Here is a 57,465-nt window from a genome sequence, read left to right on the forward strand (position 1 = left end):
GCTGCTCTCGCTCACATCTGCACCAGCCTCCCGCCTACAGCACTCTGTGAGGTGACGTGGATGTGATCCAGACTGAGCCTAACCTGGCCAAACAGGCCGGCTCCTTTCAGCCCGTCGTGTTGCTGCTCAGGTTGGCCCTGCGGCCTGATGGCAGCTGGGGCCAGGGGCAGGGCAGCGGGGACAGCTGGGGCGGCCTGGGGCTGGCGGCAGGGCCCGCGGGGCCCCGGCACCGCTGAGCAGCTCTGCTGCCACGTTCTGTGTGTGACACCACTGAACAGCTCTGCTGCCACGTTCTGTGTGTGACACCACTGAACAGCTCTGCTGCCACGTTCTGTGTGTGACACCACTGAACAGCTCTGCTGCCATGTTCTGTGTGTGGCACCACTGAGCAGCTCTGCTGCCATGTTCTGTGTGACACCACTGAACAGCTCTGCTGCCACGCTCTGTGGCACCACTGAACAGCTCTGCTGCCATGTTCTGTGTGGCACCACTGAACAGCTCTGCTGCCATTCCCTGTGGCACCGCTGAACAGCTCTGCTGCCATGTTCTGTGTGGCACCACTGAACAGCTCTGCTGCCACATTCTGTGGCACCACTGAGCAGCTCTGCTGCCATGTTCTGTGGCACCGCTGAACAGCTCTGCTGCCACGCTCTGTGGCACCGCTGAGCAGCTCTGCTCCTCACGCGTCGGGGCTCGCAGGGCAGGGGACTGACAAGGACACACGGACACGGACGGACCCGCCGCTCCCGCCCGCCCCGCCCCGGCGCTGAGGGGAGCGCAGCCCCGCGCGCGCGCAGAGCGCGGCCGGAAGGGCCCGCCCCGCCGGAAGCGGCGCCCGGGACCGATGGCGGCGCTGGCGCGAGCCGCGGTGAGTGGCGGCGGCACCGGGGGCCGGGCCGGGGCCGGGGCCGGGGCTGCGGCCCCCGCCGCTCCCCGCGCTGCCCTCCGGCCCCCTGCCCTGCCCTGCCGTGCGGCCGCTCCCCCGTGCCCCGGGACCGGGCGTCTGTGGAACCGGCGGCATTCCCAACCGGCATTCCCGCCCGGCATTCCCGCCCCCCCCCGGCAGCGGGCTCAGGCGGAGCAGCGGGTCCAGGTTTTCCCTCAGAGCAGCGGGGCAGGCTTTGGTGCCGGGGCCGGAGCGGTCCCGCCGGCCGGGCCTCCCCGGGCCGTGCGGGGCCGGGACCCGCGCTCTCGGGCCTCCCGCCTCTCGCTGCGGAGCTGTCTGGTAGCGAGGGCCGGGTCAGGCTGCCTGTGTTAAACCGGAGGCACCGGGGGAGCGCAGCAGGGCGCTAATCGCGCGGCTCCTTCCTCGGCGTTTGTGCAGCTTCCCCCTCTCTTGGCCCTTCTCGTTCTTGGCAGCGCGGGGCCGCTTTTTTAGCACAGAGGGGAGTTGGTGGCGGGGTGGGATGCTCTGCCACAGCACAGCCAGGGCACGGGCAGCGCCGGTGGCGGGGATGGCTCATCAGGAGGTGAGAGGCCTTTAGTGGGGGCAGTACCCGATCAGGAAATCCATGCACGAAGAGCTTGAGCTGCCGTCCCAGCGCGGGGTTTCCCCGGCCGGGTGAGCCCTGCCCTTTCATCTCAAGCTGAAAGCGACGAGAGCAAACCTGCCTGGAGCAGCTGAGGGGCAGGGAGCTGGAGTTCCTGCTTCCCCCTCCCGTTCCTGCTGTGTTCTCCTGGCTCGTGTCTGTGCGCTGGTGCCTACCATCGCCTCCTCCAGCATTTTTCTTGGCCCCTGTGCTCCAAATGCTGGAGTGGTAAGACTGCAGCAACATAAAAAGAGTTTCCTGCGGCTTGAATGTGTTAAAGAGGCAGAAAGGGAAGGGGAGGCTGGGCAGGAGGGAGCAGGGAGAGTGATAGAGAAGCAGTGAATCACCAGATGGGTTCAGCTGGCTGTGGAGCTTTACCTCCAGGGTGTGGTTTGCAATGAAAACCTGCTTGCTGGTGGTGAGGGACTTGTCTCCTAAGCTGACCTGTCCCCAGTGTCTCACCACCCTCACAGCAAAGAATTTCTTCCTAGAAAGATGTTTATATCAGAGCACTGGCTTATCCTCAGTAAATACTTTGTGGTACTCAGTGGAAATGTATTTTTGGCTAGAAATGTGTAATTTTTATAATTCTACTTTCTGGGTAGTGATGTTACAGAGAAAGAGCAGAAACTCAGTAGTCTTGCTACAGTAGAAGGGAGAAGGTGTAGCAGTGAACACTGATCACACTTACTATGATTGTGCATCTCTCCCCTCCAAGCTCTTAAAATCCCTAATCCATTCCCTGAATGGATTAGCAGTGCAGCTCAGTGGGGAGCAGAGGGGGGCAGCAGGAGGTGGCCTTGCACTGCCCTGAGGGGCAGCAGGGACTGCAGGGCAGGCAACAGGAGCTCAAGCTGCTTTTGTGTCCTTTCCTCCCAGTCTTTGAGTGGATCTATGGGTCTCATAGTTGTCCTTTCACTGAGCACCACTAAGAAGGGTGTGACTGCCCACCCACCAGTTCATAAACATTGGTAAGATTGCCCTGGAGTCTTCTTTTCTCAAAACTAAACCTCTCGTCCTGTGTTGGATGCTTCAATCTCTTAATCGTCTTTGTGGCCAGTTGAAAAGGAAGGTCTTTTTGTTAGAAAAAATCATATCCATTCTAATGATATAGACATTATTTCCAGTATTAAAGCAGAACACATAAGAAGGAGGCAAATATTGTCCTAACTTGAGTATTGCAGAAAATGGATGGTGCAAAGAAAGTGCAGGCAGAGAAAACCTTGCCTCTCTTCCAAATTACCTGATGTTTTAATTACCAGAAAATAATTACCTTTACTGACATTTCTTGGGTCAACACTCTTTTGAAACATTAGTATTCTTAGCTTTGCCTGAGCAAAGAAGACACATAAAAGCTGAGAGTTGGATGAGGACTTTTTAGAGATCTCTGTCAATTGAAGAATGTTTCTTGAGTGTTTGTATTTAGTGTCTAGATATTAAAAAATGTGGTGTAGTTTTATGTTGTAGCCCACTGTTACCTTTTTGACTGGTCTGTTCCTGCCAGTGAGGTTGCAGGCTTATACTGGAAGGCAAGATATTTTAAAAATCAGAATTTATACTCCTGTCAAGTGCAAGTTGGGAGTTTGCTCTCGGGATTGTTGTAGAAATGAATAAAACTTGTGGAAGCAGGAGGACAGTTAAACTGTTGCTGTGTATTAGGGTCCTTTTCTTCATTGCTAGTCCCTCTGTTCCAGATCTGCCAGGCTGGAGTGCCTCAGTGGATAGCAGCATGCACTGGATTGCCACAGACAACCACAGTCCAAGGCCAGTGTAGATGGATGCTCGGTGGCATTTTCCAGGTAGGATATCAGAGTATGTTAAAATGTGCAACAGTGGGATAAGTTTAGATTAGTAAGAAAAAGTGGTGCTCTTTAAATCAAGATGCTGCCAAAAGTGATGCCTTCACTGTGTGTGTCTTGCTGAAGTATCAAGGCATCTCAAAAACTTCCTGCTGCTCACAGGGTGAGCTCCCACTCTTCATTACACAGTTGTCTCTATTCCAGCTGTGTAGTCTTTTAATGAATCCAAACAATCTGTTGTGAGTGGATTAAAAGCTGAAGTCCAAATGCAGGTGTCATTTTTCCAAAGCAGCTGTTACAAGCTAGTCATGAGTGCTTGACATTCCCAGCCCTTGATTTCACAGAACATCTCAGCTGTGCAGCAGCCCTGGGCTTCCTGCTGCTGTGGTTCCCCAGTGCAGCACGGCGTGGAGCAGTGCTGTTGGGTGGGAAGCACTGCCTTGTCAGTTGTTTCCAGTTCTGTCAGCATGCAGGGTGCCAAATTGTGTCTGTCCATAGGAAATTAGCTAGAACATCATGTGGTAGCAGTTAAGAATAGAGAGGTGAAAAGATGTGTAGGAAATGGGGGTGGATGCAGGCTCTGGGAGCAGAATGAGTGTGTGTCTCTTGGTGTTTCCTTCATGTGTACAATGACATGTGAGGAGATTCAGCCTCTTCCTTGTCCTCCTGTGTATTACAACTTGTATCATGAGGCCGTGATGTACAGAATTGGAAACTTTCCTGTAAGCTCTTTGGCTTGATGTCTTTTCTCAGGTAACACTTCCAGTCCTGAGAAAACTGCCCATGCTGTTGTGGGACAGCCGTGCTGTTAAAGCACCAGCCCCTACCCAGTGGTGTGGGATGTTGGGAGCAGGCAGGGCAGTGAGCAGTTCTGAAGTTTTGATAAAGTTGGGCTTACACTGAGCCACCAGTAGATCCAGTAGGGATGGCTGCTCTGAACAAACCAGCACATGCACTTTGTCTGAAATGATTAATAAGCCAGTTACTGCTAATCTGGGTGTGCTGGAAGGCTGTGATAGGTGGTCTGTTCAGTGTGCAGCTGCTTGCCTGGAGATCCCACTCAGTCCTACTTGATAGTTTTTAGCCCTGTCATTCAACTTGTGCTGAGAAGTCACAGTGGTTGAAGTGACAGCTTTTGCCCTGTGATTTTATTTTGTTTGAGTCCCAGCCACAAAAACAATTGAATGGGCTATAAAGTTGTAGACAAAAATAGCATAAGCTTTGTTTCTCTGTGAGGCTGGAAAAATAATTATTCTTTATTAAGAGTCAAAACCCATAATTAGAAGTAGTGTGGGAGAAAATCAAAGCAGATAGCCTGTGGTTTTTGAGCAGAGTGGTCTGCCAGCCTGTTCCATCAGTGTGCTCAGAACACTAGGGAATGTGTGATGTGGAGCATTAAGCAGGGACAACCATCTTGTTTGGAACAGTTATAATAATAAATTTGTGCTTTTTTGTGATGTGAAGTTTTCAGGGATTAAACTAAACTGTAATTGACTTGGAAGCAAACTAAGAGTAACTGGTGTAAAGTTAAGTGTTTACTAGTCAATGGTCTCTTCATTTTCTTTTATCATTTTTCCTAGAGACACAAGGCTGGCCAGTTCCAACTGTCTAAATCCTGTGGATTGACTCAAGCCAATGGAGCCATTACACAACAAAACAGATGGTTTTATAATACAAACAAGGTTAGAAGAGTTTGATGCTTTTTATTGTCAGAGGACACATTGTGCTTAGGTTTATACAGGTACCAGTAACAAAACCCTTTTCAAAACATGTAGGAGATGATTCAACTCTAGTTTAGTCTGGTTTAAGTGTTAACAATGGGTGCAATAATTTGCAAAGTGTTTCTGTTCCTTTCCAGAAAACAAAGGGCTGCCATAGGAGGCTGCAGTTAGAGCTGGGTTATCTGGGGTGAAAGTCCCAATGATAATCCTGGAACAATAAGGAAAAAAACTAAGTTCAGGAGAGTAGTTATTGGGGTGGGGGGCAAATGTTCCCTTCTTGCCTTGAAAAAAGGGGAGCACAGAAGTTGCCTGCAGAAATTAGAAGTGACAAGATGTTTCCTGATCCTATATCTTGGGAATATAACAACAGTTTTGCCACTGAAAATTGTCAGGCAATCTACTAATAACTACTGTTCATCTGTACTATTCTGTTAATGTGTGGTCTCTGCATCTCTTACATTTCTAGTCTTTTGTCTTGAAATAGAAGTTTTCTGGAGCATGAATCATCTCCATGAGATTGGTTTAGGGGTTAATTCAAGGGAGTCAACATCTCTCAGCTATTAAATATCCTGATCCTGCTCTTGTGAATGCAATGTGAAGAGAATGTCAAAATGGAATGTGAGCAAGAGAAATGAGAGGACAGAAGGAAAAAGAAAGTTAGAGATTGATGGGTAAAATTTGACTAAAAGCAACAATCTGGGCTAGCTGTCTGCCCAGTTTATTTTGCTGGTGTAGAGTTAGAGATCAATACTAAAAAGTATTTTAAATTGGTTATTTTGACACCCTAATCTAAGTGTTCTGGCCATGCATGGCAGTCCTTATGTTGCTAAATTGCTTCTTTACTAGGAAAATTTTTTCCTTAGTATGTTTGTGTCTTAGGAGGGGGTGTTTGAGTCTGAGGTTCCAGTGGGATGCTTTTATCAAAAAAGTTATGGAATGGTTGCCTTTATGAGCAGAAGAACATCATGTGAGAAAAACAGTGTAATATTTTCCAGATAAGACCTAAAGATGTGTTTGCTTTGTGGAACAAAGAAAATTAACAATAAACTTACAATTCTCTATTGAACTTGTAGCTTTTTAACTAAAATGGTTTTTCAGATTGAATTGCTAAGGTTAAAAATGTGATCTTTCAATTTTACAGCATCTTTCTGCAAAAGATTCCCTGCAGTCCTCTGAAGAGAAAGTGGGTGCTTTCACAAGGATAATAGAAGCAATGGGTTTCACAGGACCACTGAAGTATAGCAAATGGGTAAAGCATTCATTTAATACTTCTCTTGGCTGTTTGATACTTTCAGAGTTCTAAAAAGCAAACAAAAACACCCCACTTTTTTTTTTTTCTTATGATAGGAGCAATACTTGTGGAAAAGTACTAATTATTACCTATGTCAATTCCTGTTTTGTGATGAGAGGAATAATAATCCATAGCTTGGACCTCCCTTGATCTTTGCATTGCCATAGATGACATAAGTAGGGATATTGCATTTGATTTGTAGGATCTTAAGCCTTCTTGAATTTCTTCAGATACCTTATTTTTAATTTCTTTTGTGTGCTAAAGGACACATTGACTGCCTTGCTAAGTCAAACTCCCACATAAACCATCATCTTGTATCTAATAATGACCAATTGCAGTTACCTAGAAAGAATTTAATTACAGGACAAGCATGTTGTGATACTTATGTGTCACATGTACAGCCTCACGTGTTCAGTTGGTGTTTCAGGACTTCTGCACGAAACCAGGCATTTTTATGTAATATCTATTGGTGGGTTTTTCTTCTGTAAATTTGTGCAGTTGCATCTATAGCCTTCAATAGCAGGGAGTTCCACAGCTGGAGTACCCACTGGAGGAGGAAGTGCAGTTGTTGTCAGTGGTGCCTTTTAATTTTGTACTTAATAAAAAGGTGATTAGTCTTTCCTTGGAGTGTACATTCACATTCTCCCTTCCACTGAGGATTTTACAGGCTCATTCCAAAATATCTTAGTCTTTTATTGCACTGAGGAGACTTAGTCTAACGTTTCTGTTATTTAGGCTCTTGGAGGTTTTGATTTATGTTCCCTTCTCTGAACCTCTTCCAGTCGTCTGTATGTCTGTGACAGAAGGGTCTCCCCAAGGGACAGGAGTGAGATACCTAATGGTTGGTGTTGGAGTCACTGTTCAGCAGTGTCTGACTAAAGCAGTCACAAATAGTCCTCCTTTTTCTCCTTTTTTAGATAGTCCTTTCATAAAACAGTTGTTAATATTGACTAAAGGAGAGCAGTTCTGTAAGAGACACCATGGGTACCTTATGTAGAAGGAAAAAAGAGGTTAAATTCCTGACTTCTTTACTCTGAGCTAGGACACAGTCTAAAGGACTGAGAGGAGAAGGCAGCTTGAGGGAAGGGCTGAGCCCAACTCTGCAGGAATTAAAAGCTGTAAGGTGCTTTGAATATCTGCAAGTTAGAGTGGACCTCCTCCAAGACTGATCTTAAACTGTTGCTGATTGTATCTCACTCCTCAGAAAGCAAATACAAAGCAAAGATAACTGACACTTAAGGGGGTTAGGTATTTTGGTTAAAATCAGTTGCTTTTAATCAGGTGATGCTAAACCTCATGAGAGAGTAGTTTCTTTGCCATGTGCTTGAGTACATATTGTTGTAATAAAGATTTTTGTTAGCTCTAAGTGTTGATTCAGAGTTCTGCTTAATTGCTACTCTTTACTGCCTGCTTTTGGCTAGGGACCTTGAGTTTGGAGAGAGTTATTTTATGGTTAGGGCCCAAGAGACCTGAATTCATTTTCAGCCTTTCCAGTGCTCTCTACGAGATCTTAGGGAGCGTTCTTCATATTTCTCTGCTTTTTTCCACTTTCTTCTCCCTTCCCCCATCTCTCTTCTACACCCTAACACTTCCAGGATTAAATTTCTCCGGTTTCTCCTGTGTTACCTGCTTGATTTAAGGGCTGGATTGCAGGGACTGGTCTTTAGAGTATGTTTTGAAAGTCTAGCACAGATCTGGGGCAGTGGCTTTCACAGGGGAGATCTCTACCCTCAGACCACTCAGCATTTCCTTTAAAAAGGAAACCTTCAGAACTCCAGTAAACAGTGTAAAATGTGTTACTGCAAGGAGTTGAGATGTATACTTGATTTTTGACAGAAACCTGAGATTACTGAATAAGAAAAATAATGGCTGCTGTGTTTCCACAGCAGGAGATCAGTTGAAACTTCCTTATTTTTCTTTTGGTTGGAGAGATATACAAATGGTTACTTTGGTCATTTGAAGGGCCAGTTGACAGGCGTGGTGCTCGTGGCTGAAGTACATTGAGCACTGAGATGACCCCTGGTATTTGTCACTTAAAATAATAACGGAAAAAAAAACCAACCCAAACTCTCTACTGCTTCCTGGCTTAGGTAGTGGAGTGGGCTCTGGAGTTTTCTTTTTTTAAAATATGTTTTTCTCCCCTGTCAGGAGTAGCTGACAGCTCTTTAAACTCCTTGCTACCAGTTACTGTGCCTTTGAAGCTTCAGCACCTCCATCTTTGTTACAGGTGATGCAATGAAGGTTTTTCTGGTGCAAGAACAGAATTAGAAGTGCCAGAGCACCTGAATATACCTCTCATCATTCATCAGTTGGGATTCCTTTCTCACTTGTGAAGCTTACTTGGTCAATTTTCATTTTTGTAAGAGGAAAAAAGACATTTTAGGAGATGTCTGTTATGTCAATTCTTTAATATTTAAAACTTAAATGATACAAAACACTTTGAGCGATATACATCAATTAAAGTTATTGCAGGAAAACAGGAATTGTGAACTGGGATCCTTGGAGTCTCTGTAAGGAAAGCCATTTAATTTCATTTTCTGTAATGACAGTGTTATGTTGAGCTGGATTTGGAAGGGTATTCAAGAAGCCATTTAGTCATTTTTTGGCCTCAAGGCAAAACTGACTGTAGTTGTGTCATTCCTGGAGATGTTCAGTGTGCTCCCGAAAATCCCAAGTGATTGTGATTCTCAGAAGAAGTCTTTTCAGAAAATGACAGAGTTTGTATGTAACAAAAGCAGTGGAATTCCCCAGCTCTCCTGGGAATACTGTAAGTGGTGTTTTTTCTTCTTCTTCAGAAGGTGAAGGTGGCGGCGCTGCGCATGTACACGTGCTGCGTGGAGAAAACTGACTACGAGGAATTTTTTAACAGTAAGTGCTGGACTTGATGGTATTTGGAGGACTGCCCTGGTGAGAGTACTTCTGATGACAATTCCTAGATGGATTGATACCAGGAAATTTGGCAGCAGAAAGACTTGTCAGCCCCTAGTAGAGCGTGTGCAGCCAGAAGCTGGCTGGGCTGCAGTGTTCCCTGTGCTCTGGAGGGGCAAGGGTTCAAGGGCAGACTGGAGTCTGGGGTTGGTGCATCTTGCCTGCTGCAATGGAGAACAAGAACAAGGGAGGGATGGGTAAGACCCAGAATATCCTGAACTTTGAAGGATATTGCCTTTTTTATTACCAAGGGTGGGATAAACTAGGATCCCAGATATCTCTTCCCTTTTTACTGTGGTCACGTGGTCTCTGTGTCCTACCCTGTCCCATGACCAGTTGTGAGAAGTATGTGACCAGTATAACTGGGAATACAGGTCTGAGAACCATCCCCATCTGCTGATGCACAGCTTTTTTTAGGATACAGGGTCAGTTGGATCACAAGGTCCTGCCTGTCTCTCTTCCTCATGGCTGGGGCAGGTTTGGCTCAAACTTAAGAGACTTTCTCCATTTTATTGACCATGACAGAATTAAACCAGGACACATCTCTTGACTGGGTAGAGAGTATGACACACAGCTCCACCCTTTAAATATATAAGAATAATACTGCCTTGAGTTGGGATGGCTTTTTCATGTTGTCCTTTAGCTATTAGCTACAAAAATCTGTTGCTGCTTTTATTAGTTTCAAATCTAGCTGGTGAATGGGGAAGATGTTTTGAGACTTACATAAGCTTCAATAATATTTTATTCTTATATGAATTATTTCCTATGTCAGTTTAGCTGGTACTAAACCCATTGCCTGGATCTGGCCTGTCACCCAAATTCCTCAGCTGCCAAGGGCTTTCTTATGGCTTTACAATGAACCATCACAGGTTGGGGCTGCTGCTGCCTCCTCTTGCGAGACCAGCTGAAGGGACATCTTTGTGTGTTCATCTAGTGCAGAATTTATTTAGGGTGGTTTGGTACATGGTGTTGCTGCTGCAAGATTTTCCAGTGGTTTTCAGAAGCTTTTCTAAAGCTCTGATGTGGTTCCAGTGGTTGCAGGAGTGAGAGAACTCTCTCGGCAGTAGGATTCATCATTAGTGATCAAAAAATTAGAACCTCATTTTTCCTGTGCACACACCTCTCCCTGGCTGTGTGCCCTCTCAGGCTTTCTCAGATAAGTTCTCTTCTGTCTGACATATTTGCCTCTCAAATAGAGGCTTTGCTGGTTTTAACTGGTGTTTCACTGTCTTTGCTGAGCAGGTTAATTGTACAAAGATATATAAATGTTGCCCTGTATTAAAATTTAAAGGAATTTTGAAGCATGCAAAAAAGATACTGGCACAGAGTTTCAGCCTCAATACTTTAGTTGGAGTCTTGATACTGACTTACTGTTATAAAGAGAAAATTCCCAGCTCTCCTCCTCACTTTGAGCATGTCAGAAACTGCAGGCAGCCTCTCAAGTTTCACCATTTTCTCCAGAAGGTCCTTGTTGCTCCTTTTGTCTTTTTGCTCTCTGGTAGTAGCTGTCGCCTGTCCATCTCTGAACTTACACCCAAAAGAGAGATTTTTTTGCTGAGTTTGTTCTGCTGAGACTGACAGTGTGTGAGATGTACCCATTGGTGCTATAAGAATGTCTGTGGTGTTGGGGTCTGTGCTTGTGGCTCCAAATCATTGCTTTCATATAAAACTGGACATAAGTAGTTTCTGTTTCTTCTATCTACCAAGAGCTGAAGCTGTTTGGGGGATTAGCTCTAAAAGGTAGCAGGGATGTGATCCTTATTTAAAAAATAGTTCCTCTAAAACACAGACTGGGTGGGTGGGCAGGAGCTTTTGAATTGATTTTGCCAGTGATGAAGCTTTAGGCTGTGGTTCCATGGGCAGCTGAGGTGTAGTAGTGGCCAAAGGGAGAAAGCTCAGTTCTCCATCTTTCTCTGCTTGTGTTCTGGACTGGACAGTTGGCATGTCCTCTGGTGAACTGTTTAGGTCACTGGAAAAAAGCAGACCAGGTTTTTCCTGACTTACTGTTTTGCTGTGTTGGTGAACTCACATGGCAGGGTCTGATGGACAGCAGCTGTGGCATAGAGTGGGTGGTGAGGAAAGAGGGGAGCATGGCATGAAGCAAGATACCCAACTCTCAGTTCAGTTCACCATGTCCTCATCAAACTAGGTCAGCCAGGATCTGGTTTTTTTTTTTTCTGTTCTGAATTGCTCCTTTGTCAATTAAAAGATGAGTATCTCTTGGGCCAGGACTGCAGCTCCCTCCCAAGAGAACAGCCTGGGGGACTAGTAGGAGCAGGAAGCAACAAACTCTTGACTAACTCGACTAAATCATCTTTCCCTTGGAGATGCTGCAAGCACAGCTGTGCCTGAGATGATACTCCTGTGGGTGCTGTGCCCTCACAGGATGAATTGTGCTGCTAAGGAACCCTAGGAGTGGTAATGGTGCTGCACAGGACCCAGCTCAGGCCCAGAGCTGGCTGTGTGGAGACCTGCTGGTGTAATTGTGCTTTGCTGCCCCCAGCACTTCTGGCTCCACTTGCGTGGTGTTGGGATGTCCAAGTGAGCTGTGTGTTCAGCTCTGGTCTCCGGAGAGCTTATTAGCTTTTCTCTGCCATTTGTGAGAGTTGTTAACCTGCTGAGCTGGGCTCAGAAACCATACATCCATGCATGTGTAAAACTGTTTGTGGGCTCATTAACCCTGTGTGATCAGAACCAATTCTTCCCAGAGCCTTCATCAGGCATTTCTGGATGTGCTTTTGTGCTGTGGCTTGAAGAACAACTGCAATGTGACATTTCTGAGACTTTCTGCTATGCAGAACTGTGACCTGCCTTTCTCTGCACTGAGCCTTAGAACAGCGGTCCCCAAAATATGGACTGTGGATATGGAAGTCATCAGGCTGCTGTAGTTTACAAAGGAAGTGTTTTAATTGGGACTCTTTGTTGTTATACTGCAGTTAATTTTATTATACCTGCCATTCTGTTGGTGATCGTGTCCCAGCCCATGGAGGGGGGTTGGATCTAGATGGTCTTTAAGGTCCTTTCCAACCCAAATAATTCTGTGATTCTATGATATGATGAGGTATGGATGAAACTTTGGAAACTCTTGCTTTAGAGCCTGCATCCTGAATGCCTGGACTGTGCTGCTTATGTGGAAAGTGAAACTGGTTTAGGACTTCAGCATTTTCTTGTTTAAGGGAGAGCAGAGAAGCAGTAGAGGGAATAGTAGGGTTACTGATGCCAGGCTTTCTGTGCCCAGAGCTTGCAGGATTTGGGTAGTGCTACCAAAATGAAGAAGGTAGCCACCTGTGAGAAGAGTGTTTCATGCCTAACCTTCTACTTGAAAAGTCAAAGAGCTTTTAGGATCAGTTAGGTGATACTGAGAGCTGAGCTGGAGTTTGTCTTGTGAACATGGAGTGTAGGGTTACCTTGAATTCATCTTGACCTGTTCATATTGTTAATTGCTCCATAGTAGTGAAGAGCTGGGCCTGTCACAACAGCCTCTCACATGGCTCCTGTGGGGCTACCAAGCAGCTTGAAAGGGCTGGGGATTCACTTACAGGACTCTGGATTCTTGTCTCCCTTAGCCCACCAGGTGCCTTCAGGCACTTGCTGCAGTCTGCTGTGCCCAGGGGAGCACTGACACAGACACAGCACCTGCTGTGGGGATGTGGGGATACCTTCCCATTGCATCCTTCTAACATTGTGGTAGTGGCAAAGATGATCTATCATGAAATGAAGTCCATGTTCAAGTTTTATGTCCTTACCTGGTGAATTTTAAGTGCAGAATATGACTGGAGGAAGAGGTGTGTCCTCATAAACTTGAGCCTTTGTGTCTCTTATCAAATGCAGACACGTGACCAGGAGGATATGTTCTGTGAGCAGAACAGATTTATTACCCAGCTGATAATAATCATGGTAATTTCATAGGGGGCTTTATATTTTTTGTGCATCTAAATTGAATAGTTTTCTGTTTAATTCTAGAATGGATCTTTCTCCCTGGTTAGTTTCCCAAAATGAGATGGTCCAAACCCTCAAATTTTAGAATTGCATTTTAAAAAGCTGATACCTGAGGGAAGCTTGTTGCTTTAAAGGAGCCATCCCTCCTTTACATTTACAATGTAGACAGCCCTAATATAGAAGTTAAAAAATGAATTACAAAAATAGAAGTCCAACACTTGGAAAGTTAGAGAAAAAATTCTTCCCTCCTGGTTATTGAATAAGTCTTTAAAAACTTTCCGTATTTCCAGCAGCAGAGGTGTGAGCTTTGCTTTCCACTCAAGAGTGATTTCTGTGGTGGGAGACTGATACGTGGTAACTTCTACTTCAGAGACCTCTTGTCTGTTGAACCAAGTGTTTTACTCTGAATCTTGCCTATGGAACCTTCATTTAATGAAAAGGTTTGATTAATGCGAGCATTGTGCGCTGTTGCCCTGGTTAGAGATGCCTTGGCAGCCCTTTAGGTCAGAGTAGTCATTTCTAGGCACATGAACTATTTCTAATAGGAAAGAGGGAGCCAAAAGGGGAGAAGGGTGAGGGAAACCTGTGTTTAATCTCCAAACACAGACTGTTAGTCTCTTTATGCTGTCTTAGAAGTGGCAGAGGTGATGTATGGGCACTGATGCTGAAGCTTAGCACCTCCCAGGCATTGATGGAGTCATCTGTCTGAGGAGAGAGGGACAGTGATGATTTGCTTGGCTCTTCTGGTAGTTGCCTGACCATAGTTGGCATATAAAAAAGAAAGAGGCTGTGAAAAGTATTGCTTCATGACTCCTCCTTGTTAATACTTGAGATCCAAGAAACGTAGGAGTCAGGAAGGAATATGTTCCACACAGAAAAGATCAGATTGATTTCCTCGGGACACACTGGACTGGAGAATCCCTTTTTCAATACTCCGGCCTTCTTACATCTGGGTTTGAACAGCCCAGAAGACAAGACCAAGTGCTGGACAGGCCAAGGTGACTGTCATATCATTCTCATTAGGTAGTCTGTTTAAACCTTCAGGTAACAGATGTAGAGGTGTCTTCCTAGGAAGAAGGCTTAAGATTGACAGGAACTGAAGGACTTAACATGCACATAACCAATAGGTCCATACTTTCCAAGCATGAGGAGGAAGAGTATGGTTTCTGTGCCACATAGCCTGACTCTCCAGCCTCCCATCCTAACACACATGCACATGGACAAACCATTTCTGGGAAACCCAGTGTCTATAGGAGTAGAACTAAATCTGTAGACACTTTGTTTCTAGGGTTGGTTAGTGGTTTTAATCCTAATGTAGGAGGCATGGGACACTCAGAATGCCATGGGCTGTGTTTGTCTAATTCTCCTTTTGGGAATTCCTCACTCCTGTAAATGTTTCAAACACACAAAATCTTTTTGAATCTACAGTGTCCAGTGCCTGCACGTTCTAGAGTTTATGCACAAGGTGACAGTGAGTGGTGTTTGTTTCTGATACGTGTGTATTGTTTAGGGCCAGAAATTAATTTACTAAAAGGTGTTTAGGTTTTGGTATAGTGACATTCTGTTAGGTGCAAAACATGATAATGCATATTAATATTTGGTTTTGTTTCTGTTTTGTTTTTTTTTGTCTCCCCTTCCCATCAAGGGTGCCAAATGCCTGATACTTTGAATTCATGGTTTCTAGTAGCCCAGCTTCATGTCTGGTAAGTGAACAGTAAAATAGCTATATAACTATTTTCAGGAAATAGAGTCATATGTACTTCAGTGTGAGATGAAGCAGGCTCCTTGGTTATTGATAATAATGGTTATATTCAGTTCACTAGTTACTGAATGTTAGCAGTTTTCTACTAAGGAACAAAAAGTCCCATAGAGAACCTGACATCTTTTACATCTCTAAGTTCCTCAGTCATGGAATGATCTTTGCCATGGGTTTTCTAAAAGCCTTCCTTGGCCTAGATGGAAAAATGTTGCTTGGGTGTTTTAGGAAGAGTTTAAATTTATGTAAAAGTGGTTTAAATTGGGAGAATTTGTGGTGATTGAAATTGCTGCTCGTCAGAAGCATTTAACAAATTATAGCACTGGCATTTATTCCTGAGCCTCTGAAAGGTACATGCAGGTTGGTGGATGCCAGGTTGGCTACATGTAAAAATATTTAACACCTTGAACATTAAGCTTTTTCCTTTTTTCATTTGTGAAAATAGTAGCCAGAAAAATCAGGTTTTCATCTAGTATTACATACTTGTAAAGGTCAGAGGGATGCACAAGGGAGTTCAGTGAATTTTGTTAAGTGCCAGATCTTTCAGGAAACTGAAGCCCATGGAGTTAGGTTCAGCTACCCAAAGGCTGAAAGGAAGCTTGTACTGAAATAGCTGCACTTAAGCATAGGCCCCTTATTTCCTTGCCTCCTCTTTTTCCCCTTCCCTCCTTTTAATTTCCTGTCTCCTCAATATATTGAAAGATGGGGCAGCTCATTTTGCTAAGGAATAAATTAGCAAAACCACTGAAATTATGATAAGTTAATGAAATCATTGGTATCAAGTAAGGAAGACCTGTGAGATTTGCAGCTTCTGTCTTACTGTTCCTTGTGGAAAAAGGTTTTAATAATGAATCAATAAGCTAACAATTCATACTGATAGTTGGAAAACTATTGCAATAAATATTCAGACCCAGACTGTCTGTGAATATCTGGGGAAAAACCAAGAGGGGTAGCATGAATCTGTAATGAACACACTTTTTTCACATCATTTTTATTTCATATTGACAGGAAAAAGTACCCTGTGATGCACAGCATGAGATTCAAATTGCATAATCTTCTTTCATGACAGGCATCAAAATAAAGAAGGGGCCTGTGATAGAGATGAAACTAGTGTGGGACAAACACACAAGTTCCAAGGTCAGAGCTGCATTGGGAAGACCAATAGTTGCCACACTTTGAGCCAGTGATGGTAAGGAGAGGATTAAAGAGGGAAATGAAAATACTCTTATGTTTAAGATAGGTGGGCAGGTTGACAGCAACATACTACATGAGCAGGAAGGAACCAAATCCCTCTAACTCAGGTGACAGCAATGAAAATCTGAGTGTGGAGATTAGCACTAAAGGTTAGTTTTTCCAAGGTTTATGTGCCTGGCTTCTCCCTGTTCCTGGCAGCTTGACCTGAGGAGTGCTGTCATTCTCAGCCACAAATGGGAGATCCAGATTGATATTCCAGGATACAGAGAAGCTTGTGATAGGCCTGCTCAGTGCCTGGATCACTGGGAGGTGCTGCAGTTTCTGCCTGTGTTCAGCTCGGTGACCAGGATCCTGCCACGACACAATTTTGCTTTCACAGTCAGGTTTATTGCTCTCTTCTCTATGATTCTCTCTCTTTAATCAGTCTGACCTCAGTAAAGTGGGTGCAGAACATTATTGAGTCTGCTCTGGCAAGTTCAAAGACATCCTGCCCCTGTTTGAAGGCTCCAGTACCTCAGCCTTTCCTGCTGAACCTTTTGCTTCAGAGGCTGGAAGCCTTCCTGATCTGGTGGCAAATGATCCCACGGTGTAGGTTCTGATCACCATGGAATCATGGAATTGTCAGAGTTGGAAGGGACCTCTAGATCTAAGGCATCATCTAGTCCAACTCCCCTGCTAAAGCAGGATTGCACATCCCACAGGGCTGCATCCAGGTGGGTCTTTAATACATCCAGAGAAGGGGACTCCACACCCTCCCTGGGCAGCCTGTCCCAGGGCTCTGTCACCCTCACAGGAAAGAAGTTTCTCCCCGTATTTCCAGGTCACTTCCCACGTTCCAGCCTGTGCCCGTTGCCCCTCGTCCTGTCCCTGGGCACTGCTGAGCAGGGTCTGGCTCCAGCCTCCTGCACCCACCCTCAGATACTTGCAGGCATTAATAAGGTCTCCCCTCAGCCTTCTCCTCTCCAGGCTGAACAGCCCCAGCTCTCTCAGCCTTTCCTCATCAGGGAGATGCTCTAATCCCCTAATCATCTTTGTTGGCCTCCCCTGGACTCTCTAGCTTCCCAGGGACAGAGGTGAGGCTAACCAGCCTGTAGTCTTCTAGCCCATTTTAAAGACTGGAGGGATGTTGACCTTCCTCCAGTTCTCAGGCACCTCTTGTGCTCTCCAGGACCTTGCAAAGATGATGGAGAGTGGCCCAGCAATAACATCTGCCAGCTCTCTCAGCACTCACGGGTGCATCCCATCAGGGCCCATTGATGTAAGGATGTCCAGTTTGGCCAAGCGGTCTCTAAGCCGGTCCTCCTCTTCTGAGAGAGAGTCTTCCTCTCTCTAGACCTTTCCCTTTGCTTTCAGGGTCTGGGATTCAAGAGGGACAGCTTTAGCAGTGGAGACTGAAGCCAAGAAGGCATTCAGTAACTCTGCCTTCTCTGAGTCTTCCATGACAAGGGTGCCCACCTTATTCATCACCATCTCTCAGCGCATTCCTTTTCCCCTTTGCAGTGCAGTTCAGATCACTACCTGGTGTACTTCATTATTCCCTATCCTCCAGAGGTTTAGTTTCAGCTGATTTACAGTGTCTTGTGGAGCTGGAGAAGATCAGAATTTTTCCTAGTTTGGTAAAACCTCACCTCCCTTCTTGCTGTTACTGCCCATCATGTTGTAGTCGTGTGTGTTTCTGTGCTGTTTTCATCCCACCTTTTATAGACTCAAGGTGCTTGTCAGAGAATACATTCTTCTGCTGTAGGTTCTGGTGGGTCCACTGTTTGGATCTCTGGCTCTTCTTGTAGAGTTTTCCTACTTACCTTCAGTCAGAAAGGAGGGAAATCCAGGCTCTCCTGTTTAGCCTCTGGTTTTGCTAACTTCTTTCAAGATAACATTCCTCTAGATACACTCCAGTGCTTTCCAATGCAGTGCTAAAATTATACTTCAAATAATAAACCTGCCAGTATTCTCTCCCGAATGCCATTTTTATGGACTGTTCCTGCTACTTCACACCTTTGGTGTCAGAAAGACTCTCTCTGTGTACTTTAGAAGTCCAGACCTTCCAGAAAGTCTCAAGCTGTTCATCTCCACTGCTGGGTTTGCCTTCTCCCATGAGGTGGCAATCAAGATGGAGCATTGGCTGTGTCCAGAGCTGTTGTGAAACTGCTGAAGAGATGACTTTGGTGACTGTACTAGGAAATGTTTCTGTGCAGGATATATCATGCAGGTGCCTAGAGCTCCCTCCATATTTTCACCACACCAAGTATGGTTTCATCTCTAAAGTATTTAGGATCAAAATAGAGTGTTGCTACAATTCCTGTTATGAAAGCCTCAAAGATCTGTTGCAAGAAGAATCTGAACATGCAGATCCATCTGAGCATTGTTTTGCATAAGGAAATCTGCACTTGGGAAAGTGTTGACCAGTCTGAGAGTGTCCAGAGGAGAATAAGAACCAGCAAGTATGTAGGAAACAGTTTCTGCAGGAAAAGGTTTCTCAGGTTTGCATGGAGGAGCCTGAAGGTACCAGGGCATTTTGAAATGTGCTGCTTCAGAAGAAAGGGAATATACTCTGTGTTTCATGGTAGAGAGGGCAGGGAGAAAAGGGTTTTAAATGACATCAGAGGAGTCTTGCTTGAGAGAGATTTTAAGAATAAGTTTATCTGAAATGTCTTAGGTATTTAGTTGATCCTGCCTTAACATGAGGGAATGGGTTACATGGCCTAAGCTAAGGCACCAGGGGAGAGAAAGACTGCACAGCCAGGCTCAGCTCTGTTAGCTTGTGCCCCAGCAAAGACCTGTAAATACAGTAGTGGGGGAGCTTGCTAGGCTGGGCTCAAGATGACATGCAAGCCTAATTAGGAAGAGTTTGGAATTCTCCTTGTTACCATTATTCCTTGAAGTTCAGGTCACAGCATCAAGCTGATGACTAAGTGGATTCAGGAGCTTCCTTCTGTTCCCTAAGTTATTGGTCATTCCTGGATGGGTTAGACTCACTAAAGCCTTCTGAAATTGCTGCTGATGCTTGTGGTGTTAAGCCAGAGGAATTTCTCTGGATGTATAACAGAGCCCCAGAAATAGTTACTCTGGAGCACCTGAGGAAGCAGGAGTGAGTAGGCAGGTGTAAGGGATAGTGGGAGGCTCTGAGTGGGCTTTGCCCTTACAAGTATAATGCCTCATTCCTCCTGATGTGTTGGCACTGAGCCCCCTCACAGGAGTCTGCAGAGTGGTGTCAACTACCACTTCTGGTGTTTAACTCAGTTTGTTGGCACTGTGGGAGTACTGGCAAGTAATTGTACCAGAGGCTCTTGTGGGAACCTGCTACATTTCATCTAAGACTTATAGGTGCTCAAGGTGCTAGGTCAAGGTATAGGTGCTCCAGTTCCTTTTCAGGCATCCTTTCATGTAGTTTTTTCCAACATCATCTCTCTGCACAATTTAAACACAGTGTAAATTATCCAACCCACCCAATGTCAGGTAGACACCTTTCTAAAGATAGTTTGGATTACTTTTGCTTTCATGGTTTGAGGAAGATGAGTCAGTATTTGACTAAACTAGAGCACGGATTCTGTAGTGGAACGATAAAATGTTTCACACTGTGTTGATCTAGTGAGAAGGTTTATGGCCTTTAAAGAGTCTGTGTCTTTTAAACCTCAGACGGCAGGTGTAGTAACAAACTACCAAATTTTCAAATAAACTGCAAAGTTCCATGATCTCACTCGTGGTGCTGCAGAACAGCTCAGTGACAGCACTATGCATCCAAACACAGAGCTGCCTTTTAGGCTTCGTGGGCAGCAGGTTTTCCTCTGAACACCACACAGCCCTGCTCATCAGTGACCAATTGTTAGCTGTTGGTTTGTGCACTGCTCTGTCCTCCTGCTTCACCACCACTGAAGGCAGACTGGATAGGAACCAGGATTTATGCTCAGGAGGAGCTTTTCTTGCCAAGCTGCTCTTACTTCTCCTCTCCCCACCCCCCCCAAGTTCGCCTATTCAGCAAGAGAAGTATAAAAATGCTTTTCTTAGCCCAAAATTACTTGTTTAAAGTGAGTCTTTTTGACCTGTTAAGAGTGGGAAAAAATTTGGGATATGGTAACTCTTACTAATTAACTTTTTTGTACAGCTCAATTATGCAAATGCACAAGAGGAACAAAGGTTTTGAAACTGGTGGAAGTGAGAGACAACAGAAGCTCATTGTGCATGAGCTTTGTGGAAGGACTGGTAACTGGGCAACTGCTCTGGGTTCTGGAGCACTGTTTTAGCAGACACCTTTGCCATCTTTCTGTGAGCAAGAAGAGGATTATTTCTTGATACCATCTGAAGATTCTGAGTGGTCACAACCACAGTGTAAACCTGGGGAATCCTTACCCATCTCTTTCCTGAAATGGAAATTGCCACTGTCTTGCCAGCATTCCCTTTCCTGCCCTTCCCCCTCTACTCAGTGCTGCCTGTCATTCCACCCTTTGATCACTGGTGTATGTGTCACCCTTCAGTTCCACTCTCCAGTCTTGTGACCTCACTCCACCAGGCTTGTGTTGAAGCTTGGGCTGTCTCTTGGATGCCCAGTGTCATTTTCAGCAGCTCTCCATCTAGAAACCAGATTCTGGTCCATGGCCTTTTCTTTTTTTTCAATTTTGATGGCTCAGTGGACTGGTCTTTGTGTGGGGCTTGAATGTGTGGTTCTAATCAGAAAAAAGGCTGTAGGACTAAAGCAGGTTTTGTTACCTTCAAGTTTGTTTTGTCTTTGTGACTCAGCACTGGCAATAAGTTTTCCTTCCTTTGCAGGTTAGAAACTGTCTTTACTAATCAGTAGACAAAATAGAATCCATCAGAAAGACTGGAATCTCTCATTTTACAGGTCAGCTCAACAGACAGGCTTCAAGTGTTTCTGATTCTCCCCTTGAGCTGGCATTCAGAGATCACCAACTACTTGTAGTGCTTGTAGTGAGGCACAGATCCAATGATGAAATTAACAGATAAAAATAATCATTTTTACTGTGAACTCTAATGGCACATTCACTGTTGTTAGTGTCCAGTTGCTTCCAGGTGGCCTCCAGCAGCTCAGGCAGTGCTGGGGAGGCACTTCTGCCCACAGCCCAGAAGCAGAGCTGGTTGGTGAGGTAGAGACAGTGGGACTGGTGATGGGAACTGGTCTGTCAGCTTAGTGAAGGATTAGCCTGCACCTCATTTCATGATGTTTACAGAGGTTGTCAAAGAGGCAAAATAAATGTTTTGCTCTGATGATTTATTTTTTAGACAGAACAGCAGCAATGAAGAGGCTTCAATGCTTAAAAAAATAAAGTAAACCAGCCCCCCCTGGTACTCCCATCAAGCTCCCACAGTGCCCTTACAAACCCCTGAGTTCTTCCAGCGTGCGCTGCGTGTTTTTGCCAAGTGGTTGGACATGTATCCAAAGACCCTTGTAGCTGGAATAATTTAGGACATTGCTAATGTGAGTTTGGGTGAAGTCTGTAACTTGCAAAGCTTTCACAGCTTGGCTGGTTCGGACTCTCACGGCACTTCAGGAGACCAAGCTGAATTAGAGCTGGCTGGTAGCCTGGGATTGGACAAGACATTGTTTCCTGCCCCAAAGGGTGATACATTTTTAAGGCTGAGGAATTTAGTGCTCTTTAGCTAGATTACAGCACTGCCAGACAGAATAGAGTCCACTGTCACTCCTCCATAGCTGGATTGGCCAGACTCCAGCAGATACAGCTCTTGAGTTCAGAACAGAAAAGTCTGTGATAGTTTATTTGAAAAAAAATAAAATCTTGGTAGGTTTTTTCCCAGATGACACAAAACACATCCTGTAAGGAGACTCTGCGGGGAGCTGAAATGTATTGAACTTACTCTTTACACTTGAGAAGAACCCTAGAAGCTATCAGTTTGGTGTTTCTGTTCTTGCAGGATGTGCCTGGTACGAATGAAGCAGGAGGGGCGCACAGGGAAGTACATGTGTCGCTACATCGTTCACTGCATGTGGGAGGACGTGGAGCAGCGCGGGAAGGTGATGGGGGTAAGTCAGCTTGGGTGGTGAGCCCAGAAGCAGAATTGCTGGAGCTGGAAGGGACCTCTAGAGATCATCTAGTCCAACTGCCACCCCAGTAAAGCAGGGTTGCCTGGAACACTTTACGCAGGGCTGCATCTCCAGAGGGTTTTGAATGTCTCCAGAGAAGGAGATTCCACAGCCTCCCTGGGCAGCCTGTCCCAGGGCTCTGTCACCCTCACAGGAAATATGTTTTTCCTCATATTTAAATGGAACTCCCCATGTTCCAGCTTGTGCCTGTTGCCCCTCATCACTGGAAACTACTGAGAAGAGCAGTGATGATCTTGGTGATTCATGTATTTCAGTGCTTTTGTAACTTGACATAGCTGAGAAGAGTGCCTAGGAATCAACCTGTAGCTGCTTGTTTATTTCTTTGTTAGCTTAAGCTGGTATGTGTTGCCCTCACTCCTGAGCACTCATTCCTGCAGCTCTGCTGCCTGTTGTGTTCAGCCACTGAGCTCATTTCTGAAACTGCACATGGCCTGGGTGAATCATGGGACCCCAGACTGGTTTGGGTTGGAAGGACCTTAAAGATCATCTAGATCCAACCTCCTGCATGGGCAGGGACACCTCCCACCAGCCCAGGCTGCTCCAAGCCCCATCCGACCTGCCCTTCAACACTGCCAGGGATGGGGCAGCCACAGCTTCTCTTGGCAGCTTATTCCAGTGTCTCACCACCTTCACACTTACAGAATTTCCTCCTCATGTCTCACCTAAATCCCCCTTGCCCCCTCCCTCCCTGCCCTTGTCCCAAGCCCCTCCCCAGCTTTCCTGGAGCCCCTTCAGGCACTGGAAGGTGCTCTAAGGTCTCCTTGGAGCCTTCTCTTCTCCAGGCTGAACACCCCAACTCTCCCAGCCTGGCTCCAGAGCAGAGCTGCTCCAGCCCTCTGAGCATCTTCTTGGCATCCTCTGGACTCATTCCAGGAACTCCATGTCGTTCTTATGTTGGGGGCTCCAGAATTGGACACAGTTCTCTAGGTGGGCTCTCGTGAGAGCCAAGTAAAGGGGAACAATCCCCTTCCTGGCCCTGCTGCCCACGCTGCTGGGGACACAGCCCAGGACATGGGTGGGTTCTGGGCTCCAGCTCACAGTGCTGGGTCATGTTGAGTTTCATCAGCCAACACCCCCAGGTCCTTCTCCTCAGGGCTGTTCTCAATCCATTCTCTGCCTGATCTTGATTTGTCTGAAAGTAATTAATTTTCCACATGGTCTGCCAATGTGATTGCAGAAACAGATGCTGCTGTAGCAGAATGGGCATTTGTGGATAGGAATGAGCAGCTGAGGTAGGGAGAAGCATGACTGGTGCCAGAAGTATAATGCACCTTAAGTAATTCCAGCAGAGCTTTGAGTTTTCTCTGTATCTAGGGTGGTGAGTAAAAGAAAAGTTAAGGGACAAGGTTTTTATGTTGGGTTTCTGTACACAACTTAACTAGTCATTAGCTTCTTATTCTGCATTCTCAGTGTAGCTCATCTTTATCACAAGAGACATTGTGAGGGATAGTTCATTTGCAAGTTTGAAGGAAGAACAAGGTTGGCTCTTTTTGGCCTGTTCTGAGGAAGTTTTTGCTAGTTAGTTGTAATGGTCATTTCTGGGCTTAACATCTGTGAGTGAGTTTCTCCAGCTGTGTGTTGGTGAGAGTCTTCAGAGGAGGCAGTGCAGAAGCACTGGGGTAGTTTTCATAACCCCAGTGTCACAGTGGGGACAGGAGAACTGGTGCAGTTGAGGATGCCTGTGTTCAGGGCACTTCTAGTGGGAGAAGAGATCTCAGTGTTGTGGAAAAATAATTGTTCCATGAATAAACAGAGGTTTGTGTGTGATTAAAATAAATTAGACTGTTTTGGAGAAGAGACAGTTTTCATATCACAGTGGTGGCCCATTGCCAAGTCTTCTTGTCAGCCAGATAAGCAAGGGAGAGGCTGCTGGTGGTGACAAGGGGATTAACCAGTGAGTTATGATTTGGTATGTGATCATGTTAGTAATTCAGCGTGTTTCTCTCTGATCTTCTGTTTTGTTTGTGGTTTTAGGAAATGTTGATTCTGGTGTAAGTTCAGTTATTTCATCAGGAATAGCTTTTTTTTCCTAGTTGTTGGAAATTTCATAGCTTGACTGTCTTAGAGCTGGCTTTTAAAGACAAGTCGTCCCCTTAATCTTCTTTTGGATTAAATCTAAATTCAATCATCTTAGAATTTCTCACTATGTTAATGGGCTTACATCAATTCCAATATGGGAATCTCCACTTTCCTGGTCAGATGCCATAAGGCAGTGAGAGTGAACCTAGATAAATTAGATGATAGTACCAGAAAAACGATTTAATTAAACAGCTGCATTTTAGTCCTTATCTGATGCCTTCCATGTCATTCCAGGGCTTGATTCTGGTTTCTGTAGGAATGGGAAACAGCTCTAGGTGTAAATTTAAGGCTTGAAAAGTGCAAAAACACCACCAAAAGCATAACAAAAAAACCCAGGCAAACACCTCACTTCCCAAAGCCTCCCCAAATCTCTTCAGGGATCTTTTGATTCCATCTGTTCATGAGGAGAATGCTGTTTCTCTTCCTTTTGACCCTAATTTTGCCTCAAATGAACTAACCTCAAATACCATCTTGTAGCTTTCCTTGCAGGATTTGAAGCACCAGCAAACAGCACAGAGAAGCAAAGCTCCCTGTTTGCTACCCCTGCAAGCACACAGAACTCAAAAATGAAGCTTGGTGTAAGGTAGACCTGTATCAAGACTTTTGCCAGTAAACTTTAAGGGGAAAAAAGGATAGTTCTCACAGTTAGTTCTTTGTGAAGGGAAGCAGAGTTTCCATTTCTGAAAACTAGAGCATTCCATTGCTCCCCAAAATTCCTTCAAGTGTAAAAAAACTCTACCAGTCCTTATGTTTTCATCCTCTCTGGAGCCTCAAATGTTAATTTTAGGTATTACAATGGTGTGGTTGCTATGTAATGCTACTGTCAGGAGATCCTAAGTTGTCTGAAGGCCATTCATTCTCTGCCAGGGCAGGTTAGGCATCTTTTCAGTTTGTCCTTGAACTTAAATGTCACAGTATTTGTTTGTAATAATGATCATGCAATCTAATAATGAGCATGCTTATTTTGCAATAATATGATTCCTAGAATATCCCTTAGACTGTAACCTAGTGTTGCCTTAGCTTTTATGTGGCAATAGCTGATGCTTAAGTGAAGTATGTACACATTTAAAGGCTTGATCTCAAACAGTTACATCTGTGTGTATATTTAATATAGTTTAGCTGCACAGAGGCCCATTGATTTTAATGAGACTCCTTGTGAGAGAACCTGAACTCCTGAGGTAACAGCCAGCTAGACCAGGCACTAAGGGTGTGTAAGAAATCATCGTGAACTTTCCTAGCCTGTAAGCTTGGAAATTAGGACCTTTCTCTTCCCCACAGCATTTGTGAGGGCTTTTCATAATCTTTTAGTCTTCTTTTTTTTTTTTTCCTTCATCTTATTCCTAATTTTTCAGTCATTATTTTGTCTAGATGAATATTAGTCTCTTCCAGTAGCATTTATTGTGTATCAGATGAAAATAATCTATGGGTTGATGTTTGAAGAGGTTAGCTCTTCCCTTGCTCCTTATCATTGCTGTGTTTTCCTTTCTTGGTGCTAGTGATCCCAGCTTAATGTACCACTTCACCCATGGCCCTGCACGGGCAGTTCCTGGTTCTTCCATGCTTGTTCACTCTTCTTCACTTACTTTCCTCCCCTTCCCATTGATGTGCCCTTGCTGGACTCTTCTTCACACCTCAGCTCTAGCAATTGCAAGGAGTTGTAAGTGATAAATAAATAGGTATTGTGTTCTACTTATTGATCTTGATGTGTTTATCCCTAATGCTTACTTGAAAATGAAGCTGAGGTAGTGACAAAAGGTTTGTGAGCTGATAGAGGAACATGTGTGACACCTATGTGTTTTCAAGTAACTTAGTCCTGCAATCAGTTTATGTTCTACCTCTAAAAGAAGATAATTAAATATATCAAGATAAGAACTGTAGATAAAAAGAGGGTGACATTAATGTTTTTCTGATGTTAAATGAAGAAGTTGAGAAGTTAAATGAAACTTTACTGAATGCTTTTAGGGCACTAAGTTGTCATCTGCATAGGTCCTAGGAGGTTGGGGAATTCCATTCCCTGCTTTTTCTCTCATGCAGAATGTCAGGGGTCAGTGTTTAACTTTGGTGGGTATGTTTCTGTATTGTGGTAGAAGTGACAGAGCACCTGTAGGAAATTGCTGGTTGGATGCAATTAGTTTAACTTGTTGACAGACAAAGCTGCAGTTCTTCAACTCATTTCCATATCTAGCAACAATTGCAACACTTGATGCAGAAAATGGACACTATATTCCTGAACTGATATTGATGGTTTATTAAAATATGCTGTCTGCTCTTAAATACACAAGTTTATTGGAGCCAAAAGTGATAGAATGTGAGGTATTTTAACTACTAATTTATATCAGCTCCAGCTCCAAATGGAGTTTGTATTATTTCAAAACCTGGTTGTTAAAATTGCTGAGATCTAAATCTCAGCTACAAAGTTTTGGGACCTGTTAGCCTGAGCTCCTTCAGCACTCCTGAATGTCGGCAAGAGTCAGAAACCCAAACTTGACACAGCTGTGAAAACACAGGGAGAGCCTGTGGCCTCAGCAAATTCTACTGGTGCAGGCATATTTCAGAAATAAATTTTACTCTGCTGTCCCTAGTACTAATGAAGTCAGTTTCTTTTGGTGGGTTTGCAGCCAGGTGTGTCCAGTTCTGTGGCTAACCAGTGCTCTTTACTTAATTTTTCCACTAGTGACATTTCTATCAAACTTTAAAAACAAACAGAAAAATTGGCTTGATGCAATGGCTCAAAGTGTTAATAGTAACATTAGGCTGGGTAAAAGACTTCCTTTTGGTCCTGCCCTGCCAGAGATCTCCACCTTGTGGCTTGCAGTGAATAGATTTATACTGGGCAAACTGGCAGCTGCCTGATCAGTGTGAGAAGGGAATTCAGTCAGGGCTAGAAATTGCTGCTACTTGTCTTCCTGACAGAGTTCTTTAGAAACCTGAATATTAACCTTACTGACCTGAGTATTGTGTTTTAGTAACTGTGTGTATATAAAAGCAGTTGTTAGAAGTCTAAGTGTACTTTATTACCCTTGGGTGAAGCTGCAGAGTTGGTCGGGAGGACTTGGAGATGCTGGAGTTCCCTAGAATGGCATTTCAGCTGGTAGGTGGGGGATAGATATGAAGTTAAAGACCTCCACCCCAAAAAAGCCCCAAACTTAATTAAAAAAAACACTAAAAAAAATCCAGCACCCCTTCCCTACCTCCTTCTTCTTCCTCCAAGATCCCTGTACTAATATTTCTGGCTGCAAATCACATGCTGTTTTAGAAAGATCCATCAGGCTTTATTCAAATATCTGTAAATTGTTGCAGGCTTATTTTAACTGTGTGTGGTGTGTCGTGGTGGCTTTCTGCTTTTGCAATGGGTAAGGTTTTTTCAGTGCAAAATAACAATTCATTTTATAACCACACGTGTTCCAAAAGCTGCAAAAGAGATAAGAAGAGGAGGGGCTGTCAAACCCAGCATGCCAAACCTGTTTTAATTTATCTTAATCTCATTTTCCTGTTTTCCCACCAGACCTCTTAGACCCCTGCCCCCTTTTTTTTTCCAGGAACACATCTAGGTGTCTTTTGAATTCCTTTATTGGCTCTGCTGTGCACAGCACAATACAGTCTTTGTTATACTTTTAGCTGGAGCTGTTTATATACAGTGACCCTTGATTTGCTCTCAGTTACATTGGAGTACATCTGAAGCAACCCCATCAGAATCAATAATATGGCTCACATCAGGGTAACTGAGAGCAGAATTTACCTCTGGGGACTTGGACACCATTTTCTGTCATGATGCTCTTCACAGTTAGAAGACTTCAGGTGGTTAAAAATGCCATTTTACCTTAAAGTGGCTGCCCAACTTCCTAAACTTGGTAGAATTCTAAGTCATTCTTATTGTGGAGGATAAAAAAAATCTAAGACTCAGAAATCATGGTTAGAATGAGACAAGGAAGATCCTAGAATGGTTTTAGAAGATGAGAGGACAGGGCATAAAACTGATGGAATTTAAAAGTAGAACCTGGTCTTTGAATTGAACCATTGCAGTTGGTTCCCCTGCAGTGGGACCTGCTGTACTTGAGTACTCAGGGGCTCCTTTTCAGCCCTGTCTCTAAAACCTGGTGGGAAGTTGTGGAGTCAGCTGGGGTGCACAGAAAAGAACAACATTGTCTTGGGAGAGCAGGGGCAGAAGGAAAATGGGTGCAGTGACAGGGGGACTTGAGATGGAGGAAATATCCTGAAGCAAAATGTTACAGAGAAAGCAGTGATTTTGTTTGAGGAAATGGGTTGGGATACAAGAGAGAGGATAGTGGTTAGTACAGATGAAAAAGGTTTTTAAAAATCTATAAAGCTGAAGAGGAAAAGTTTTTGTTTCAAATGGGCTGTGTATGATTTGAAATGCATCACTTTATTAGGACATTTTGAGGAGAAAAATGTCATTCGTGCTTTAACAGCTGTTTAGAAAACATAATATTTAAAACTTTGAACAGTTTCTAGTTTTTGTTTTGTTTTTAAAAAACACAACACCAAACTTGCCAAAGTAGTGAGAGAAAATTGCCATGTGTGTTTTATGCTTCTTTCTTTTTTTTAGAATAGAATACCAGGCATTGTATGGTATAGTTGAAATGAAATTAGTTTTTTAAGAACATCACAGAAGAAATAGTTCCTCAGCCCTTGATGCTTTATCAAAAAACTTGAAAGTTCACAGCAAGTTTCCATTATTTTTTCTTTTCATAAATGAATAATAGGATCAGGTACTGTTCCAGAGTAAACTCTGGAAATCTTAATAACTTAAATATGAAGGAAAATGCATATGTATGGAATGTTACCTTGAAAATATTTCTAGCATGATGAGGTCTGGGGCAATAAGTATGTGTGGTGATGCAGATTTAGCTTTACCAGGTCATGGAGCTCTGAAATGGGGGTCTCTCTCTCATGTTATTTTTATTGTAGTTGTTCTAGAACCATCACCCTTGGAACCAACACACTCGCTGTTTGAAATACAGGCATGTTTGGGGCATGCCAAGGATACCTGGTGCTGAAATCAAGGTGTGATATATGCTTGGGTTCTTTTCAGCTGGCCTGCCCCAGTTGTCTGCCAAGTCTGGCATTAAAAAATCAATTTAAATTACCCATATGTGTTGGATCCTGTTACTCTCAGGTAGTGTCCTTGGTCTGTTTTGTGCCTGCAAGAAGTACACTGGAAGCTGCCTTCCAGCACCTTTTCTAGAAATACCTTTCTCATGATTCTCCACCTTCTGCCCCACTGGGACTCTGCTGCCAAAACCGATTTCACTGTGCGGTGCTCAGGGCTGGTAAGTGCTGCCCCGTGTTCCCCAGAGTCTCCAGGACTTAGTGTAGTTGCCAAAATTCAGATACTGAGCAACGAAATTACTGCTCACCACAACTGCATGATTTTTATTTTGACAGTGTAGAGGTGATAGTGGATAGTTGTCACTTCCTGCTCCTGCCTCTCACCAGGCTTTTGTGTGTCACTCACCAGCCAGTTTGGGATTTATTTGCCTGCTGTCAGTGCAGGATCAAGTAACATGTTGTTATGCTAGATATTTTGGACTTTTACGTTACCAACTTTCTATCCTTTTGGAGTTTGCCCCAGAATCCCTCAGCTGAGCTCAGCTGCTCTGCTGGGCTGGGCCTTTGAGACCCTTGCAAACAAGGTGTCTCATGCTGTGGCTGTAAGTCTTTTTTAACGACTCTAAGCTGCTGCAGTGAAAACCTCTGTGCACTTTTAAGCCCCTTGGTAAATACAGAAAAATACCAAGACCAATGTCTCTTCTAAAGCAGAGTCCTCAAACAAACCATTGACAGGTTCTGTGTTGCTCCCAGTACATTTCAGTCATTTTGTTGCTTGTGCTTTTTGCTGCTGGCAGAATGTCACCAATACCTCCTGCTTCCTCTTCAGAAACAAATAACTTTTCCTTATGTTTTTAGTTCCTGCCTGTCTTGAAAGACAAATGATACAAGCATCAGTTGAGGTTCTGACACAGTGCAGGGGTGCTGCGGGGGTTTGAGAGGCTGCTCACTCCCTTCCCCTCATGCTTTCCTTGTGTCCTGGCAGCCCCAGCAGGACCCGTGTGTTGTGGCTGTGGCTCAGGCTGGATGCAGGTGCTGCTGGCTCTCCCAGCTCACCAAGTGGCCCTGGCATCTTCTGCAGCATCTCTGGCTGCTGCCCTCCTGCTGTATCTGGAGGCTTTAGTTACAGGTACCAGAGGGTAAGTGTTGCTGATGAGAGGTCGGTTGCTCTTCTAGACACATCCAGCTTCTGCTGAATGCTTCCAAATACCAGTTCTGCCTGAACTGAGGAGGGGCTGAAGTGCTGTATATTGTACAAATTCTGGGCTTGCCTTCACAGGGCACAGATGTCACAGTGAGGTCTGTTCGGTACTTGGGTTCTCTTCTCTAACCTTTATTTTGGGGAAGGATTAGTCACTTGGTTTTATTGCTTTGTTTCTGATAGCAAGATGTGAGTGCAGCTTTGCAGGCTACAGTGGTTGTTTCCAGGAGAGAAGGAGGCACAGCATGCAAGATAAATCCTTTTCTCTGTTTTCTCTGTGACAGCCAATGTTTTCAGGCTAACAGGATGTTCATCAGTCTGGTATCTGTACAGCTGTGGTAATTACTCTTGTTCTCTCTCCTGTTAGAAGAGCTTGGTCCTGTTCTCTGTGTTGCCTTCCTTGACACTTCTGTGTTGTTAGGTGCAGTGAAAGTCAACTTCCCTGTTGGTTGCTTTGCTCTATACACTGCCTGTACTACTGAGCTCAGGTGTGCCTCCTTTTGGCTTTTACTTGCAGTACATAAGCAATTACTGAAGGTTTTAATTCATTGCACCCCTTCTGAATGTTTTTTTCCCTTCCTTGTCTGTGGTTGTTTTTGTGTTACCCTAATGCCTGGATTTGTTGGAGCTTGTATCTGATCCCCTTTTCAGGGTATGCAACTGTTTTCACATTTCCTACCTCTCAGTATGACACTTCTCCCTTCCTACTTCTTAGCTTGTGGAGATAATAGCTCATCTCTACCTTTTCAAACCTCTCTTGTTAATCCTCTTTTCTTCCTTGCAGGACCCCTTTCTGTATGATGGGCTGGCACCACCACCACTCTCCCTTCCCTTGTGTTCCTTCATGTTCGAGCAATCCTTCTCCAGCTGGCAGTGCCAGTTGTGCCTGCTCTCCACCCCTGGTGTGCTGCTGCATTGATTCACCTGGCACATCCTCACCTTTATTCAGAGCTCATCCAGGAGCCTCCTGTTGCAAAGGTCCACAGTGGAAGCTCAGGATCTGTCCTCTTGTCTGCTTGCTTCAAACCCACCCTTGCATTTTAAAGCATCTTCATGACTTTGCATCTTTCAACTCCAGATCTTTCTTTTCTTCTTCAATTCCTTTATTTCTTTTTCTGAACTTGCTTTCCCATCCCAACTCGCAGCTGCATTTTTGCCATCATCAGCACTTTCCTCCTCTAGTATCCTCCTGCCTCATCTTTTTCTCTCTCTGATCTAGACATCACTCACACATCTTCCAAAGACTGCTGCAAGGATCACCTCTTGGTCCTCACTGTGGCCTTACATCTCTTGACTGTCCCCACGAGTGTGGTTTTGTGCTTCAAGAGGTTGTAGTAACTCCTGAGGATGTGTGCTGGCAATCTGGATCAGCCTCTCCTGCCAGCAGCTCTGTGCCCCTTGAATTGATGCAGACACAACGGCTTCATCTTTCCAGTGCACATCCTGCAGTGCCTTGCAGCCTACTTAGGTAGCTGAGTTGCAAATATATTCCTGTTAGAACACAGTTTATTTTTTTACTTCATTTTTGGGCTTCTCTGACCCATTTTATCCTTTCACACACTTGGCAGCTCTGTGAAGCCCTTATTTTTGACTGCTTTTACTAACAGCTCCCACAGTAGAATAAGTTGCAGTGATCAAGAAGTGCAAATGCAATCCATGCAGTAATTCCAGTGCTCACTTTCATGCTTGCTTGCTTCTTTGATAACTTTTACTACTTCAGTATAAGCAATGAGATATGATACTTTTGTAGGCAAACTGGTGTGTGTTTCTGATTTTCATTCTGGTGTGGGAATCTCAATAGATTCTTTATCTTCCCTTGTCTGTCCTCAGTTGTCTTCCTCTTCTGCTTCTGGACATACACAGCACTTGCTGTATCTCTGTTGATACTAATTAGTTAATTAACATTACACTTATGTAAGAGTTGTTTCCACATTCAAAGGTAGAAAATAATGCAAAAGCTTAAAAGATTTGGCCAAAATACCTGATCTTATCTTAGAGATCTCAATTTGTTGCTAGCAGAACTCCGTGGTGTTTATGTTCCAGTGGCCTTGTGGCCACAGGAATGGCTGCACACAGGCAGGGATGCCCTGCTGGGGTGGGTCTCATGAATGGGGTCTGGGCAGTCGTGGTATACATGGAATAAGCAACACTGATCTGAATTGGTTTTCAAGTGGCTTGGCCATGGATTCCATAGCTCCGAAGCTATTTAGTTGGAAACAGAAGGCTGGCAGGCCTGTGAATGAGCTGTGGTTTTGGGGGGTGTCACCTGGACTATCCAGTCATTTGTCTCAGTCATGCTAAAAGTGCTGGCAGTTCCTTCCATTTGTAGGTGCTCTTTGAAGACTTCATATTTTAAAAGTAAGGAAATGGCAGAGCCCCTGGAGCTGATGGAATTCCATGGTTAAAGCAGCAGAGGACAGAGCTGTGTGCTGAGGGGCTTGAAAACGCTGTGTGACATGGAGGGTAGCTGAAATTTGCCCTTTTGTATCTCCTGTTCTATCATGTACTCACAAGAGGGGAGATGGTCCATATGCAGGTTTAATCTGTCTCATGCAGGAAACAGCATGGAAGGAAATTTTTGGCTTCCTAAGATCCTTGCTCACACTTTTGGGATCTTCTGGAAGTTTATTTATTCACAGCAGCACCAAGTCTGAATGAAATACAGAAGTAAGATGGAAAAGCCACAGTATCTTGCCATGCAGCCCTTTCATGGCTCACTTTCCTCCTTTGCCTTTTACTTGAGGGCAGGACTAAGGTAGAGAAATAATTTTTGTTCGCTTCTGAAAGGTTACAGTAATAAAGAAACTCTTGTTAACATCAGAGTATATGGCAGGCAGGAGTTTTCACAGTCTGGCATTGTTTATTTTACCAGCAATTTGGAACCTTCTGCACTCTTAAAATATTGGCAAGAAAATATTTAACTGTTAACTATTCTGTGGCATGCGTGTGTTTGAAGCCCTGGGGAGGAGGAGTGCTTGGGGAAATCGGGTTTTTCTCAGCTTATGATTGAAACCAGAAGGTGTAGAATATTGGTAGAAGGTGAAAGCAGTGTGACTTCAAATTAGACTTTTACCCAAATGTGGAACTGATGGGAGAATGTCAAACAGGTCACGTATGAGCAGGGCTGTGCTGGGAGAAGGTGAGAGCCTGGTGGAGCACACGCTAATAAGGCAGTCTGCTGGGTGCTACAAAAATGAATTGGAAAGTGAGATAATAAGAGTATTTGCATTTGCCCTGGTCTCAATCCCTGGGTAAAGGTTGTGCAGTACTAGTTCAAGGGTTAGGTTTGTTGCTTACTAATTGTATGAACTCTTAGCAATCACAGACTCATAAAATGGTGAAGGTTGGAAGGGACCTTTAAGATCATCAGGTTCCAACCCCCCTGCCATGAGCAGGGAACCCCACCACCAGACCAGGCTGCACAAGCCTCATCCAACCTGGCCTTGAACAACTCCAGGGAGGGGGCAGCCACAACCTCCCTGAGCAACCCATTCCATGGCCTTCCTACCCTCATGGTGAAGAATTTCTTCCTGATGTCTGACCTGAATCTCCTTTTTTCACTTTAAAACCATCACCCCTTGTCCTATCACTCCCTTTACTGGTAAAAAACCCCTCCCCATCTTTTCTGGAGCCCTTTCAAGCACTGAAAGGCCACTATAAGGTCTCCCCAGTCACTCCATTTTGAAATTAAATAATCTTTTGTTTGTGGAGATTTTTATTTAGGAGAGGAGCTGTGGCTTGCTTTTTTGGAGAGGAGATAGGTGTTTTGCTGTTCCTATCCAATAGAAACTTGTTCTGGTCCCAAATTCTTGCAGAAACAATGTGGTTTTAAAATTATTTTCTTTCCCCTAGGGGAGGATGATCTACTTGGTATGAGCAGGAACATTCTTGCTGTTATTTCTACAGAAAATTTAGCCTCTTCCCATGGACTTACTAAAAGCTGTGGTAGAGGTAGCAAGTTTTTAATTCCACTAGCGTATTTCAGGTGAAATTTCCTATTGTGTCAGCACAGTCACCTGGTGTCTGGTAACCAGCATCATCTAAGAACTGTGGCTGGACGGGCAGGAGGAGATCCCACTCCATACTGCAATGATGAGCAAAAATGAACAAAACTGGACATCCTCAGAAGTCATTCTTCTAAAGGCAGATGAAGATCCAGTGTACTGTTTCTAGCAATGACCAGAGATATTTGGGAAAAAAGTAGAAGAAACAGAACTGTTTGTCAGTGTTTCTTCTGGTATGTTCTCTCAGCATTCACTAGTAAATAATACAAGTTGTGTGGGGACCATCATGTTTAGTATCTACTAACAGAAATCCTCTATGAATCTGCAGTCCCCTTTTTACCCCTTTTCTATTTTTTGCTCTGTAATGTCCTATGGCAATGACTTCTGCCACTGGGTTGTGTTGTGTGAGGAAGTACTTTTGTTTTGAAAGTATTGTTTGGTCATCATTTGTCCAACAGAGGCCATGAGGATGATGAAGGGACTGGAACATCTGCCTGATGAGGAAAGGCTGAGAGACCTGGGGCTGTTCAGTCTGGAGAGGAGAAGGTTGAGGGGGGATCTAATGAATGTCTGTCAATCCATGAGGGCAGCAAGAAGGCAGGGACAAGCTCTTGTCACTTGTGCCCTGGGACAGGACGAGGGGCAATGGATTCAAACTGGAGCCCAGAAAGTTCCACCTCAACGTGAGGAAGAACTTCTTTCCTGTGAGGGTGACAGAGCCCTGGGACAGGCTGCCCAGAGAAGCTGTGGAGTCTCCTTCTCTGGAGACTTTCCAGACCCATCTGGATGCCTTTCTGAGTGACCTGCCCTAGTTGGTGTTTTGTTGGGTTTTTTTGGTCCTGCTCTGGCAGGGAGATTGGACTCAATGATCTTCAGAGGTCCCTTCCAACCCCTGACATTCTGTGATTCATTTCATCAGCTTCTTGTCTACATCTTTTTGGTGAGAAACAGTGAACAGTAATTCCTTACTTACCTGCTTGAAAACACTTGTGGTTTTATCCCTCCATCTTCCTCCACATTTCTTCCTGACTATAACTAGTGTTTTCCCATTAAGTCTGATCACCTTGGTCTTCTCTCTGTTTTCTGTTTCTTTTAGATCTGAGATGAGAAGATAATTAATAGGTGCAGCATTTTATATATGAGCACACTATGATTTTATGGCACAACAGGGTTCCTCTTTTGTTCTATATTCTGTTCATAATCATTCCTAAAATTCATTTGCCTTTTTCTTCACTATTGAATCATTGAACTGAATGTGGTTTGTTTGGGTTTTTTTTAGATTTCTCCACAAAATATCTTGAAGATCCATTTCTGGAATTGTAGTGCATGTTGTTATGTAAATTTTATTACTAATTTTTTTAACCCCAACTAGTAGTAGCTTTATCAGTACTGAATATTACTGGTCATAATTATCTGTGATTTGTTATTTTCATTTATTATTGTATTTTCTACTAGTTTGTACATACCTGGTTCTGCTGAAATACTTTTCAAGAGGGATGTCACCTTTCATGGCTCTGCAGCCCCATTAGGTGTTATCTAGTAGGTTTCATTTAGTTTAGTACTTGATGATCCCAAGGATTTGGTTGCTCTTGACTTTTATTAAGTTACTGTAAGTCCCTGTGGGCAGATGTTATCCCATGGAATATGATTGACTTCCAGCATCCCGAGTGCTGTGGGAAGATGATGGAGCAATGTTTATTCCCTGTCTCATCCAGTGACAAAACTGGGCCACCAGGTGAAAGGAGCAGAAGCCAGTTCCAGAAGGAGCAATGAGGAGGTGGTGGTTCTCCTTGTGGGGGGCAGACCAGGATACCTCTTGCTGAAGCATGTGGTGGATGTAGAGAGGTTACCAGACAAGTTGCTTGACAAGAGACAGTTTGAAGATGACTGTGTGAAAAAAAAAAAAAAAAAAAGGGTTGAGAATTCTCCTGAGCAGGAATTGGTTGGGAGAGTAATTGGAGGAGCAGAGATCAGCTTGTGGTCTGTTTACTTTTCTCATTGTATCTGGCTGCTGTTGAAGGCATGGTGCCTTGTTAGGTGGAGACAGGCTAAGAGAGCTGGGGTTGTTCAGCCTGGAGAAGAGAAGGCTCCAGGGAGACCTGAGAGCACCTTCCAGTGCCTGAAGGGGCTCCAGGAAAGCTGGGGAGGGGCTTGAGACAAGGGCAGGGAGGGAGAGGACAAGGGGGGATGGATCAAAACTGGAGGAGGGAGATTTAGATTGGACATGAAGAGAAAATTCTTTGCTGTGAGGGTGGTGAGAGCCTGGCCCAGGTTGCCCAGGGAAGCTGTGGCTGCCCCATCCCTGGCAGTGTTGAAGGGCAGGTTGGATGGGGCTTGGAGCAGCCTGGGCTGGTGGGAGGTGTCCCTGCCCATGCAGGAGGGGTTGGAACTGGATGATCTTTAAGGTCCCTTCCAACCCAAACCAGTCTATGATTCTATGGTCCTGATCAGTTACCAGTTTTAGCAATAGTTTTTTAAAAGAGGCATTACAGGAGAAACCCTCTGCAGCTCCTGACCCTTACAGAGACCAACACAATGAGGCACAGATACCACGGTTCAACCTCTGGTCCCTCCTCTTGAGAGGCTGTCAATGAACTCTGCCAGCCACATGCTACAGAGAAAAAGGAATTTGGACTAAGCCCCCATAGATTTAATACAATTAGGATTGTGCTGTGATCTCCTTTGCATCTTTAATCCTTAGTGTGGCAGAGTTTCCAAATTAAAAGTTTCCAAAATGTCTTGTTTTCTTGACACTAGACAGCTTGGGGTGACCCTCTTTTTGCTGAAACATGTAGATAATGTTGTATAACTTGCTTTTCTGCCTCTGCTTGAAGTAAACATACTCTAAGGAGTGTTATGGATGATGATGCAATTCTTATGAAGGTAGCAGAGCATGCAGAAACTTTTTCCATTTACATGTTTTTATGGATTCTGGCAGGAACTGGTTCTGATACAATCTGCCAGTCAGGTTTTGTCTGGGTTAATACAGTACTGAGGGGGGTTGTCACTGAACATTGAAGAAGGCTTTAGAAACTGTTCTCCTAAGTTTACTATCTACTGAGGTGCATTACAAATTTTATTAGAAAATTAGAGAATTCATCAGGTAAGTTAATATTTTAAAGCATATGGGGTCTCACAGCTGTAGCTAATTACAAGCCACTAAGCTAGTTTGCAGACAAAAGTAACAGAGTGGTTAATAAAAGACTCAGAAAATGAAGATTGGAAAAATAATTTCTGCAATATCTTTGTCATTTCACAACTATGTGAGATTGCTTGAAGAAATTGGCCTTTCTGGCCCCCCTGCTACCAGATACTTTTTATCTGTTTTACTAATTTAGTCTTTTTGCTCCTAGGTACAGTCTCAGTCATTTTCAGCCTAGTTAGGTTATTGGAGGAACTAAAAGGGCTGCATGCAGGGTTTCCCATTTAATGTCCTGTGTGTTTATTAGAAGGGCAGCAAACACTTAAAAAGCTCCTATGTAAACTGTATGTGGTTACATGTTATTTACAACTAGTGTAAACTGTATATTATAAATCCTTCTTTCCAAATGCAACTTGGCAGAAGGTGCATTAAAAAACCAAAACGTCTGAAGAGTCACATTTTTTCTCATGAAAGATTTGTCCTGTATCTCCTTCAGGAACTTCTGCTGATCTTGAATGCTCTGGTAATTAAAAGTGTCAATAGGAGTTGATTGATACTTCTGGCAGTGTGACCAGCAGAAGTATCCAAAGCAGATTCAGTCATGGCAATAAAAGTGTACTCATACCTGTGCAACTTGTTTGCACAAGAAGTCGATTAATTTTTCCTGTATCAGCATAAAACATTTGCTGTTACAGCTTGGCCCAGCCCAGGAGTGTGCCAGTGGTGTAGTTTATCAGTGCACCTTGTGTAAACATCACCTCAAAGAGCCTCATCTGAGTTTGAAAAGGTGACTGTGCTGGCACATCTGCTGTGTGCAGGTACATGAGCAAATACATTGTACAGAAGAGGCTTTTTATTCCAGCAGGAGTGGCATAATGAGAATGAGGAGGTGGAAACTTCAGCCAGAAAATTCAAATATGAAATGAGATACACATGTTCAGCTGTGAGGGTGATAGGCCTTAGCCAAACACAACTTACTGAGCTGAGTACAGAGGGAACTCGGGGAAGTGTAATGGCCTGTGATATGCAGAGGGTCAGGTTCTATGATCTAACCATTTCTTCTGGCTGACATCTCTTCATAAAAAAATCTAGTTCAACCATAACTTAAGGCCTAAAGAGAGGAATTGCTGCATGAAATTCCATGACTAGCACTTAAGGTGCAGTTAGAGGTGTCCCTTCTGGCTTTATAGTCTATGGATGGATTAATGTGTTCAAGTAGCCTAAGGGTGCAACACGTGCTGGCAAGAGCCCTAACAGAGAGAACCTCCTGTTCAAGTGCTCTCAAATAGTCTGGCCCGTGGACATCACAGCTGTGTCTGCACCAGCACTTAGTGGGCTCTGACAGGAGCACATTTGTCGAGTGCAACAGTTGATGATCCAGCATCCCTGCTCCATGGGGCTGATGCTGACCCTGCTCCATGGGGCTGATGCTGACTCTGCTCTGGTTCCAGGCTGACCCCGTGGGCTCTGTGCCTCTTAGCAGGTAGGGGGTGTTGGAGCTGGAGCAGCTTTTCCAGTTTGTGCACGCTGAGACTTCTCTGCAGTGTAGACCAAAACGTGGCAAGTGGGGCTGACGAGGAGATCCCTTAGGACAGAATGGTCTCCATCCAACATAAGGCATGAATATGGACTGATCTTATGGCAGCTCTCACTTTAAAACCTGGGCCCATTCAGAAGATAGCACAGAATCATAGAAAGGGTTGGGTTGGAAGGGACCTTAAAGATCATATAGATCCAACCCCCCTGCACAGGCAGGGCCACCTACCACTAGATAAGGTTGCTTAGAGCCCCATCCAGCCTGGCCTTGAACACTGCCAGGGATGGGGCTTCCATGACCTCCATGGGCAACCTGTTCCAGTGTCTCACCACCCTCATAGTAAAGAATTTCCTCCTAATATCTAATCTAAATCTCCCCTGTTCAAGTTATAAACCATTGCCCCTTGTCCTCATGCTACATGCCCATGCAGAAAGTCCTGCCCCAGCTTTCTTGTAGCCCCCTTCAGGTGTTGGAAAGCTGCTGTAAGGTCACTTTGGAGCCTCCAGGCTGAACAACCCCACTTCTTCAGCCTGTTTTCATAGGGGAGGTGCTCCAGCCCTCTGATCATTTTTATCACCCTCCTCTGGACTAGCTCAAGAAGCTCCATGTCCTTCTTATCTTGGGGGCTCCAGAACTGGACACAGTATTCCAGGTGGGGTCTCACAAGAGCAGGGTGGTGGGGGAGAATCACCTCCCATTTTCATACATGTCCAGCATATACAATAAAACTGTGTGCTTGCTTTCCTAGAAATTCTGTTAAAATCCAAAACCTAAACTGGGACTTGGTGTGAATTGGCTGATGGAGCAGGAAAGCCTCAGTGGCTGTTGAGCAGCACGTGCTGCTCCCACTGAGGTTTCTCACTGCAGAGCAGCAGTGACAGTGCAGGAGGTGGTTGCTGCTTTGGATACAGAACATGGGGGGCTTGGGGTCGGCATTGAAAAGCTGTGAGAGGTAGTAAGAAGATTCATCAGCTGTACATTTCCTTTTTGCCTAGGTCTTGTAAATATGAGAGATGGACCAAAAATGTGTTCCTTGTTTTGGACTAAGGTAGTTCTGTGTGTCAGTTTAGTCGATGGGATGTAAAATTATCCTGGTCACAGCTCTGCAAGGGGCTGTTCCAAAGAAGGCAAAGGGGCTAAGGCCCTAAAACAGCTCCAGATGTTACAGATTTTCTTTCTTCTTACTAGCAATTGCTCTCTTGGAATTGTCCAGCAGTTTTTCTTCTTAATAATAACCTGTGGAAGAGTCAACAGAATCATGACCAACCAGGTCTTGAAACTTGCCAGTGGTAAGAACATGCTAGAATCATAGAGTGGTTTGAGTTGGAAGGGACCTGTGTGCAAACTTTAAAACGAGGAAGCGTTTCCAACAAATGCTGATTTGGATTGACATGAGTTTCTTGTTTTATAAGGGATTTTTTTCCCTACAATGTTTGTACTAAAGCAATGCTGGTTGCAGTCTTCAGAAACTGCAATATTCCTTTACATGTTATTTTATTGCCTAAGATACTGCTCCATCCCCAAAGTCATATTTTATATTTTAAACTGCTTGTCTTCTAAGATGTATTTATTGCTGTGTTTGTTTAACTTGGTTATCTCCTTCATCAGTCTGTTTCTTGCTAACTTAAAGCTGCTGCTCTTTGTTTTTAGTATAGAAAGCTGCTTCCCTAGGGATGTATAGTCCAGGACTTGTCTCTGTAATGGGGCTATTTGTTTTCTTTGCCCCTTGCAGTTGCCTGCTGTAACATTTGTAGTATGTGTTAAGTAATCCTTGAGGTAACATTTTTATTATGTCATAAAAAGTGCGTGGCAAATATATAATAACTCATGGAATTTGTTTGTTTAAAATGGAAGGATAATTTATTGAGTGTGTTACATGAGACCTGCTCCCCCTTATTAGAGCTGTAGAAGTGCAGCTTATTTAGAAGTATGTTCTATTGAGAAAAACCACGATCTCTGACATGCACAGAAAGTTTGAGCATGGTTGGGTAGAAATGACATCATAGTTTATGTACTCAATAAAAATTTAATTAAGTCATTACAGAAGTTGCAGTCATCATTTAACCCTCTGATTTCTTATGTTTAGTTCTTTTTTTAAACATTCAGTAATAACCAGTCTCCAAATCTTGATAGCCTATAAAATATCTGCATGAATTTTAATAGTTTATATTAATGGAAAAATAAGAGTAACTGACATAAAAGGAATTTTCCTGGTGTTTGCACTGTATGTGTTTCTATAAAAATCAACACATGAAAAAGATAATGGGTTAATGGAAGAATATTTGAACTGGGATTTGCTAGAGTGGCAAAAGCCAGTTCATATTTTGATAGAAAAGCTCTTGCATCATCACCAAAGACTCTTAAGGATGCTACGAAAGCCCTCAGGCCGTGGGGCTCACACTGTCATGAGTGTGAAGATTTTAGCTGTGTGAGTTCTCACAGCTTTTCTTTAGCCTGGCATGAGCTGTACATCAAAGGCAGCAGGGCTTATTCCCTGGCAGAACTGATGCCCCACTCTGCAGTCCTCTTTGCACTTTCTTTTTGTGAAGCCTGTCTCCAGGATGCAGGCTGCTACACGAGTGTGGTGCTGGTGTGCAGGTAGGAAGAGAGTTATTCCTGTTACTTACACTGATGTTCTGTGCAAGAGCTGTGGAAAATAAAAGCCTGGTGTCTCTTGGAGCTCTTGTGAGAGCCAATACAAAGACTAATATTTACCAACAAGTGCAGCTTAGCCCTCAGGACAGGGGCTCTTTGTTAAAAAAATTTGTTGAAAGAAATAAAAAGTACAGGTAAAAGGAATAAAGAGTTTGGGTGAGGGAGACGCATGTGATGCATGAAAGGAGGATGGAGCCAGACTCTGTTCAGTAGTTCCCAGGGACAGCATGAGGGGCAACAGGCACAGCTGGAACATGGGAAGTGCCATGGAAATACAAGGAAAAACTTCTTTCCTGTGAGGGTGACAGAGCCCTGGGACAGGCTGCCCAGGGAGGCTGTGGAGTCTCCTTCTCTGGAGACATTCAAACCCCCCTGGAGATGCAGCCCTGCGTAAAGTGTTCCAGGCAACGCTGCTTTACTGGGGTGGCAGTTGGACTAGATGATCTCTAGAGGTCCCTTCCAACTCTGACTATTCTGTGAGGTGTCCCAGCCACTGCTCTGGACCTAGCAGCTGATCCTTTTGGTTCTGTCTTAAGCTCACATGAGGTCAGTTCTACAAGCCAATGGGTGGCTTCAGCCAAACCACCAAATATTTAACCAACTGTTAAATTTAGTTAAATGTCAGAGTGGAACTTGGACTGAGTCACACTTACAGCATAGGGGGAAGTAGCTGGATCATCACAAGCTCTTAGTCATAGTCAAAACAGAGTAAGTCTGAGCTTCTAGTGAGAATTTGTGTGATTCCTGAGAAAGTCAACATTGACAAGTAAGTGAGGAGTACGGGTAGGGATGGTGCCTCTGTCTTTAGCATCACAGAACCTTTACTGGAATGGCACCTCCAGCTCTGGAGTCCGTGCTGTAGAAAAAAAGTTGAAAAACCTCCAAGCTTCTAAAAGACCTGTGTGAGCCAAGGCCTGGAAAACCTGCTTCACAGTTAAAATGCAGAGAAGTCATCATTGTCTTGGCCTGGGCTGGCACGGAGAGGACAGCTTTGCCCTCACCCCTCCCCCAGCTGTGCTGTTTCTCCACTCGTGGAGCTGAATGACAGTGTTCTTGGCTGAGGATTCTTCTGCCACTCACCTCTTTGAGTAACACTGTCATTTGTGCACAGGGTTGACAGAGCTGTGTTACCTGTTGTTCTGAAACGTCTGACTGCACTGACATCATTCCAGCCAAATCCAACCCTTTTGGGCCAGGGCACCGTTTCTGTTTTGCCTACTGAGTGTGAAACTGATGATGTTTTCTCATCACTTCCTCATCAGAGCCTGTACAGATCGTTTTCTGGTTTATTTTTCAGATTAATTCTGTTGTCCTAAAGGAAGACATGAGAACCATGGTAGAAAACTTTTATGCAGCTCTGTTTGGATATGATGAGGTAAGAAGGGTGTTTTCAGTCCACATGCAAGAACAAATAGACCATTGAATTCATGAACACAGAATACTCCAGATGAGTGAAACCTTTGCTGTACATCTCTTTGGAGAAATGTTGTGTCATGGAAGCAGAGTTCTGAGTTCCTGTGATCATCTTGTGCCTGGGATTGAAGTGCTGCTAAGAAAAAAGAAAGCACACAACATATTGATGTAAAACCATGAGACGTGGAAGGAGGGTTGTTCTTTGTACTGCTTGACCATCAATCAATCCTTTCCTCCCTCTGACTCCCAATGTACTCAGCTATACTTTGAAATCAAAGAGAGTATTTACAGGGAGTTTGTGGGAGAGGGTATTTATAGGAAGTAGCTAATTAATACGGGCAGGCAAAAGCACCCCTGTGCACAAGTGTCTGCAGGACTTTCTAGAAGAAAATACAATTACATCATCTCCTTTAGTAGTGATTCTTTTTGCTCTGGTGGGTGTTGCTCCTCAGATGGTGGTGGTATTATTTTTTGCAATGATTTGCATTATTAATAACTTATAAAAGTAAACTTCATGGAGTTGTGGACACTGTTATGCATGCAAGTCTTTAATCTAGTTTTAAGTATAGCCAGGACGTGTCTGCCTGTGTCAGTCTGTCTTTTTTCTTTTCTCTTTTTGTTGACACTCTTTTTGGAAGCAAAATATCTAGTTAAATTAAAGCCAAATGTTGACCTTTTTCAGTTTTAGCTGAATATTTTAAAGTCCTCTCTTGCCTTTGGCAAATGTGCCAGCAGAACACAGGAGTTATGAGACTATGGTGGTAACACCACGTAAGCTAAAAAGACAATAAAAATGAGAGAATTTAGACAAAAAAGCACTCATGGATGTGATTCTCATATAAGCCAAATTTAATATTAGATTTAACTGGAAAAATCTAGACAGTACTTGATGATGAGGAGCTCTCCCCTTCTCATTTACAATGAAAAAATAGAAAAGGAAAGCAAAATAGCAAAGTCCTGACTACATTTCTACAACATTGTATTAAATATCCTTTAATTTTTCTTTTCCAAATGTCACGGGCTTCTCACAGTTCTGTGAGGTGGTTCTGTCTTCTCTGCAAGGCCAGAATTTTTATGGTGAAGATTTCATAACACAGAAATGCAATTATCAGCTCCTGCATTAGGAATACACTCACCCAGGTATTTTTCCAAATTAACTGGCCAGAATACTTGTTATAGGCTGCTCTGTAAATTAATTTAAAGCCAGGGTTGTTTTTCCATTCTGGGAAAGAGTGGGTTTGGTGCCTCTTTGTGTGTGCAGCCCACGGCAGCTGTGGGCTTTGAGACGGCCAATATTGTCAGCTGCCAAGTAGAGCAATGTGGTTGTCTTGTGTTCAGACCCTCTCCACGTGCAGTTTTTAATCCCCCTCTGTACTTCCACAGGGAATCTTGTCTGATGATCACGTTCTGGCAGCAGCTCTTTGGAGAAACCTTTTTAACAGGAACTGTGAGGACCCTCGGCACCTGGAGTTACTCGTAGAATACGTGCGCAAGCAGGTACCCTGCAGCTCGTGGTGTGGCTGCCCTTCATTCCCTTCTCTGGAGTATTGCAGTTTTATTTTCATTGCTTGCAGACTGTGTAGCTCAGTTCTCATAAATATCACTGAGGTTTATATTCAGTAGTTAGGAGAAAAAGGTTAAAATACAAAAACTGGCAGATACTGCGGTTCGATGGGATGTTGCTGCAGAGAAGCTCAGGGAATACTGCAGGTAATTGTGCTGATCCTTTCCTGGGCCTGTGCTCTGGTGGGGCTTGACAAAATGTGTCAGGAATGGGCTGCAACTTGTAGAGTTACAGTTGATGTTGCAGAGTTGGGATCCTCTTCATACCGAAATAGCACCCAGAGCTTGAAAATCTCCTGATGGTCTCTCTGGGAAAGCGGTAAAAGGTTTTGTTTTCCAGAATTAATTTATTGCTGCTTTCTGTTGTTACCTAACAGCTATTTTTATTCCTTTCCTGGAGGAAACAATGTAAAGTGGTGTTTGTCCTCTCAACCCTTAGGTGGTTTGTGAACCAGTTTTTTAGGAAATTCGGTAGGATGTAGTCCAGGTGGGTATCAAAGACAGGAAGAGGATGAAGAGGTTCTGGAAGAAGTGTAGGCTGCTGGACAGGGAACTGGAGACCAACCAGAACCTCCACCACAGCATTCTCTGCAATGTTCCCAGTGCTACATTCAGGACCAGGCAGAGATTTGGAGAGACAATATTTCTGTGTGTGTCTGAGAAGATGGTATGGGCCATAAAGGCTGGACTTTGTAAGGGACTGAGGCTACTTTTGGAATGCATTTTGGAATGCTAGAGGGATTCTCAGGAGGGACAGACTTAATTTAATGCTTAAGGTTCCTGATGCTTAACATCAGTGTGGCTGTAGGAAAGTTTACAACTTGTACTTCTGTGCATTCAGAAAAAGGATGGGACAGGACCTTTCAGCAGTTGATGAGGGCAGAGTGATCACACAGATAGATGTGGCACGTTGGGGAGGAGTTGGCACAGCTTCTGCAGAGACAGCTCATTCCTGTAGACAACTCTGCACTTGAGAAAAACAGTCCCAGCTTTACATAGATATTGATGAGCTCTAAACTTACCACACAGGAATGACTCCTTGAAGTTAGAATTGTATTATCAAAACGTCAGCTCAGCGCCCTGTAGTGTTTAAATAAAGTAAAACAAATGCTCAGAACTACCAAGGAAGGAATACAGAATAAAATAGCATTGCCATGCCACTTTTTAAATCCGTGGCACCTTTGTGATCTTGAATAATGTGTGTGCTTTGGGCTCTGGCCATCGAGAAAAACAAAAATCAAATTAAGAATGTTCAGAGATGAGCAGTAAGGGTGAGATGAAACAGCTCCTTGATTAGCAATGAGTAGGATTCCCTGCTTGAAAAACAGCTGAGACAGAATGTGGGGCAGCTCTGGGAAATCCTGAAGGCACGTGAGGGTGAGCAGGGAAAGGCTGGTCACTGCTACAGGATTGTGGGGATGTAACTTTGCCACAGGTTGGTTGGGATGCTCCAGCTGCACATGGGCTCCAAAGCCACTGGCAGGGTTTATGGAAGAGAAGTATGTGCAGGTCTGTTAAACCCACAACAACCACTTCACGCTCAAAATCCCCAACCTAAGAAATTTTGAGAGGGAGGGAAAATAAACAAGGAAAGTAACATAGTATGCAAGCATTGTATTTGATTCCTCCAGGGGAATCTGCTGTTGGTGACTGCTGGAAACAGGATATTGTGCTTCGGTGGCTCTTTGGTCTGACCCTCCGTGGCCATTGGTGTGTTCTTCCCTCTGCTGAGAAACTCCTTGTCAAATTACCTTTGGTTTCCAGGATGCATTGTGTACGAGGCCTTTCCCACCACTTCTTGCTGATCCTGTCTTTAACAGTGGCTGTTAGTGGATGCCAGAGAAGAATATAGTAATAGGGCAAGCATGTCTACTATTTCTCTGGTCAACTCTCCTAGCAATCTGCTGCCTCCACAGACTTCCTGAGCCAGAGGTGGTGGATATGTCTTTTACTCACCCCTGATGGAATTTCCCCCCACCCCCTACCATGTTTGCAGCATCTTGTGGCAGCAGGTTAACCCTATGGGGTGTGACAAGGGTTTTAGAATCATGGAATCACAGAACATGTGGGGTTGGAAGGGACCTTTAAAGGTCACCCAGTCCAGCCCCCTGCAGTGAGCAGGGACCTCTGTACCTAGATCAGGTTGCTCAGAGCCTGACCTTGAATGTCTCATGGAATGGAGCCTCCACCACCTCTCTGGGCAACCTGTTCCAGTGCTTCACGACCCTCATAGTAATGAAGTTCTTCCTGATACCCAGTCTGAATCCACCCTGCTCTAGTTTAAGGCCATTGTCCCTTGTCCTGTTGCTACACACCCTCCAGCTCGTGTTTTTATGTTATAAACCTCAGGTGTTCCCTGCTGGTCAGGCTTTTTTTTGTAGTGAGAAGCCTTGGTCTGTGTGAAACCACTTTTATGAGAACACTCCATGTAGATGATGGCACTAGCAGTGTGTCATCTGAAGTAACTTCTGGGAGGAGAAATTACTCATGTTAGCTTTGTGTGGCTCTTCTTTGTCCTGTTGCCAAACATTCAGAGGAGACATTAACTAAGCAGTTAGCAGAAGACCTTCTGCAGTTAACTCCAGTGGATCTGCAGATCCTTATCTCCTGGTCTTTCCATGATGCTTAAGGAGTCCTAAATTATCTTTTGAGATCTACGTCACACAAATGGCAAAGTGTGCTAAAATCTCCCTGTTTCGCTGTTTTTTTGGAAGCCAGATGTTTGTGTAGCTCTTGAGGAAGCTGAATGGCCAGCAGGTCAAAGGAGGTTCTTCCCTTCTACCCTACTACTGTCCTGGTAATACCACATCGGGAGTGTTGTGTCCAGTTCTGGGCTCCCCAGTTCAAGAGGGACAGGGACAGACTAGAGAGAGTCCAAGGGAGGCCACGAGGATGATGAAAGGACTGGAACACCTGCCTGGTGAGGAAAGGCTGAGAGACCTGGGGCTGTTCAGGCTGGAGAAGACTGAGAGGGGATGTTATCAGTGTTTACAAATATCTGAGGGGTGGGTGTCAAGAAGGAGGGGCCAGTCTCTGTTCAGTGGTGCCTGTGATGGGACAAGGGGCAATGGATTCAAACTGGAGCCCAGGAAGTTCCACCTCAAGATGAGGAAGAACTTCTTTCCTGTGAGGGTGACAGAGCCCTGGGACAGGCTGCCCAGAGAGGCTGTGGAGTCTCCTTCTCTGGAGACTTTCCAGACCCACCTGGACGTGTTCCTGTGTGACCTGCCCTGGGGGATCCTGCTCTGGCAGGGGGGTTGGACTCAATGATCTCCAGAGATCCCTTCCAACTCCTGACATTCTGTGATGCTGTGAGCGTGAAGGGGTGGTGGGATGGCTCTCAGTGACACCCTGTCCTTGCAGGTGCAGCACCTGGACACGCTGAGCGGGGAGGAGCTGCTGCTGACGGGCGAGGTGAGCTGGCGGCCGCTGGTGGAGGCCGACGCCCGCAGCATCCTCAGGCCGCCCGCCCCGGTCTACAATGACGAAGGACTCTGAGCCTGCTGGCACCTTGGCTCTTCTATCAGCTTGCCAGATCAGCTTGGGAAGCATGCCTGGAATGGAACTGGGCTGAGGCCAAGGGGTCAGGGAGGAAAATCTGCTGGTGGAGAGGAAAGATTTAATTAGGTGTCCTATCAGTGGTGACTCAGGAGCAGATCGGACAGCCACGCTCTTCTGAAGAGTCACCCACAAATAAATGCTGCTTGGTTTGAGAACCTCTGTCCTTTTTCAGGCACTGAGTGGTCCTTGCTGACAAATGGAAAGCCCTGCCTTCTGTCTTTAGGAAACCAGGTATTTTACCGTGACTTAGAATTCTCTCAAGAAGATGTTTCTGTCCTTTGCCTCGTTTGAAGAGCTGCTACATAGAGACACAGCCGTGTCCTCTGCTCCCTGAGTGGTTGTGAATGCAAATGTGAGCTTTGCATATTAGATTTAATGTATTTTCAAAGCCTGATCTGAAAATGGAACGGTCCGTTTTTGCTTTAGTGGAGTCAAGCATTGCTTTAACAGATTCTGAAGGGTTTTCTGTGAAAATCCGTTTTAGGAACTCTGCTCTGTTGCACAAGGATGGGAGGATGCAAAGAATCATGTGCAGTCCCCAGTAATCAATCCTCTGTGACTGTCACCATCGTCATGAGAACAAAGCCCCAAACATAGCTGGGCTGTCACCAGAAGCTGCCTCCCAGTGCTCCGTGTTTCCATCTGCCTTGCTGATCCTTCTGTGTTCCTTCTAGAGTTGTGGTCTAAGAATTTCTTTATGAAAAGAAGATCCCAGTTTCTGTCTGTGGCTCTTAGGGAGACAGGACTGTGCTGTCCCCCACCCCCAGAGCAGTGGTCCAGGGCTTTGTGACAAGCCCTGTCAACCCCAGGGAAAACTGTGTCTGGCTGCGCAGGCAGGTTATGCCAACACAGTAATTATGGGAGCAGGAGCTCTGCTGATGAGATCAGCAGGGGCTGAGGTGTGCTGTGTGGGTGGATGGTTCACCAGGCTATTCCCAGGTCAGTAACAAAAACAGTTTTCATTTCTCTCCTGTCTAAAATCCTAGTCAATAAATCCATGTCAGTCGGGGTCAGCCGGGTGTGTATGTTCTGTGCCGTGTGCGCTTTTGATAAGATCAAGCCTTGTCATATCAGGATTTATTCCTAATAAAACCATTGCACAAAAGTCAAGCTTCATGTGTGAAATTAATCCTTAATTTGTAATCCTTAATTTGTAATCCTTAATCTGGTGAAAGTCTTGGCTGTGCCTGGCTGTGACTGTTCCTCCTTCTGAAGTTGCTTTCTTCACACGGTGTGTGTAGGGGAATATTTGACATCCCCTCCCTGGGAGAAGAGCAGCAGGATACAGGATACAGGCTCCCAAACACTGGCTTGCATATTTTTTTTTGTTGTTAATCTTCTCTCAGGGAACCTTCTGTGTATAAAAAAGGCATTTTGTTATTTTTTTCCAAGGCGAACTTCCTCAGTTTAACTTGTTATAAAATGAGTCATGTAAAGAAACCCTCCATGTGTGAGGTGTATCCCTTCTCTGTGAAAACATTACAGACCAAACAACTTGCTTGCAGTTTATTTAAGATGCTTTTGTTGAAAGCTGAGCTAAGCAGAGAAACCTCTTATGTGTGAAGTATTATACAGTGTGAGTGAGATAATAACACCTTGTAATTCATTACAGCTGGGTTGTATTTACATAAAAGAAGGCTGAGCTGTGTAGGAATTTGCTGATTAATTTATTTTTAATGAGAGCGAAGTATACCAAGTACCAAAATAAACTTTACTTTGTGTATCTTACTGCTCCTGAAATAGGTGGAAAAATTAATGGTAGATATTTTGGCTCAAAACTACATACATTAATTCATATACAAAACAGGCATTTAAGCTTTAACCCCTTTCCAGCTATGTAATTCAAACCTGGACTCACGTTATCCACACCATGGGAACAGAGGACTGGGAGGACCCCCTCATCCAACCTGGAGCTGTACACAGGTCAGAGACAGGGTAGGATCTGTGGTGCTGGTGCTGTGGAGTGTGGGGAATTCATGGGACCACTAGTCTGTAGGTGACAACACCTTTTGTTCTCTGAGTATGAGATGGCCATGTGGTCAAAACTGAACCCTTTCCTATGTTTATGTGCAGGAGTCTCCAGAAATCTCGGTGCCAGGTTGTGGTCATTGGCATCTGCTTTTGCACATTTTATTAATATGAGAATAAAGACCTATAATCATGGCTCTCCACTTGTTCCATGGAATGGCTTCCACCACCCTGCTGTGACAGCTGAACCAGCAGGCAGGGTGTGTCTTGGACAGGAGTGTGTGGGGCCTGGTAAGTGAATAAGGCAGAAACTGTCCATTAATTAAAAAGGGTAATCTGTTAAGTGAGAAAAAATACTCTGGAGGCTGCACAGGACAAGAGAAGACCTTGCTTCTCAGCCATCAGTTAACTGGAGACAGGATTTGGATGTATAATATGACCCCTCTTACTCGAGGGGTGCATGCCAGGGGGCTAGAAACGTGCCAAGGGGAGTTAGGAGGAAATTCTTCCCTGTGAGGGTGATGAGACACTGGCCCAGGTTGCCCAGGGAAGCTGTGGCTGCCCCATCCCTGGCAGTGTTGAAGGGCAGGTTGGATGGGGCTTGGAGCAACCTGGGCTGGTGGGAGGTGTCCCTGCCCATGCAGGGGGTTGGAACTAGAGGATCTTTAAGATCTCTTCCAACCCAAACCATTTCTTCATTCTATGATCTTGCATACAAGACCAGCATTTAGAGTCCTTGCAAGAGAGTATGCTTCCAGTAGCAAGGTCTGCCCCTTGGAGGCACTGGGGCAGCAGTGCTGAGCAGCTGAAGGGGATTCCTCTGCCCATCACTGAGGAGTGCAGCAGAAGGCAGGGTCTGTAACCCAGTGCTGCAGGGCCCATCTTCTCCCCCTTCTGAGGCTTCACAGAGGGAATGACTGAAGGTGTTTTGCTCATGGTCTTTATGCTGCTGGGCTTTTTGAAAGTGGTCTCAGATCGCTGGCTTGGGGACACTGACTGTATTTTAAGTGACTATATCCATGTGCATTTCTTCTGGAAGGAGCCTGCTGAGCACTTTGTCATCCAACCTGATCTCCTCTCTCGTATACAGAATTTGGACATCACTTACTGTTCCAAATGACTTGTTTCTTCAACTTTTCCAGGTGGCCTAAAATGGAAGCGCCTCTAGGAAGCACTCACTCATTATTTCAGGTAGATCTTGGCTTTCTTGTCTCTGGGAGAAGAAAAGAAGGACCAGTGTTCAATGACTTCCCTTCCTTCTCTGCTCTTCTCCACCAGTGGGAGAGCAGGCACTTTGGGTCATGCTTGATCTGTTGCTTCCAACTCATATTCTGAGATGTTCTAGAGTTAGAGGGGAGTTATCTGATATCCTTTGATGCCTGCTCTTTATTTTAGGTGCTTAAATGTTTTTCTGTCTCAGTTTCTGTGCTCACACTGCCCTTTGGTACTAGCATCTAATGGTTTTCTCCTGCTGCTTCAAACAGCTGCAGTGCTGCCAGCACTGGCATCCTTGGTGAGCTCCACATTTCCTGCTCTGTCCAGGGCTCTCAGCCCTGTTCAAGTGCAGTTACCACCTCCTGGATTTCAGACTCCTGACCTCACCTTCCACAAAGAGAAGTTTTCAGTCACGCTTCTGCTACACCAAGCCCTGGGGGTCAGAATTGCTGCTCCTGATGTAGCAGTTGGACTTGACCTGTCTCTCTTCCCCTGCCCTTGGCTGGGCAGATAAGGTAAGCAGAAACTGCAGGCTGAGAAGGAGCAAATCTTCCCACCAGAGCTTTGAAGGAGATGAGTGGAGATTAGATGAAGAACAGCAGAGCCATGGGAGGGGAAACACGGGCTGGGAGGGGATGGTGAGTGGTTCTGCAAGCATGGTCCCTGTGATGGATGCCACTGTGTGGCACCACTCAGGAGCAGTGAGAGCCATGCCAGACCTTCTGACCCACTCTCTCATTTCTCTACACTCCAAAACCCTGCAGAGGAGATCTTCCTTCAGAAATCCCCATCAGCTCTATGACTGCAACTCTGGTGCAGTGTATGTGCAGCATTTCTGTGGGACCACTTGAATCCTGAGCATGTGCTGGGAGTCATAGACACCTAGAAATTCCTTGGTGTCTTCTAACCCCTCTGTTAGCAGAGTTGTGCCATGAATACAGCAGTCTCTTGTTGTGGCATTCTCCAGCTTCTCAGGCCCCAGTGCAGACATTTGGTTGTGGTCTTAGCCTAGTTCATGGGTTTGTTGGGGTTTTTTTGGGTGATGCTGGTGGCAGCTGATTTCTTAATAGACACCCCTGCATACAGGCTCCTGCCCTCCCCATCTGCCCCTTCTCATCTGCCTGATCTCTCTTGTCATCCTGTATAATCGAGACTTTTTTGCTCTTTTCTCTCTTTTCTCTCAAGAGACTGAGATAAACCTCAGCCCTGTTCTCTGCTGAACAGTCTGCATCAGACCTGCCAGGGCCTTTGGTGTTCCAAGACTGGGTCAGCTCCTCTTCCAGCAGCCTGGGGGATGGGACTTCTCCCCCTCTGCAGCCTGCCTTAGGGAGCAGCATCTCCATCTTTTGAACATGTGTCTGCACAGCTTGGCCCTCAGCACTGGGTCTTCTCCTGAAGGTCTGAGAAGTCAAGGGGAGGACACAGGAGCCTGGGAAAGTGGCAAGGACATAGGAAAAACCCTGAGGCTCTACAGGAGTGTGTGGTAGGCTCTGCTGCTTAGGCAGCTGTGCTGTGCTTGGGAAGTATCCACCCCTCTTCTCTGCCTGCAAAGGGACTGTCACCCCTGGTGCTGCCTGGCCTCCAGCACTAGGATGGGGCAGTTGCATGTTAATGTCTCATGATCCTTCACAGACTCTTCTGCTGAGGTTTCTTTCACTGCTGCCCCTTCTCCAGGTGTTTAGGACTGTCCTGTGCATCCTACGTGTGTTCTTCCTGAAGTTGCTGAACATGTTGAGGGAGTACTTGTTTTGCTTACAGTCATTCAACCTGCCTGACAGCTTGCTCTGCTCATTTGTGGGACAGCAGAGAGGTTTGGGCCTCATCCTTCCACTGGGAGTGCAGAACAGGAGCTCAGAGGAGCCTGATTTCACCTTCTGCTGTCACATGTCAGTAGCTGCTCCAGATGTGACATGCTGGGAGCAGCCAGGGAGATTAGGTCAGGTGGCACTGGATCTGCCTGAGGGCCAGACTGGTGTAAACAATTCCCTGCACACCAGTGTAGGAGCCAGAAATACCTCCTGTCCAGTTGCTGTTGTTGTGTGCAGGGGTGTTGGTGCAGGAGGCCCCTGCAGCCTGCTGCTGAGGCTGGATGCTGTGGGTGCTGCTGTGCTGCTGCAGCTCCCCTGGGAGGCAAGAGGTCCTTCATGCTCATTTAGGAAGCAAGGAGCCCTGCACATGCAAAGCCTTCAGTAACAGTTCCCTGGCTTGTGCATTCCTCACCCCCCCTGCCAGCCTCCCTGGCTGCCCCACATCCTGTCCAAGCCAGGACAATCTTGGGAGGATTTGCTCATTGTCCCACATCCTTCCCTTCGTACCCTCTTCCTGCTGGTCACTAGCCCCACTGATGGTACAATGACCAGCTCTCTTCCTGGGCATTTCCTTTGGAAGGGGAGAGGAAGAGGTGTCAGGGATTGCTCTTTCACAAGTTCAGCACAGGGCAGCAGCCTGGGGAGGAGGCACCATCTGGTTCTTCTCTGAGCAACCTGGTCTAGGGGGAGGTGTCCCTGCCCATGCAGGGGGGTCAGGTTGGATCTAGATGATCTTTAAGGTCCTTTCCAGCCCAAAGCATTTTGTGATTCTGTGATTTTATGATAACTGTGAATAAGCACCTGGAGCAACCCTGGGCTGGACCTCAAAGGGCCACCAGAGCAACTCCATAGCCACATGTTGGCTTCCCTACATGGCCTGTGGTTGGTAGGTACCTCAGAGTGGCAACTGGAAAGAACCTCTGTGCTGGACACAGCACTGGGCAGGGAGCCAGCAGGGGAGGTAAGGTTGTCTGCTTTCCCTGCAGGTAGATCATTTGGCTCAGAGCTGGCCACTGGTGCCCAGTGCCCTTCAGCAGAGAGGGGCAGAGCTGCTCTCCCCCGATTTGGAAGGGTCTTGACATACACATGGGAAAAACAAAGCAAGCATTTGTGTGCTGCTGCTGTGTCTAGAAGAGGGATTCCCTAATGCCATGGTCAGGAGGCTCAGACAGAAACCTGGGAGACCTGCCTGCTCAGCCTGTGAGTTCAGGGTTGACCCAGATCTCAGTGCAGCAACTAAAATTGGGACGTTCCTCAACTAGCTGTGCTTGCTCTTTACATCTGGCCAGTGAATTCTGCCCAGTGGAACGTTGCCATGCAGATGCCTTCCAGGAATGCCTATAGATGTGTTTGAACACCATGATGTTTTGTGGTGGAAGATGTGGATTTCAGTCTGAAATAGAGAGGTGGGAAAACAGCAAACCTGGTTCCTCATGTTCCTGGGGGAGTGCTCTCCAAGAACTGCAGAACCACAGAACAAGTTGGCAGCCTCCCTTCATTTGTGCTTGAAGAGGGAGCAGCAGGTACATTTTATGGAAAGCCCAGGCAAGGTGTTAGTGTTTGGTGAGCTCCAAGAACATCTGTAGTGGAACAGCAGAATGAATTACTGCCTAATGCTTGAATCCTTCCTGAGCTCAGGTATCAGCCAGAGTGTAGCTGCCTAGGGACACTGACTTGGAAGTGGGACTTGGTGTGTGTCTTGAACCAGAGGGAATTTTCCATTTTCCTCCAACATAAGAAGGACATGGAGCTCCTGGAGTGAGTCCAGAGGAGGCCAAGAAGATGCTCAGAGGGTTGGAGCAGCTCTGCTCTGGAGCCAGGCTGGGAGAGTTGGGGTGTTCAGCCTGGAGAAGAGAAGGCTCCAGGGAGACCTTAGAGCACCTTCCAGTGCCTGAAGGGGCTCCAGGAAAGCTGGGGAGGGGCTTGGGACAAGGGCAGGGAGGGAGAGGACAAGGGGGGATGGATGAAAACTGGAAGAGGGAGATTGAGGTGAGACAGGAGGAAATTCTTTGCTGTGAGGGTGGTGAGACCCTGGCCCAGGTTGCCCAGGGAAGCTGTGGCTGCCCCATCCCTGGCAGTGTTGAAGGGCAGGTTGGATGGGGCTTGGAGCAGCCTGGGCTGGTGGGAGGTGTCCCTGCCCATGCAGGGGGTGGATCTAGATGAGTTTTAAGGTCCCTTCCAACCCAAACCAGTCCGTGATACGATTCTATGATTCCCCTTGTCTTTCTGTCTTGGTTGCAGAAGCTGTGTAGACACTTCCAGATAAGATCCTTGCTTTTAGCTGGCAAGAATGGCCTGATGTGATTCCCACATCCCGTATTGGCCCATCAGCCTGTGGAACACCAACCAGAGACATCCCTCTCCTGGCACTCAGCAGGGACAGGGTACCTCAGCTGATTTTAGATGTCTGCATGGTAAATCTGTCACTGGCTTCAGCAGCCTGAGTTCTCCTTCTGCTTGGTGGGGAGAGATAAGCACTTCCAGGGCACATTGCAGCTGGCCTGATCCAGGTGGCTGCTGCAGGGTGAGGTACTGACTCCCTGGAATTCTCTGCCTCTCCCCACCAGCACTGGAGAAGCCTGGACTGACAAGTTCAGCACAAGATGTTTACATCATGTGTGCTTTCCTGTGCTGAGGTCCATGAGGACTTGCAGGAGGGAGAGTAGCTCATTCCCAAACACCAGCTGGGGACAGTGGAAATCCCTTTACAGAACCAGCAGCAGTTGCTTACCTGGCAGAAAACCCCCATTTGATCACTTTCTAAAAATCACACTCTTCCCAGCTCTTTAGGAAGGCAAAACAAGGGTGAAGTTACCCTCCCTTTAGGTTGTCACTGAGGTGTCATTATCACCCTGGCAAAGCAGCCCCCAGAGAAAGGCCCATCATGTCATAGCCCCTTCCCTTTGTTGTTTTCCCCAACTCCTTGACGTTGTGTTTGGCTGTTCACCTCACATTGTAAGTTCATGTTACTCTTCAAGCTGCTCTAACACTTAGTTACACCCACAGCACTTTGATGCCAGCAGCTTCACTAGGATTTTGTCCCATACCTGTTGCCCACAGCTGCTGACCCTGCACCCACAGCTCTGCCAGAGAACTTACATTTTCTGATTCATTGCACCTTTGCTTCTGTCCTTGCAGCCTGCACGGTTCCACCAAGGGTTCATCCTGGCTGCAGGGATTTAAAGACTAGGCAGCAGATCTACACCAGGGATCCTGCTGCAGCTGTAGTCCATGGGGAGTGACAGTCCCCTGGGGACATGATTCCTCCCAGGTGACTTAGAGCTTCCTGCTGGTTCACACCTGGCCATGGCTGCCTCTCTCCATCTGCAGCCTGGTGCTTAGTAGAGACCAAACATCCAGCTTTCAGAGGACTTCATTTAGCCTGGATTAATTTAATCTACAAGGTTTTGTAACTTGCAGATAAAAGGCTGGCTGATGAGATGAACTATCCAGCCAGTTCTTCCACCTCTGGTTAGCCTCTGTGCAGTTTAGTAGCCCTGGGGTAAGCAAGGTGATGGGGTGGGGGAGGTCCCACTGCAGTCTGGGCACTGCTGGGTGCCTCCTGTGCACAGCTGCTCATGTTCTGCTGGGTTCTGGGAGGTGTGTTCCTAACACAGCCTTCACAGTCATCCCTGCCTGGATTGTTTCTCCAAAAATAGCTCCATGAAGCTTTTGGGAAGCTGGAGTTAACTAATCCCAAACTACATGGTGTGTGGACAGTCTCATCATTCAAATAGCACCAGACTCCTGAGTTTAAATGTTCCTTCCTTGAAGGAACATTCCAGGGAGATCCAGGGAGATGCTGAAAGACCCCATGAGCTCATGTAGCCTGTGGTATCTAATGACATGAGCTGTGCTGAGATTCCTGCTGTGCTTCCTACAAACACTGTCACCCTGTGATATCAAAAATCTGTTTTTTTGGCTTCTCTGCTGGGTGCCAGCCTAGCAGAGCCCAGGCTCCCAAGGAATGCTGAGGAGGAGCCATGGTTCAGGGATGGTTTCTTGGCCAAGTCTGA

At 45.3% G+C, this 57,465-nt stretch overlaps 1 protein-coding gene across 2 annotated transcripts; it reads left to right on the forward strand.

The window, feature by feature from the left end:
* Positions 1-816: 816 nt before the first annotated feature.
* On the forward strand, positions 817-49,568 carry LOC127391168 (ubiquinol-cytochrome-c reductase complex assembly factor 1). 2 transcript variants are annotated; one of them, XM_051633532.1, is made up of 10 exons: positions 817-868; positions 3,224-3,328; positions 4,909-5,010; positions 6,191-6,298; positions 9,136-9,208; positions 14,853-14,910; positions 22,044-22,152; positions 43,219-43,296; positions 44,718-44,831; positions 48,261-49,568. In XM_051633532.1, exons 1-10 carry the CDS (start codon positions 845-847, stop codon positions 48,393-48,395), a joined length of 906 nt encoding a protein of 301 aa, XP_051489492.1. In that variant the 5' UTR covers positions 817-844; the 3' UTR covers positions 48,396-49,568. The 2 variants fall into 2 exon arrangements, with proteins under 2 accessions (XP_051489492.1, XP_051489493.1); XM_051633533.1 differs by lacking the exon at positions 3,224-3,328 and having other exon boundaries at positions 824-868.
* Positions 49,569-57,465: the final 7,897 nt, after the last annotated feature.

Source organism: Apus apus, chromosome 15 (assembly GCF_020740795.1).
Source record: "Apus apus isolate bApuApu2 chromosome 15, bApuApu2.pri.cur, whole genome shotgun sequence".
In the NCBI taxonomy this organism is placed as follows: Eukaryota; Metazoa; Chordata; class Aves; order Apodiformes; family Apodidae; genus Apus; species Apus apus.

Bases quoted from the DNA above. Each gene is read 5' to 3' on its own strand.
- LOC127391168 (XM_051633532.1), top strand. From the start codon at position 845: ATGGCGGCGCTGGCGCGAGCCGCG. The intron at 5,011-6,190 runs GTTAGAAGAGTT...TCAATTTTACAG, and splicing joins GGTTTTATAATACAAACAAG to CATCTTTCTGCAAAAGATTC. The intron at 22,153-43,218 runs GTAAGTCAGCTT...TTTATTTTTCAG, and splicing joins AGCGCGGGAAGGTGATGGGG to ATTAATTCTGTTGTCCTAAA.